The sequence below is a fragment of the Musca domestica genome, unplaced genomic scaffold, assembly GCF_030504385.1.
Source record: "Musca domestica strain aabys unplaced genomic scaffold, Musca_domestica.polishedcontigs.V.1.1 2, whole genome shotgun sequence".
Classification (NCBI taxonomy): Eukaryota; Metazoa; Arthropoda; class Insecta; order Diptera; family Muscidae; genus Musca; species Musca domestica.
Window position 1 is genome coordinate 1416568 of NW_026712249.1, and position 60948 is coordinate 1477515.

The 60948-nt window shown below is 35.7% G+C and overlaps 2 protein-coding genes across 3 annotated transcripts; both read left to right on the forward strand.

Moving 5' to 3' along the window:
* Window positions 1-4474: 4474 nt before the first annotated feature.
* LOC109614121 (uncharacterized) lies at window positions 4475-16808 on the forward strand. The gene is made up of 2 exons (XM_059121575.1): window positions 4475-4780; window positions 16145-16808. The coding sequence occupies exon 1, from the start codon at window positions 4475-4477 to the stop codon at window positions 4595-4597; it is 123 nt and encodes a 40-aa protein (XP_058977558.1). The 3' UTR covers window positions 4598-4780; window positions 16145-16808.
* Window positions 16809-16830: 22 nt separating this feature from the next.
* Window positions 16831-55054, forward strand: LOC101893374 (protein-tyrosine sulfotransferase). 2 transcript variants are annotated; one of them, XM_011295239.3, is made up of 7 exons: window positions 16831-17010; window positions 23678-23808; window positions 40199-40439; window positions 40521-40700; window positions 46598-46734; window positions 47950-48148; window positions 52249-55054. In XM_011295239.3, exons 1-7 carry the CDS (start codon window positions 16831-16833, stop codon window positions 52768-52770), a joined length of 1590 nt encoding a protein of 529 aa, XP_011293541.2. In that variant the 3' UTR covers window positions 52771-55054. The 2 variants fall into 2 exon arrangements, with proteins under 2 accessions (XP_011293541.2, XP_058977557.1); XM_059121574.1 differs by having other exon boundaries at window positions 47950-48110; window positions 52249-52417.
* Window positions 55055-60948: the final 5894 nt, after the last annotated feature.

A 60948-nucleotide genomic window follows, 5' to 3' on the forward strand; every position in this document is an offset into this window, starting at 1 on the left:
TTTCAAAGGGCTTTAGAAAATTCTTATTTATATTGTTTAGTTTCTCCTCTTGCCGAAAGTATTTATTCCTCGAATGGAAACGAGATATAGCTCATCTTAAATAGTCGTGTTCAAATAATTGAAAAGTGATATTTCATGAGAATTGCATGCCAACGACTTGGTGTCACCTTACAACCCCCATTTGTTTACACAGCGGGCGTTGGAAAATTTGTTTTTAAGTAATTTTACAACACTTGTTCTAATAAATTACTGTAAAATAAACACGTTCCATTCAAGCTTTAAAATATGGTTTACTTTCGAGCGATTAATTCAAAAAACATGTTCCATTTATTTCATTACCCGTTGTATGTGTGACAGCAGTTCAATATCATTATCATGACCAGGCATTGCAGAATTGTTGTGAAATATGTCAACATTTGTTACAAATTTCATAATTGTAAAAAAGTTTTCCGTGTTCAAATAAATATACGTTTACATTTTGTGTGTTTTCACTCGGGGAAGAAATATATAAAAAAAAAAAAAACAAAAAAACTCTTCATCGTAAGAGATGCGATCAGACAATTGCTTATTGCAATTAATCTAGTTATTTTGATAACACTTTGTTACAAAGTAGAGTAAAAGACAAAGGAAACAACAAAATATTGTTCGTACCTGTTCAAAATATTAACCACAAAGAGAACATAGATTTAATTTTTCTAATAAAATAACTTGGCTCTATACATTTTATCTCAAAAATAAGATACACCATCTGGAAACAGATGTATATATAATGCACTTCAAAATCATACGCAAAAAATCGTCATGCTATTACTTGATAGTTCGACTCACGGCTTAACTGCCTTTAGTTTTCTGAAGGAGATAAAATACCAAGGTATTTAATCTCCTTTCCCACATCAAAAATTTTTGGTTCACATTTTTAAATAGATATATGTTTAAAGTTGTTGCACGAGTATTGTGTTTCTTTTCGATCTTATTGAGTTTCGTCATCAACTACAACTCGGGGTAACACAATAGAATCGGGATAAACCTGGAGCCAGAATTTGGGAAGATAAAGGAAGGACTATATTAAGGCATTTTTGCAATGACCATCAATTAATAATTTTATGCGAAATTTAAAAATGAAATAAGATACAATAATGTCTTAGTTTTGATGTGAAAGTAAGGTTATGTGTACTAAAGATTCCAGAGCCACGTGTATATCAGAGATACTGTTCATTGAGGAATCTTCAATTTTATCATAAAGGGTGTTTTTTTATTGGGGTGTAGAACTTTAAGTTGACATTACTTTTTTAACTGGCGGACCTTTTGTTTCAGCTGTCAAGTGATTAATATTTAGCTTGGTTTGCCATTTCATCATGAACAGATTGACAAAAGAACAACGCTTTCAAATCGAGCAAATTTATTTCGAAAGTAATGGTTCAGTTCGCGAAGTTCACCGCTAGCTTCGTCCATTTTATGGACGATGAGCGCATTATTTCGAGGAATTGACAGGTGGCAATTAGAAACCAAGATCGTGTGATTTGACACCATTGGATTATTTTTTTGGGGATATATGAAGTCGCTCGTATACGCCAAACAAACCAGAAATGTTAGGGGACTTGGAAGCCAACATTCGTGGTGTTATTGCTGACATACGGCCCCATATGCTCGAAAATGTTGTTGAAAATTGGACCTGGCTTTGTTCGAGCCAGCCGCGGCGGCCACATGCCCGAAATCATATTTAAACATTAATGGCATAAAATTATCCTTCCAATAAAGCCAAATGATGGACATTAAAACGATTTTCTTGTGTTTTATTTTAATTCGAAGTTTTATACCTCAATAAAAACACCCTTTACGTCGAACTCTATTGGAGCTACTAAACTTGTCGACATTCATACGAAATACAGTTCTTGATGTGCGGCGAAGGTGTTTTAACATTTTGTAACACCTTTTTAAAATTAATCCGCATTACAAAGGATGACGTCATGCGTTTGATTTTTTTTTGTTTGTTATTTAAAGAAATTGCCCTCACATTTAACAACACTAAAATGATAACTCAGTGCAATTTTGAACATTTCAAACATGATATTGGCTACCGCTATGCGCCACACAACTAAACTTTTTAATTGCTTTCCCTGAATCGATAGTGCTTTACATCCATGTCCAAATGAACATCAGCAGCAGCAGCATTACCAGCACCAGCAGTTACCCACTGCAGGCTTTATGGAAACGATGGTCCAAACAACAAAAATCAACCTCAAAGGCCACCGATGCGGTTATCACTGCAATTACTTGTGAGCTCTCTAATTAAACATTTCTTCCGTAAGACAAAGTGGAAAATAGTTTTTTGTCTTGCTTTTGGCCAAAATGTTGATGCTCCTCCGGTGCTGTTGATAGCACAAAGACAATTGCTATTCCTCCAACAAAAGGTATGCGGACTGAACTCTGGCAAGGCACTGATTACCAGCCGTTCGGTTCAGAGTCATTTTAAAAACAAACACACAATTGCCTACACTGCTGCTCCGCTGCACTAGACTCTCTGCTCTGCTCACAGACGAGCCGGCAAATTGTGTTAAATTACAAGTGTTGCTGCAACACAGACCCACAGATTCTTCCACTGACAAAGATGCCACCGTGTTGGTACAACTCTATATATGGGTTAATTTTGTGTGACTGGGTTGTTGTTCGGGTGCGACATGTTCAAAATGGCTAATCAAAGAGCCCAAAAGGGGCCCCTTAAAATAGGATATAAAACCATGTCACTCTTTATATTGTCGGTGGGTTTCTGGTTTCCACTTTTTCTTTTTGATTGTTTGGCTTTTTCCCCAAGAGATGACTAAATGAGAGAGGCAGGGAAAAGAAACATCATGGCTTAGAGTTTGCGAGTCTAATTATGCATGTCCGCCCTTTCTCTGTTTATGTAATTTTGCAATTGAAGTACAGGTTGTATTTATGTTCGGATTGAGATAAAACTTTGTACACTTAATTTGCTTAGTCCAAATACGAACCCTACCGATATTCGTGATTTGGTCCAGATTTAAATAAAGCCCTCACTTATATGTGCTACAAATATAAAATATCAGTCCAAATAGGAAAGTTTAATGAATTCCTTTTCAGTACCCCTTCTTGGTAAAGGAGTCCTTACGAACGTTTTGATACTGTACTGAATTATTCCCAAAGTTTAAGAAAAATATTTTCATCTGTATCGGGAAAGGCAATATAGGTGTGTTGGAAAACTTGGTTATTTAAACAAATGAAAATCATCAATCCAAGTCTAAATCTATATTTAAGGTGTGTACAAAAACTGTATAGACGCATTTTATAACAGAAATTAATCGATCCTTCTTATGTCCTAGAAAGTAAAAGTTCTTACAACTAAAGTTTCCCCTCGAAACTGACGAATATTACTTTTATTATTTTTCCCTTTTCATTTTCGTTCAAAGGAGAAACCGACTCAAATTTTCATTTCGTTCTGTACCTGGTCTTCGGTATGGGGAAATAAATCCGAAACAATTGAATGAAATTGCTAGAAATATTGCTGTCATTATTGATTTCAATAGCACAACAAACTCCTGATCCATTAATTGTAACACACATATATTCGCTGTGTTGTGTACGTAGCCTTAAAGGGACGTAAATTGCCACATCATTCTCGCTGATTACTTCATGCCAAAAACACGTAATTCAACAGTCGCCATGTGGTCAACGCCACAGCAACTCCAACACTCCACAAATTTGTCGCTGGTGTTAAAGAGGCCTCGTAGTGCCTTATTTACTTAATTACAACAGTTTCATACTAATGCGGGTGCCAAAAGGAAAACAACACCAAACACCCCGACACATCCACTCCGATATGCGGCCTCTATAAGTCCTACGACATATGTTCCTCTATGTGCACTTAACCACCCAAGTGTATTCAGATGGTGTGGAAAAGGAGGGGAGTGCTCACTCCCTTGAGGGGGATTGAATTTGTACAAAAAAGGTTCGCACTAATTGCTTTCACATTTTGGCAATTTAGCAAAGGGAACAAGTTGTGTTTTCTTTTTTTTTCCATTCTCAATTAAAATCAGAGTCTGTGCACTCAGGAAAGTCTTCTGCTTAACTCAGGATGAATATTTGTATTATGAATATGCTGGTGGCCATTACAGTTACATGGTAACATGCTTTGCCCCCTGCTCCACATTCTGCATTTGCTTGTGTCTGTCTCTCTTTGTGCACATCCATACATGGCTGCCTGGCTGGCTGGCTGGCTGTCTGGCACACTACTCGGATGCCAACAGGCAACAATAAAGAGGTATTAGAAGTTTTAATCCTAATCTGAAAATTTGTATAAAACACTCATCTTCCGCATTTCTAGCTACAAAGTTACAGATCCGAAAATCTCTTTACAACAAGTTGCTCACCTGTAATTTCCGTTTCCGTTGATGCTTACTTTTGCTCACTTCACATCTCTTCTTCTTTTTCACTGCTTTGTTTTGTTCTCGTTACAGTTATGACGGACGTTATAACCGAAAGTTGGTTGTATTACGTGTTAGTGGTCCTGATGCTGATACCGGTCTATATGTTGTTTACTCTCTTGAAGTTTTTCGGTTGGAAATTGTTTGTTAACAATTAATCCCTATCACAGGCAACGGCTCACACACTCCGACACACACATACAACCAGGGCCAGACCTATCAATTACCCACCAACGACCCAGATTCGCCAGTGTATTGTGTGCGTGTGAATGTTTATGTGTGTGTATTGGTTTCTGGCTGGTTATGTGCCATTGGAAAAAGGACATTAATCCGCATACAAAGTAAGTCTAATTAATTTTCTCTTTTAATTAATGCTCCACAATAGAAACACACGAACATCCATATTATACACCCACACGCTCATTAACACCTATTGTCAGTGGCAGTGTCAATTCATGGCCGTCGGTGGGAGGGGAATTTATAATAATAATAGGTAGAGGGATAGAGAGAGAGGGTGATAGCCTGGATTAGTTGTTGGAAAAAATTAACAAAGAACAACAAAAAAAAAAGATTGAATACAGAAAATTTTAAATTTTCAATAACGTTCACGCTTTACACCATTACCGGATGCCCAGAAGGCACTTTAAACTGTGATTTTAGTAAGTCTTTAGCATTGTTCTGGCTAATAACAAAACAAGTTGAAATTAGAAAGAATTGTAAATGTTAAGGTATTAAGGTTTACTTTGAGAGTTGCAAAATTTGTAAAATGTCTTTAAAACCGGAAATATTTTTTTTTGCTAGAGGCACTGCTTAAGTTACCGAATAACAGGAGGTGTAGTTATGTGCGGAAAATATATATTTACGCAACTTTCTACGAAAATTCTGAATTTGAACTTTTGCATTCAATATACCAAATGTCGGGAGTTACAGGGGTTCTATATATTTCTTCCAGAGGGGTAGAATTCAACTATTTGCCTGAAAAATGTCGCTGATCAAAATACCAATCATCGATAACTGCCCTTATACAAGCTCTACGAAATTTTTAACTCAAATCAAATACCAAATACCGAATGTAGACAATTTTCTGCCGAAGGATGTGGTTTTCGTTACGAACTAAATGTAACAATATTTGAAATAAATCTGTTAAAAATTGTACGTAAGTCATCAAAATACCGAATATCGGGAGATACTATTATAGAAAACGTGGACCGATACTGTCCATCTTTTTGACCTGCCTGCAGACCTAAGAACATACGTACAAAATTTTATTCCCTTTACTAAATGCATCGGAAGATAGGTCGGCGGACTATATAGATCTTTCCATACAGCTCCCAAATTTTTGTTCTGACAATATTTTCATACGATGCAGGTCTGTTGATTTGTGCAGTGCCTCTTTGCAGTGCTCTCCAGTTCAGGAGAGGGCATTAAAAGTTAAATTTATTTGCCCCAATAATCGAACCAGTTTTTACAACATGTAAGGTATCTACCTAGAGCCTTTGTAAATTAAAAATAAAAACCCATCGTAAAAGAACATGTATTACTTACCATGGGATTTTCAATGCCTCATTAAAGTCGTGGGTATTCTCTTTTTATACCCTCAGCCATATGGCTACAGAGGGTATATATCATTTGATACGGTCAAAACGTGCCTAGTCGAAATAACGGTTTTGGACCCTAGGTCTCTTTGGACCAAATCCGTTTCAGAACATTTGGAGTCTATCTACCGATGTCCGTCCGTCCGTCCGTCTGTCTGTCTGGCTGGCTGGTGCGCACGATAACTCTCGAAGGGAGTATCTGATTTGACCCAAACTTGGTACATTGCAATATTTTTGTCAAACTTAGATCGAGTTCGGAGATGGGCAATATCGGTCCACTCCTTCTGGTACCTCCCACACAAAATGTCAAATTTTTCAAAGAAAATAATTTATTGCACAGACAGAGAAAGGATAATCCGATACCGACTGATACTTTTTAACTTGTTTTAATTAAGTGAAAAATATCCTATTTAACAAATCCTTGCCATTTCCTCCACATATTTTTGTGTGTCGTCTAAATTCCAGCAAATGGAAGTGAAATTAATTATTGGCGACAAAACTTTGTTTCATTAGACCTAAAAAGATGGCCGACATTTTTATTTGTGACCTTTTTGTTTAATATATGGCCGGGAGACTCTTTGATTAAAGATGGAAATTAAAAAAGTTTTTGTCTCCAATGTTCAGCTCTTCGCTGGACCGAAGAAATGCAAATAAGGACATTTCTTCCGTTTGAAGAAGACATTGTTATTAAAAATTTCAAGTTTTTGTTTTAAACGAGCCTAAGTCAACAACAAATTATTAAATTTATACAGTACAAGTTTTATTGCTCTCAATACCGCAATATAGCTTAGGTATGAAGTGTGGCACTTTGATTTGAAAGCCGCTAACAATTCGACAAAATTGTTTTGTTTAGCTCCCTGTTGCTGGCTTCATCCTTTCTATTTTCCATTCTATTCGTATGGGATAATTATAGGATTGCCATGGCTGGTATTGACCAATACCAGGTCTGGACTTAATTTGATTAAGTAGCAACAACATTCTCCCTTCAGTTCGGCAATAAAGACAACTGCATTATTCCACTAATGCATCTGTGAATTCGGTCCATTGCTAGATAATTGTAAGCCCTCCAGATTTAAATATAATTGTTTTATATTCGTTAAGTTTGTCTTCCGAATATTAATGTCTCTTGCAAAATTACAAAACTCTCTTACATCTCCTGCCTCCCTGTGCCTCTCGCTCTGCGTCTTCATAACGGCAGTCAACCCTTTGTTGCCGTCAAGTGACAACTTTAGTTGTATTCCACATTGCTGCCGGGCTCAAGAAAGGAATTGAGCAGAAATACCAAAAATTGATTCAAATAGAAATGAGAATGGCTTTGTTCGGCATTCGGCATTTGTCGAACACAACTTGTTTAACTTGCTGGCGGCCATTTGGCAATGGAAGCTCCAGCCATTAATAAATAAAGAATAGACAAGAATGCTTCAATTCAAATGCAAATGATTTCCAACGCATTTCACAACGACAAATATGCAAATATTTCCAAAACTGAAATTCATCTGTCCGCCTGACTGTCCGCCTGTCGGTGGATCTGTCGCTTTGTGTCAACAGATTTTCAGCGATTCGTCACTCGCCAGTAGGACAGCAGTTGCCACAACCCTCTCCAAATAGTATTTGAAATTATTATAATTGACGTTTCCCAGTTTCCGCGCCGACTTCACCTTCCTCCTCTTCCTCCACCTTGTCACACTTAATGAAATTGGATTAAAAGGAAACCAAAACACTTTATTTTGTATGCAAAATGGAGAAAGGATTCGATTTTCATCATGGCAAATGGAAATTTGATGTTTGGACGGTCGTGCTGTGTCACGGTGAACTAGACGGCAATGCCCAAACAAAACACCAACAATCACCCAAATAAATGCTATAAATGGAATTCAGTTTATTTTTTTGCTTTGCTTTGTTCGGCTTTGCCATTATCATTTTCCAAATACTTTTCCCAATAGCTTCATTTGGTTTATCTCCGTTTACCATCGATAACATTTTCTGCTGCCAAAGGAAGGGAAAGGAAATCAGGTCATTTTTATGCGTGTGTGAATATGTTTGCCTTAAATTAATCTACCGTCTGGCCGAGCCTTCATATCACCCTTATGCATGGGTGCAGGAAAACACCCATAATTTAAATTTGATAAGAATCATGCAAGCTTGCTTTGGCTGGCAGCCAAGGGACGTATTCTCCAATAGTAAGAACCTAGTCGTTATATATATTAAAAGATTCGGGACGAAGTAAAAGCCAAAATCGATTATGTATTTGTTGCGTAACGGACATTGAATCCTTTTTAGGTCAATCGAAGCGTAACAATAACATTTTCATGCCACTAAATAATAGAGGGTATTTCAAGTTTCCATTCCGCTTTTAATTCGTCAAAATAATATGATATGTAGGCCTATGTAGCGTTTCCAAGATTTCGATTCGTTGTTATTTCGGAAAGCGTTTCTTGTGAAACTCTTGTTCAGCAAGGTAAATTTCCGGTTCAAATCGCGACAAAGACAAAATGGAGTGCATAGTTAAGGTACAATTATGAATCCTGATTCCCAACCAAATGAGAAGTACTTTTGTTATTTAGTGTTCTCGCCTCTCAAAAATATTATGGAAATTTACAATTTTATTCCGATTTGGGCACAAATCGTGTTTTTGCAAGTATAGAAAAGTTCAGTCCGGCCTGCTCTAGTTAACGCTGCCACATAAAATGTTAAAAAACGTTGTTTATAAGAGTTAAGAATGTTCAAGTTTTTTATACCCTCAGCCATATGGCTACAGGAGGTTTATATCCAAAATTGAAATAACGGTAACCTAGGGTCAACCTTTAGACGAATTCGTTTCAGGACAAAGGGTCAACGTTTTCATACAATTTTAAATAATTATCCGATGTTTATTTTAACCTACATTAGATAATTTAGTGCAACTATGGTTCTTATCAGTCCACTCCTTCGGTGCCGGCGCCATAAAGAATCAACATAATTTTGAATAATTACAATGCAAGTCGGACAATATTTAAATAAACGGATATATGTTGAGGGTATACATTTGTTGGCAAAACACTATATAACTATGTACTTCAAAAGTTTAGGAATTTTGAATTAATGATTCTTAAATATCTTGCCAAAAAAGGCTCCACATAGGTCCTTAGCTTATCTCTAGTCTCTGCAGTTTTCAAAGTAATTATGCGCAATTAGTTATTCGGGTTCCCCATAAAACTATCTGTCGATGCAGTTTGGGACTGCAGGACTTTGGACTAAAAACTTAATGAGAAAGCTTATGATAGTACCTTCCTTATGGTGTCGAAGCTGAGGCTCGACCCGTAACCCATGTGGTAACCGGTAAATACATAAAGAATGTAATCTAAAAAAACATAGTCCCAACTATGCGCTGCATGCTTTTGCAGAAACACAAAAAAAATCCAATAAATCAAAACAAGTTTGACAACATAGGACAGAATTTATTCACCATGAGTGTTGCTCAAACATTGTTAAAAATGTGTTATAACAAATTATTTATATAATTATACAGTATTGTCGCCTATATGATGTTGGTATAGGTAGTAACGTACAACTACCTTGCATTTTTTTTTTTTTTGGCTTAGAAAATGTCTTTCCATAATGTTTTGGTATATTTTGTACGTAGTTCGAAACAGTTTTTTTTCTTATTGCCAATTTTTTTTGTTTCGAATTAAATAAACGACACAAAACTTATTTGAGTGTGAAAAGTTTATAAACAAACCATCCAGTATAGGCCTCCATATCCCAGTGTTCGTGTGTTTGTAAATGTTCAATTATGCGTGTATGCTCCTTTGTGCGGGGGGGTGAGAAGTTTACCCAATAAATGTGAGAATTGAACCGTGAAACTAACCATGTTTGTGATCTTTGACCCTAACAAGAGAAATTCTCCAAACAACCATTACCATTTTACTTTTCATTCTTTAATTTAAAAGATATGAGCGACCGCAATCAATGCTACAGCCTGTCATGCCTTGTTGCTTCTGCTAACGAGGATGTGGTGCCGCACCATTATTGTGTGCTTCATTATTGGAAATGGGTTCCTGGATGGCAACATTAGCACCAACACATACACACCGACTCAACCATAATTTTCCAACACACAACAGACTCCTATTTCGAACGCCAATTGGAATGTATGTCAGATTTGACACATCATACGAATGGGGAGGCACACACACACGCACGGACACATGCAATCACTTGGTTTGTTTAATTGTATCATCACATCTGAATAAGTCCCTCGATACAAATTATCTGCTAGGGAATACCCTACCCAGGCGATGGCTTCGAATGACTTGGTTCTGTTCGAAATCACGCAATGTGTTGGTGCTCCGTTCGTCGTCTGGCCGTTCAGATCAAATCTTATTTCCAATAATTTCTGCCGGCGCATTGAGCCATCTTGGCAAATGCACATAATGTTGTATAATCTTGGAAATGTTGATGTGAAATGTGACGCAAGGCTAATTTGTCCGTATCCACAGAGTATCCTTTGAATGGGCTCCGAATGGAGTGGGTATCAAGAAGTGGATGGTGTTTTGTTGGCAGCGTTCATTTGCAAAAAGGGGATTAGGAATATCTGTGGCACTGATACTGAACAGTGTTGCAAAAACCATTCAAGATTCAAAATTGGCATGTATCCTTTTTTGAGTTTCGGAACAAAACCAGATTGATAATTGGAGGTTTTTAAGAAGGACATTGTGTGCTTACCCTCAGTGTGTAGGTGATGTTACACATCTCATGTTGGTCTTCATAAAGCAAATATATATTCTTGCTAATGACTCAATTTACATACGGTAATAATACAGCATTTTTGTAGATTCAAAATGGGGGATGGACTATATCGGGCCACATTTAGCTGAATTATTTTTGCTGAATTAAGAAGGCCATGTTTTATGTCTATTTAAGAATCGACCCTTATTTTTAACCGATTTCTCTTCTTTTTGTCCAGAGGTACTAAACAACGGAACGTTGGGTAATAAAGTAATATTTTCAAACTATTTTCGATTGCCAATGTTGTACGTTATTTTGATCTGAAAGATCCACTCCAATTGAGGGCACATAACATAAATAGTCGGGGAGATAGTGAGACAGCGAAACACGTGTTTTCTCTTTTTTTGGTTCTCTATCATGTTGCTGTATCAGAATATAGCTAATAACCTTTTGGATAAAAAAATGACACTGATGTTTATTACAAACTTCTTTAATTTCTCCCATTTTCGACATGCCTCGATTTGGGTCCCACTTGAATGAGTCCTTTACCGTCTGAGTAGCAAGGCTTTTGATGTGCTTCCTCTTCTTTACAATTCTAAAATGTCTTAATGAGTTGAAGTTGTGTTTTCTTCTCGTTTGCATAACTTAATTTAGATTTTGAATTTTCACGACTAAACTGATTAACATTTAATTTTATTTATTTATTTAAAGATTCATATACAGCAATACAGCCGTCTCAAGGGCCAAGTAATCATATATGATGTTAAAAGCGAAAAAAAATTATTTAAAACATAACAAATTCAATTTAACATAATTTCAGGAGTAAGTGCGATGTTAATTACTCATATGACATTAACATCGCACTTACTCCTGAAATTATGTTAAATTGAATTTGTTATATTTTAAATAATTTTTTTTCACTTTTAACATCATATTTGATTACTTGGCCCTTGAGACGGCTGTATAGCTGTATATGAATCTTTAAATAAATAAATAAAATTAAATGTTAATCAGTTTAGTCGTGAAAATTCAAAATCTAAATTAAGTTATGCAAACGAGAAGAAAACACAACTTCAACTCATTAAGACATTTTAGAATTGTAAAGAAGAGGAAGCACATCAAAAGCCTTGCTACTCAGACGGTAAAGGACTCATTCAAGTGGGACCCAAATCGAGGCATGTCGAAAATGGGAGAAATTAAAGAAGTTTGTAATAAACATCAGTGATTGTTTGCAGACTCAATAAAATAACAAAAAAAGTTTTAAATTTTTAAAAGAAATATGATCGAAAATTCGGCTTGCAAGTCTTTTAACCCATTCGCTGCCAAGCCTAAGTTATTTATTCCCATCCTTATTTTGAGTGTTATTAGTTATAAAAACCATGCAATTTCTTGGTTAGGCAGTGATAAGTAACTAAGGATGAGTATTGCCATTATGAAGGCAGAGGGACTCGATATTCTTTTTCGAAAAACAAGTAGTAAATCACGCAGACAGATCATTCTCTATAAGAAATAAAGTATTACTTTTGTAAAAAAAAGTATTTATAGCATTTTCCAGTTTTTTTCTAGATATTATCTTTTCAGCTCAACTGGTAAAGCTAAAGCAGGCCATAATTTGAACCGTGTTTTGGCTTAACCCCCTTATAGCCCCAATGATATTAAATCGACTCACACTGAAACAAAATATTACGAACATTTTACATTTCTTTTAGGCTAGAAATGTTAGATAATGAACTCCATTATGCTCTTTTCTGGGTCTACTATGTAACTATAACAGGGTGAGATGAAAAAACTGCAACCAACTTCAGTTATTTCTACGCCACTCGTCCGACAGCTGTCAATATTATTCCATTAAAACCTCATATATTGTTTACAAGCCTACAAAAGCATTTTGGTAAACATTTTCCAGAAAAAATTAATTCGTTTGGCCGAAAGTGGTGAACTGCCGAATTTAGTTTTCTTCGATGAGAAAACATTCGTTGTCCAGCAGTTTGTAAACAAACAAAATGATCGTGTTTACTTGCCAACTTATCTCACCCGGTATATCACTTCATGTCTCGAGTTTCTTATGAAATACATTTTCTTTATGGAATTTATGGAAAATTCACAGATCATTCCATTCACAATGTGGTAAAACATTTTATCTTATTAACAGTTTATTTTAAATTTTCTTCTTTAGAAAGGGAAACATAAATAAGCCACGAAGTCGTACAATTGTCTGATTTGTTGAGAATTTTCCGTTTGTAGTTTAAAAAGTTTTTGTAATATCTTTTAGAGTGAAAAGCAGATGTTTAAAAAAGTCTGAGATTGGCCTCATTCATAGATCTTGAAGTCATTTCTGATATGACCTCGACGTGACTATTTTTTTTTGTTTCAGAATGTCCGTACATTTCTTAACATTTGGAAATTGATTCGAAATAAAATAAAAAGAAAAGTTTTTCATTATTTCAAAACTGAAAAAAGTCGTACAAAATCCAACTATCTTTCGATTATAAAAATGTTGAAAAGCTTAGCCTTTCCATCAGACTCACTTCCCCATTCAACATTTTCCATATTCTAACAAAATTTTTAATTATTTAAAATTATAATCAGTAAATTTACTCTTTTGGTTATGGGTCCTGCATACCCAAAGCATGTGCTTCAGCATGTATCATGTCGTTATCTTATGGGTTGCGTAAATCGATTTCCTATAAAACTAACGTTTACACCAGCAGCTTTCTTGTGGCCAAAGTAGTAACTTTCAGTTGTAATGAGGGGATTTATAAAATTATTCTAGTCCTGGAACTATCTATTTATGCGTCTGTGTGTGAGTGCCGAGGAATGGGGACAGACCGGCGGGCGAGGGTAAACATGCCATGTTTGCTTACAACAGTTTAATGGGCATTTAAGTTGCAACATTTTTGCGACCATAGGTAAATAAACTCTGTATGGAATACCAACACAAACAACAACAACTACTACTGCTATCAGCACCACCCAGACAAACTTCATGAACTTCAATCAGGCCGGTGCCGGCGAATCACAGCTCTGGCCCTCTCATGCACAAGAAAAGAAGTGTGGGCTACATGTGTCCATTGAAGCGTAACTTTACTCGGAATAGTTCCTAACTTTTCATATAGTTAAGTACAAATATGTGTGCCGCATGCCAGTCAGACAGACAGACAGAAAGACAGGCAAACAGCCTGGATGGTGGTGTGGTGATTGGAGATTGGATAGTTGGACTGGTGTGTGACAGCCTTTCTATGCCACCCACTTTTAGGCCCAGCCACAAACCCAGCGACGACGAGTATCTGCTGTGAATGCACTCCATGGTAACCGATATGAAATCAATAGTCTTGTTTTGTTTACCGTTATATCCGATTCAGTGAATTTTCACAATGATTCGATTTTGAACAAAATTGCTATTTTTCTATTTGGCCTATTTGAATGGCGGGGCAGAAAGGAGGCTTTTTTGTTTACCGCCGCGACATCGCAACCACGCAATTGAACTGCTCCTCCTCCAAATATATTGGGCTGGGTGTCAACTGCAAACGGGGTTTGTCTTCTCGAATGGAAGCGATTATCGAATTTGCGTCAAAGGCACGTATTTTTTTCGAGTATTTTCCGTATGAGAGAAATGTGGATGGTTCTTAATTTGAAAAATGCGTAGAGAGGAACGAAGAAACTAAAGTTTCAAATTTTCAAAATTCTTTTCGAAATAAGAATTTTAATATTTTTAATGGTCGTGTAAAGATTATCACTCAACATTTTTATTGCTTTAAGTAATTGTCTTTTCTGTTCCAAAGTTAGATGTGAAGCGTGACTCTAAATAATTTAAAGTTATTAAAAAACTGGTGATACTAACCTTAACAGCAATCGTTTAACAATAAACACGATGAGTTAATAAGGTCATACACGATTGGGTGAGACTACCGATAGTGTTGAGTGCCAAAGTTATTAAAAAATACATTATTTTTTGGAAATAGTAAATACGAGAATAATGCTTCATAAACCGCACCAAACATTGCGCAATGGAAGCGTTTTGTCAATTCGAAATTTTGCTCTGACATTGTTATTACCCCTAGGATGTTTGAAATTGAAATTGGGAATTATTTGTCAATGTTTAAAATGATGGCCATTTAAGGGTTTTTTTTTTCTGATTTTTGGTACTTTGAATGTGTCAATCATAAATTTGAATGAATGAATATGATGAATAATATCGGACAGAATTTCAAGCGGATAGAATCTCCCTACCCAAAAATTGCCTAGTTTGGATCAATATCTTATATAGCCCCCAAAACAGTATCTCCTTAATTTCGATATTTTGAAGGTCACAAACACAGTTGACATTTTATTTTCCTAGTGGATAACAACTTTGCAAATTGACAATAAAAAACCACTTAGTCCCCCTTTAGCGCCTTTTGTGGTTAGACTCTCAAAAACAACGGTTAATTGAAAAAAAAAATATATATTCCCTTTTTTATGTTCATATAATATTTTTTAATTTTATTAAATGAAAATTTTTTTATTTTAAGAAAAAAAAATGTTGTTTTCGTCGAAAACCATGACTATGCTTTAGACAGAAAACTCTCTTATTTTTATTAATCTGTTGTTGTTATTTGGTGGGTAATATTGGATACAAAACTATTACACCTCAAACAATAAAAAATTCAATTTTCTTTAAAAATGTTAAAAACTGTTCAATTTATATATTGTGTAAAACGGAAATAAAACAATGACTCTAAGCGTTTCTAGTAAAGTAGAATCAAAGACATAGAAGTATAAAGATGGGACAAGACAGAGTCAAGATATGGCAACCCTGTGAAAATACCTCTGTAGTTATGATATCGTAACAACATAGTTAGAAATGTTATGCGATTTAAACCGCTTAGGCAATATGCAATTAATTTGGAAAGTCTATGGAATAGAATTTTGAAACCCAATTTTTGGATTTTTCAAACTTTTGTTTGTCATTTTTTTCTATAAATATATTTTTTTATATTAACATGGTCCTGCCATAAGCTGTTACCCAGACAGTATAGACACAAACCATTTGCTCAGAATGCATTTTGTCTAGTCTTTACCATTTTAGGTCTTTGGTAGAATTGCGTTGTGTTCAACAATCATGTAAAAATAGTTATTCCAAATAACGAATGTCATATTTTTAATAAATCTGCCTTTTTTAGTGATTTTACCCTTCTTGTTGGAAGCCCCAAAGTACCTCATCATCACATTACAAATCAATTTAAAGGGAACGAAGGTCTTTTTAGACAGATCCTCTTAAAAGTAAACAGCAGGTCTTGTTTTTCATCTAATTATTCCTGAATACTGAGCTGTGTTGCTTGAAATTTGAAACAAAACTAATAATAATATATTTCATTTTGAGCCATATACCTTTAATATAAATTTTTTTCTCTCTCTCTTCAGATTCCCTGAAATAAATTGGAAATTAACTCAACAAAAACTATTCGAAATCCCGACCGCATCAAGACACCACAGGACCTGTAAGGAACTCTGTTTCACCACTTCCATTAACAATTTTACGCCATAATCATTCCCTAAATCCCCCAAGAAGATATCGAAAACATTTTCATCGAATTTGTAAGAAGCTAGTAAAGCGTTGTGAATCTCCGTTCTGCAAACGACTTCAGGGAATTTGTAAATGATATATGGCATGTTGTGGCTTGTCCTTGAAGAACGTATTCTATTGACATTACAACATTAGTGTTGCGAACATTAAATCGATGCCGAAAAAAGGGCATCACCATCAACCATCCATCCGCAGCATCTGAAATTGAATTAAAGCATTGAAAATTATTGCATTATCAACATTGTGACGACCTAGCCGCTTTCATATAATCCATGTTGTTGCCATCGCCGCTGATGCTGTTGCTACCATTTCAAGCGATATCGTTATTGTTGTTGTTGCTATCATAGCTAAATGTACAAAGCCTAGTTATAGTTGTAGTTCGTAGTGTTAACGCCGGCCGGCCACCTTAACCAGAGTGTAGTTTTGATTTGTGGCTTGCGGAAAAGTAAACGCCAACCACGCGCCAACAACATACACCGACCCAAGACACACACACCCACACCTACAAACAAAATAAATAATCATGCGCCTGCCTTATCGTAATAAGAAGACGACCCTGTGGGTCATGCTTGGAATTGTCGTTGTCACAATGTTTCTATTCAAATTTACGGAATTACGTCCCATCTGTTTCTTCAGAGATGAAGCAGTACCTGGCTCTGGTCTGTCCGGGCAACAGTCATCGGCCATGATGAGAGGAGATGCGGTAAGTGGTGCTTCAGCTGTAATCTCATTATGTTTATTTTATATGACGTTTGTGTATTTATTTGTTATTTCAGTAGCGATGCTATTCGAAGCGAGTAGTTTTAGAGACGAGGTAAACTCCTTGTGAATCTAGGATAAAGCATCTGACAGTATAAAGCAATAGCGCTTTGGATTTTGAAAAATACGGGGGGATTTTGTCCCCTTTCTAGTGATGGAATAGAATTCCTCCCGAATGGAATGGATGGAAATAGTATATAAGTCCTCAATCATTTAGTCAACAGTCAATAGAGTCTGAAATACAAATAATTATAGAGTTAGTTCAGCACAGCTTGCTAATTTAAAAACTCAAAACTTATGACAGTGTTGATTTGCATTCTGCATTTTGTATTGGTGCACAAGTGGTGAATTGAAAAATGTTTTTTTTTTTAATTTTAATGAGTTTTACTTTTCTGGATAAATCAACAAGTATTAAGACTAAAACAATTCTCGTAGCTTAATTTTACCGGAAAATAACACAATTTCCCGACGTTGACGAATAACCAAAGTGGGGAGACTGCATGGAAAATAAATCGCACAAAAACTACCATAGCTGCGTTATTGGGGCGGGGCTAAAACGAAAGGTCTCGCAGAATACTTTCTGAATGTGTACGCCTTATATTCCCAAATGATATCAGATAGTCGATTTTTTGCTCAGAAAGAACTCCTGGAGACCTTTCAGCACTTGCTCTGCGGTATTTGGGCCCATTCTCGAAGTGGTCGACACTTTGGTATTTTTTAGTGCAAATATTTTCGCGATAATATTTGGCATTTATTCTGGTGCCATTGTCGATTAGTACGAACGGAGAGAGACCATCGGCTGATATGGCGGCCCACACCATCACCATGGCCGGCGCTTGAGTTTTGGTATTTTCTCATCGGAGAAAACCAAATTCGGCAGTTCACCACTTACGGCCAAGTGAATCAACTCTTTGCTCTTTTGAGTCTATTTTCTTTCTGTTGCGGTGTAAATTCTTGCACGAGCGATGGTACGAGATACAAAAGATTTATTCACATTTAAATGCTGGAGTGCTCTAGCGATAGCCACTTGTGGTTTTTCAGCCAAATATAAAGAAATCACACTATTACGAAATCTGAAAAGTTCTCAAGAAAATGGTGTTGTACGCTTGTAAACAATATGATGAGCTGTCACTTGAATAAATTTAACAGCTGTCGGACGAGTGGCTTAGAAATGCAGTCTGAAGTTGATTGCAGTATTTTCATCTCACCCAGTATATATTCATGATAAGCTTAATATTCTAAGTCGATTTTAAATCACGATATAGGCCACAATAGTTGACGTAGAGCAATTCTTCACAACAATTTGTGTTTTGCCTAGGTTGGTTGGTATTGACAATGAAATATATTAGGCCACGGTACCTCCCTCCCGATATTCGGTATTTGGATTTTCGCCACAATTTTTCACGGATTTCTATAAAATTTGTATTGCTAGGTCATAATGGGTTCTAGCAGCGACGGCGGAACATTGTATGTATAGGTCTACATTTTCGTATAGCCACCATTTAACAGTACCTCTCGATATTGGGTTTTTAATTATTGTTGCCATTAGGTCCATGTTTTCATATAGGTCCATGTTATCCTAGTTACATTTATCCAAGATTTTTTCAAATTTGGCATTTAAGACTCGTAATAGATAACAGTTTTTGTAATATAAAGTGATCTATAGGCACCCGTTTTGGTATGGCCCCATATAACATTATCTAAACGGTCTACCTGGTATATGAAGTTTAAACTGGAACACGCTGAATTCAACATTTTTGATAAAAAATATTTTCTTTGCCCAAAGGTGGAGAGTATTAATTTTTTTTGTCTCTTTTTCCTGTAAAATTAATTTAGATTTGTTTTTGATTTATCAAAATAAAAGTAAAAATCATTATAATTAAAAATAGTATTTTTAATTAACCCCTTGTGCAAAAACACAAAGTGCAAGTGATTTATGCCTTTGCTGTTATATTTGAAAATGTATGTTCACGGGCATCAAATCACTATGAAACAACTTTAAAGTGTAGCAAAAGAATCAGTCCATATAAATCTCTTCCACATTTGAACATAATCACATATCCAAATTAAATTCAAGTCGACTCTGTATCGCTATTTGAAATTTGTAAGCCCTTTTGGATTAATTATTCTCTAATTTGGAAGGATTGATGGCAACTTCAAAAAATTTACCACGCTCGGTTTTTTATAGTCGCCTTCATCGCAAGGAAAAATTTGATGATTGGGAGAAGTACAGTCACATTTCCATTTACAGCGCCAATGTATACCCCACTGTGTCTTCGTCGTGTGTGTGTGGGGTGCGCAACTTTACCAAAAACTGAAATATAATAGCAGTCCACGTCAGAATATGAAGTAAAGTCAATGAAATAGTAAATTACATTAATCGCAGTAATGTCATGATTAGGGTGATTTAGGGCACAAAACAGTACATCAGTACAGATCCGAGACCTTGGAGTTATAAATGTATTGTATGGGGGCAGCGTTCAAGAAAAAAAAGGACGAGGGTGATTAACGCAAATGTGACTCGTACGTACCAAATTAACTTTGCCGAGAGTACCGAAGTTATAAGGAACTATTCCCAGCTTTAGATCTCTTGTCTCTTCTTCTGTAATTCATCAGTTCGAAATAAATTTTATTTTTTTCATATAATAATTTTAATCTTCTGCAAATATGGCAGATATCAAAAAACTCACCAAATATTAAAAAAAAACAAGCAAAAAAGCTGTAAGTTCGGCCGGAACTTTAAATACCCTCCACCATATGGAACGAATTTGGCAGTTTTTAAAAACAATAAAATCCATTAAAAATTCTGTTAAAATCTTAAAAAAACCGAATGTAGCTGTTACATTAGTGTCTATACGGTGACATGGACCTGTATAGGTAACTTTTGTCATAAGCCATTACAATATTCAAATGCGAAACTTAAAAAAAATCTGTGAATAACGTAGCTAAAATCATCAAAATACCGAATATCGGGAGGTACCGTTATATGGGGCTATGCGAAGACGTGGACCTGCACTGAAAATTTTCTGTCTTAGGCCGTAGTATCCATTACGAACTTCAAATACCAAATTTGAAAGAATTCCGGTGAATAATGTCGCTAAAATCATCAAAATACCGAATATCGGGGTTTACCGTTATATGGGGGCTATATCAAAACGTGGACCTACATGGGCCATTTTCAATACCAAAAGTCCTGCAGACATAATATATATTTGAGTAAAATTTTGTCAATCTACTACAATTCGTTCGGAAGCTAGAGTGATTTCCACAGACGGACTTCGCTAAATCTACATAGAATTTTATGCTGATCAAAAATATATATACTCTGTGGGGACTGTGGACGGTGTCTATGTAGACCTTTGAATTCCAATTCGTATATTAAAAATTAATAAATACTTTTTTTAACTAGCCTGTTCCCCGGTGATTTTGCATGAATCCAATCCGATCTTCAGAGTTGTTATCCGAATTCATCCTATTTAAATTATCATCTGTGCTTTTAAGCAAAATTGCCTTTGTCCCTCATAATCTTTAGACACTTCCTTCACTTTGGTTAAATTCTCTTGCATTTCTAATCCGTAATTCAGATACGCTCAGGCATTACATTAGCATTTACTTGTGCAAACGCCATAGGATTTCGGTGTAGAAGCGGGTACTTTCCTGAGCATAGCTGTCTTGTAAGAGAAAAACACAGGCAATCATCTTAACGTTAGCTGCATTACGAACTCCTCTTCGTAGGAACTGAAGCAAAAGAGAGCCACACAAAATCATCATATGACACTTTTTGATTAAATTTGTCCACCGAGCTGCTTGTCCTACGACTTGATGGTTCCCACAAAGCAATTTGACAAAACATCAAATTAAACGTTTCGTTGTGTTTGTCTGTGTGTGTGTGTGAATGTTTCTTGACTTCCCTGCCCATTGGCCGTTGCGTAGTTGTGCAGCTTCTAGAGGATTATCCATCTAAGGTTACCTTGCTGCTTGCCGACCTTTGTACCCTGCCACTCTACTGAGTCGCATCGCCAAACATTACCCAATTTAAGTAGTCGAGTAGTGTTAGTATTCTACAGAATAAAGTGGTGCTTGGGGAGTTGGGAAAAAAGTAAATCTGGAAATACCAAAGATTTCTACAGCAAGTCTTCCAAGGATAGGAATGTGTGTGTGTGGATATGTAAGTGTGCCTTAAAAAAAAAAGAAATCGCATTTCCCTGTTGAAAATTCATGGAGCGTCAAGGGTGCGCTATGTGGTGGACTAGTGGCTGACTGAGATTCAATTTGTTGCACATAGAGTCTGGAAGGAAAGGGGGAAGGGGGAAGATGCCACTGAAGTGCTTGTGTTAACGTCTCTTTGCTTTAACTTCACTTTTTGTTTGTCTTGCACTGACTGCTGCTAGTCGGTCACCTTGCTGTGACACTATTTTGTTTCCTAATGTCAGATATCTTTTAATATTTCCACTTGAAGTTTAAATTCCATTTTAAGGCAAAAATGGATGGAGTTGGGTGGAATGGATGTGGCTCTTCCTAAGAGGAATGAGAAAAGAAGGAGAGCTTGCGAAATGCCAAAAAAGATGTGTCGCCAAAAATGTCACTTTAGTAAACATTAATTTGATTCTGATGTCATCCAAGTTTAGATATTGGCGATTCACCGCGTTCGTCTTATCGTTTCAAATTGGAGATTATTTGTTTAAGCCCTTCTAACAGTTTTCCCGGCGATTTTGGACTTGTCAATGTACAAGTAAGTACAAAGTAGATTGACCCTAATCTCAGCTACATAATATGAGGATAGACATAGGATTTTTACTTGTGATTTTTACCCGATTGGAACCTAGCTTGGTATTTAGATGTTTTTCCATTTAAATATAACATATTTGAGATCCTAAACACGTACTTCAACTATCTAAAAACAAACAAATAATAAAATCTCTCAGAAAGGATAGAGGTCTTCAAAATCCGATTGAAATATTTATAACACAAGTGATGGTTTTGTTCAAAATAACAACATCAAATAATTTCAATTTGCACCATTACCAAAGCTTTGGCAATCGAAAGGCTTCATTCGTGTCCACCTTAAAAGAAATTAGTCTTGGCTTTGTTAATGGCCTGTCTCTGACCTTTACGAATGTATTTTAGAATTGGCAATTCAAAATAAAACATTTTTCATGAAAAAATTGTACTCGAATTCTTATGTTAAATTAAGGCACCTACGTGAGTGGTATCGCTAAAAGTTCACAATTAATTATCGCTAAAAGTTCACAAAAACTAACAAAATCATAAAGATCGATAGAAAAGGAGTGGGCTTCTATATTGGCAGAACATCTAAGGTTGGCAGACGTATTTAGACATATGATGTTTAAAGAAATGCTGATTGATTTGTTTTCAAATGATTAATTAATCGAACATTTATATCCCATTTTATGCGAAACCATTAATTTTAATAAAAGTCCATATTCATATGGGATTTCTGATAGAGAAAAATATTTAGGTATAACAAGTTGTAATGAATTGAAAATTGTTACCCTTTTTGGGTGAGGTGTTAGAAGGGGTTCGCAGATATATATCATCTTCACAAGAGATCTTGTGTTAGCAAAATTTTCATTTGTGTGAAATTTGAAGAGAGCGTTTGGTTTTTCACAATCTTGAAGGTACCAGAAGAAATGGTCCGATTTTGTGTTGATGGAAATATTGAGATGTGTCAAGTCTGAATGGAATCGGATGTTAATTTCGCTTTTTATGAGATTCATGAAAATTAAATATTTTGACTCTTTGTGGGGGAGTACCAGAAGAAGAATTTTCACACCACACACCTTGGGTTAATAAAAATATGATGGTGTGTGTAATTTGAAGACAGTCACATTTTATAATAGATATAATTATTCAAAATTTTGAGGAGGAGATACTTGATTGAGTGGACCTATATTGTACATTAACGCACCTTGCACTGGTGTAAATATTAGGATTTGCAAAGTTGAACCAAAATCGTATTATTCTTTCTCTTTCTGTGCAGTAAAATATTGTTTTGAATGTCGACCTTTTGTGGGAGAGGTACCAGATGGAGTTGACTGATATCGCCCGTCTCCGAACTCGATCTAAGTTTGATAATAATATTACGATGTACTAGCTTTGGACCAAATCGGATATTCCCTTCGAGAGTTATCTTGCGCACCAACCAGGCAGACGAAGGACGGACATCGCTAGATCTACTCCAAATGTCCTGAAACAGATTCGCTGCAAATAGGCCTAGGGTCTATGATACACGTTTTGGCCGTATTAAATTATATATATCTTCCCTAGCCATATGGCTGAGGGTATAAGTAGCCATATGGTATAATTATGAAATTAACAAAATATTCTGACTATGACTTTCCATGAACACCAATATTGACCTGGAGGATTTAGTGGTTTGCTAAAGTAATATAGGCTCTAAGAGATTATATTTGTAAATAAGAATACAGCCACCATTAAAATTGCCTTTAAAGGTTGTCAGAATAAAACCGAGGAGAAAAAGTTTATTCAATACCCTTCGTCGGTCCGCAAAGTATTCGAGTTTTTATGTGATTGTAGCTCGTTGCTTCTCATAACGTTTTCATATTTTCCTTTTTTTCCTTTTATTACAGAAATATGTCGAAGGCGACAGCCAAAAAGTCTATTCGTACAGCAGAGACATGCCATTAATATTCATTGGTGGTGTACCCAGATCAGGGACAACGCTAATGAGAGCTATGCTCGATGCACATCCAGATGTCAGGTAAGTGAAATTTATAGCCATGTTCGAATGGGAGACAACATATGTGATGGTGTTAGTTGGCAACCTATTTCCTCCCCGTAAATAAACGTCATCGTCATCGTAATACTCTCGATAATTCACAATTTCCGGTTCAATTCAAATATGATTGGCACTGTCATGGATTATGAATGATACGACTGTCCCTACTCTGTTCCCATCCGAGTTAGCTAATGGAATAAAAAACCGTTGGAATTGGATTCTTTAAAGCATTCAATGTAACAAACGAATTATGAAATCAATTTGATATTTTGTGTAGTTTTCCTGACGTTTTTCGCGAATGTTGGCAAACAGAAATACAGGAAAATATTTGATTCTATGGGTGTGTGTCTATGTGTGTGTGTTGCTCAGCCAACTGTAGAGCTCTCATGTTCACTTGCGGAAAGACACCATAACATCCACCCATATACAGATGATGACGATGATGTTGATGACGATGATGAATGACTCCACATGTTTACAAATTTGCTTTTAAGTATTATTTGAAAGAATGACAGACATGTAACTAAAATTTCATGTACCAGGGGACACTGACAAACAAAAAAAAAAAAACGAAGTTCTGCATACTAAACAGTATTTATGAAACAATTTTTGCTCAGCGATATTAAAAAACAAAGCAAAAAAATGAGAAGAAATCCTAGAACAAGAAGTCACAAAATCGCTTGTGTTTCAAAACAAACCCTGTTTCTTATCCCTTCCGTTGCCGTTGTGACGCGGCGTGGTGACAGCTCTGCATGCAAGCACCGCCAGTTTTGAATATTCGCAAGAAAGCCCTCGATAATATTCCCCACGAGATTATTTCGGAATGTGGTGTGGCGGCGTGTGTGTTCACATGCAACAACCAGTCATACCACAAGTATTTTTTGTATATGTATTTATGTAGTAATATGTATTGTTTTTTTATTTTAATATACGATGGAATATATCTGTGAAACATAAAAAATACACACACACATACATATAAATGCCCTCAAATACCAAATATGTTCATCCGACAAAACAAAATCGAAATATGCCGCGACGGATTTTATTTTATTTTCGAAGGCCCCCGAAGGTATGTCAGAAGTCTGTGTGGGCTGGCTGATGGTATATATGTATGTATGTGTGTATGTATATTCTCCAATTCCATTTGTATGTTATGATGGCATGCCGCTGACTTCGAGTCTGAAGGCATTTTACATTTCACATTTATTTTCACATGACACTTTTGCCAACAGTCAGTTTGTTTTGCTGTTTGCACTGGCGAATCGACATTCTGACAACCCCATGGCAACACCCTCGAATATGCAATTCGCGTCCGCAACGTATGAATGTATGTGTGTGTGTGCTGAGCGAATGTTGTTCTGTGATACCCTTAGCAGTAATTCTGCGGGTTTTTGTAAATATTCGTCCTTGTTTTCTCTTTTAACAATCCCAATTGATATTATTTCTACGGGCCAGGGAATCAAAGTAACACAAAAATACATTACATTAACATATATAGGTATGTATGTATGTATTTGCAAATCATTTTAACGACTTTTTAAGGAGCTGAATTTAACATTTTATATTTAGGTACATAATCTTCTATTCCGATTGTTTTATAATGCTGGTAACAACCGATTTTTTTTTTGGGGGGGGGGGGGGGGTTTGTTTTTCAGTACACTTTGCTAGGAATATTCAATGGTTTTATAATTCTCAAGAATGCTAATTTGTGTATAATTTTAACGCTTTTCATTTTGGGATGTACAACTTAGGTCAGCCAAATATGTAATAGTTGATCACAGCTGCCACCGTCCAGCGTAGTCTAACCAATTGGGACACGGATAATATGTCTTTGACTGAAAAAATAAAAAAGCCAATTTGTGGTATATTAAATCGTGAATTATTCTCAGAACTTTAAACATATTCCTAAAATTATCTCCACCAGACTGTAGAAATACGAAGTAATTACAGGGTGAGATAAAAAAAAACTGCAACTAACTTCAGACTGCTGTCTTTTTTAGACATTTGTGTCTCGTACCATCGCTCGTTACTGTGATATTGGTAGTGTAGCCCAACGTCAAGGAAGTGGACGGAAGAAAACAGCAACATCAGCAAAAATAGTTCGAAAAGTAAAGAAGCGACTTGATCGAAACCCGCATCGCAGTGGCTGAAAAAAGCTCGTGTGCTGAAGATATCGCAATATTCCATTCGGCAAATATTGCAAAATGAGCTCGGAGTAAAGCCATTAATATTACAAAAAGTGCATGAACTTACACCGCAAAGGAAAGAAAATAAACTCAAGAGAGCTAACGAGTTGATTCGCTTGGCAAAGATGGTGAACTGCCGAAATTGGTTTTTTCCGATGAGAAAACATTCGTTGTCCAGCAGTTTGTAAACAAACGAAATGATCGTGTTTTCTTGCCAAAGAGGTTAGCTGAAAATGTACACCTTCGGTTGGTCACCAGAACTCAAGTGCCACTAAAATCTCCGGATACCAATCCGTTGGACTATTGTGTCAGGAGTATTTTGGAAAGCAAGGTTTGCACTAAAACATACCAAAGTGTCGGTCACCTCAAGCGAGCGCTTCGCCGGGTATGGGCCAAAATACTGCAGAGCAACATTCGCCCAGCCTGTAACGGTTTCATTGGTGATTTGAAGACCTTAATTCGTGCCAAAGGTGACCAATTCGAACAAATCTAAACTAATTCTTAATTTGATGTTATCTCCGACATGTTTTGCATTCATTCAATAAAATTAAAAACAGAAATAAAAATTATGGCGTTTGACTTTATTGCAGTTTTTTTATCTCACCCTGTATTTTGTACATTAATATGCAGACGCTGCAATGAATTTGTGGGGTTGTTAGATCACTTCAACTTCCTCTTTTCTATGGCACATAGTACAGAAGAATGCTACGATAATGAATGAGCAGTGTACTATTATCATTAAATTTACACATTACAATATTAGAGCAAGTGTCAAGCAAAACAAAAACAAAAGTTAAAAATTTTCCAAACTATGAAAATCAAAAATGTTCCATATTCTTCGTATCTTTCCGACAAGAAATCAACATTTTGAATATTGATAACTCTTACAAAAATTTTGAAATCAATGTCCGACTTTCTTTAAACGTCGCACATTTCAATATTTTGCCTACATTAGGCCTCGCAGAAAGGTGTGATATATTTGCATCAGGCTTAGGACAGGTGTAGCAATATCGGCCCTCTCCACCATGTCCATTGCCAACAAAGGGTTAAACTTTTAAAAGGTCATAACTCATACTCTTTCAGGTATTTCTCCACAACTATGTACAGAAATAAATAAATACTCATGAATATGTCAAATAGTGAAATTTCTAACCAATTTCTGGCAATCGTGCGTGCTAATAAATCCGTATATTAACCTATTATTTTTATACCCTCAGCCATATGGCTACAGAGGGTATGTATCATTTGATACGGCCAAAACGTGCCTAGTGGAAATAACGGTTTTATACCCTAGGTCTCTTTGGACCAAATCCGTTTCAGAACATTTGGAGTCGATCTAGCGATGTCCGTCCGTCTGTCTGTCTGTCTGGCTGGTGCGCACGATAACTCTCGAAGGGAGTATCCGATTTGGTCCAAATTAGCTACAACGTAATATTTTTGTCAAACTTAGATCGAGTTCGGAGATGGGCAATATCGGTCCACTCCTTCTGGTACCTCCCCCACAAAAGGTCGAAATTTTCAAAAAATATATTTTTTGCACAGAAAGAGAAAGGCTAATCCGAATTTGCTCCGACTTTGCGAATCCTAATATTTGCGTCAGTGCTACGACAGGTGTGAAAATGGACAATATCGGTCCACTCCATCAAGTACCTCCCCCACAAAATATTGAAATTTTGAGTACCCATGAAGCTCATAAATCGCCAAATTAACATCCGATTCCATTTGGACTTGGCACATCTGTCGAAATATTCATATCATATTTTGGGTCCGATTGTATGACACCACTTGTCCTTGTCTCAGAGAACTTATAGACGAAAATTATTAAATCAAAATGTGCCAAGAAATTAAATATGTTATAGGTCTCCAATGATTATTTTGAGGTGTTACAAATATAATGACATCATTTGTAATCCCGCTATCTAATTCTGATAGGCATAAATAACCATAGACCATAAGGAGATCTCCCCTATTCAACTTAATACCAATCTCCCTACCAAATCGGAAAATACCATTACAGATTTGTTACAAACCCGTTGTGTACATCCATTCACATTTAAACTCCGTTTTTCAATCCATAGAATTATATTTCAATTTGACAACTCCATTGGTATGTCGGACAATCAGGGTATCGCGAGAGGTATCAGTTCTAGTATTTGTATCCATTATTCAAATTTGTTTCATTCATTTCGTATTTGATTTTATTAGTTAACAAAATGGCCATTCATTCGAATCCAATATCACACCACGAGGCTGACGGCACGATATGAATGTACAAAACGTCAAATATAAAAGGTAACAGTTTTGACTTTGAAGCGAATGGGCGCGAACACACACACAGACACCAACCACATATAAATTCATACATGTATGTGTGTCTGTGTGTGTTGGAAATTTTATAAATGAAAATGCATCAACAACCAGAACGTGGCAAAAATCCAATTGGTGGAAGGCGGCATTACTGAGTGTCAGACATGACGACGTGTTTTTCATATTTTGCTTTTGATTGTGTGAGTGTGTGTTTGTGTGTAGTTTTTTCGATTTGGTTTTGCCACAATTACTAATAACGAGAGTAGTTGAACTTTTACGCGCGCACCCTAAAAGTATGCAACGTTTGTTGTGGCTCACAAACATTCCGTTTCCGGCAAAAATCTTCACACGTCCACTGTTTGTTTTGTCGTTGATGTGCGGCTGTAACTGTGGCTGTGGCTGCGGCTGCGGCTGACGATGAATGAAAAGTCATGTTTGCGTGCAGATGTGTGAGTATGAGCTGTGAGCGTTCTCTGGTATGTGTTTGGCGACGTAAAACCGCTCTTTAAATGCATGCCATGACTTCATTATGTTTCCCTCTCTTTTAATTAAGACGCTCGTTTGTTGGTTTGCTGAATGGCATGTACAACGAAATGGGTATTAAATGAAAAACACCAAAAAACAGGGGGATAGATAGAGTAAGGGCGAGGGCGAGAGGAGGCACACAAACGCCACACCAACAATTTTGTTTTGTGTGCCGTACTTTCATTTCTCACTCGCATTCATACGTAAGCGCCATTACAGCCGCTAGCATTTCAATCTTCAGAGACCCTACATCGCCCAGTAATAACACGGACATGGCCACCACGAACCAACCAAAAGAGGGGCAAAAGTATTTGTCCATGCATGAGTATGTGTGCGAGTGTGAGTGGGGATTTCTGTATGAGTGCACAAAATCCATAGAACAATACACACACTCTAAACGTGTTGTTGCTTTGCTGTTTCTGTTGTTGGGCTTTTGCTTTGTTTTATTTTATGTATTGTATTTATTTTGGTGTTGTTGGATTTATTTATTTTTTTTTTTTTTTGGTGACGAAATGGTTTTTGGCAACGAAGAGAAAGGAGGGCTTCGCTACAAACTCTGGGCATTGGGCCAACAAAAAGCGCTGAAAAACAAACACATAAACAGGCATCCGATAACTGTCCGTTTGTAAAACAATCACACACATACATACATATACTTCTACACTCACACACATACATGTACATTCGTCGTAAGTTATCTGTTTAATTTTTATCAGCAGTCAACAGCCATTGAGAAGATGTGTTGCCAACCAACTGACTAACACTACCATCCCGATTGTCATTAGCAGCGTTATCAATGGTCGTTAAGCGCTCTAATGAATGAATGAATGAATGGTGGACATAGACAGACAGAGAGACACAACAGTAACACAAATACTCTCACAAAAAACACGAACAAATCCCGAAAATATTGAAAGGGCCATATCTCTGTGCAAGACTAATTAAATCACTGTCGCATGTTGGTAATCGTTTATTAGACAGCTGTATAACCACGCTTCCATTCACGCGCACACACGCACATACAGGCTTTTTGTTACTGCTGTATCCGGAGCTAATTATGTATGTATGTGTGTGGTCATTTATTTGTATTTCTATTTATAATAAAATATTTTTTCTTCAATTTACCCGATTTAAATGAAATTCAATTTATTGGTGCAAAACATACAAATGTATTTTTAAATCGAATACTGGAATTTTATTATATTATAATTGTATACCGATTTATATATTCATACTAAAACAATTGCAAATAATTTATTGTAAAATCATATTAAAGTGAGACTCCAAAACACACTTTTTACATATTTATTGTTTTGAAGGTGGGCGGTCAGAATATGTTCTGTGTCATCAGCTTATTAGCCAGCTAAAGAATGGAAGCTAATGAGACCAAACTCAACATTCATACATATGTACACTTTTATATATGTACATATGTCTACAGAAAGTATATATTATTTGATACGGCCAAAATGTAACTTATCGAAAAAACTTTTTTAGACCATTGATGTCTTTTGACGAAACCCGGTGCAAGACATTCAATATAACTTGGTGCATATTAATAGACCAGCCATATATCTAGTGTGTATCTGGGACTTGTCCTACTGGTAGCTTCCCAAAAATCTCACTGACGCTTTCTAATTTGTTTTTAATGAACATATGTCTCCCATGTCTCACCATTCAGCAGTTCCACCCAATTTAACATCAATGCCAAAATAAATCATAAAAAAATTAAAGGACTTTTTTCTCATTTCCTATTATAGGTCCTTTGAACTTCAATGTACAGTTAATATGTCGACAATTTTTTGAATTTGGACTATTCCATCGGCCAACACTTTCATAATTCATCTAATACAGATAAAAATATTGCTATGAACAAAATTACAAGAGAATCTAACATTCATATCCAATTTTATGCGAAAATATAAATTCCATATTCATCCCAGGTTTCTGTTTGAGAGAAATATTTAGATATCGTAAGTTGTTAAGAATCACTGACTTGTTTCGCAAGTTATTACTGATAAAAGTATTGAAAATTGTGAACCTTTGTGTGTGAGATACCAGAAGGGATTCGCAGATATATATCATTTTCACAACAGGTCATGTGTTAGCAAAAATTGTTGTATGTGTGAAATTTGAAGAGATTTGGATTATTATTTCGTTTTCTTAGAGCGTTTTGTTTGCGTGTGAAATATGAGTAGAACCGGATGCTTATTTCGGATTGTATAATTCAAATTTTTTACCCTTTGTGGGGAAGGTATCAGAAGGAATGGTCCTATCTCTACCATTTTAATAACAGATCTTGTGTTGATAGAAATGTTGAGATATGCCAAGTCTGCATGTTAAATTCGCGTTTTATGACATTAATGGATATTCAAAATGTTGACCCTTTGTGGGAGAGATACCAGCAGGAGTGGAGCGAATTATCCATCTTCATACCAGACCCTAGGTTAATCAAAATAGTGTGATGTGTGTAATTTGACTCGTACATCACATTTTATAAGAGTTATTATTTTTCAAAACTTTGACCCTTTGGAATGGATCGATATTGTGCATTTTCGCACCAGACCTAGCAGTGATGCAAATATTAGGATTTGGAAAGTTGAGAGCAAAATCGAATTCTCCTTTCCCTTTGTATGCAGTAATATATTTTCTTTGAAAATTTCGACCTTTTGTGGGGGAGGTCCCAGAAGGAGTGGACCGATATTGCCCATCTCCGAACTCGATCTAAGTTTATAATAATATTCCGATGTACCAAGTTTGGACCAAATCGGCCAGACAGACAGACAGATGGACAGACGGACGGACATCGCTAGATCGACTCCAAATGGCCAGAAACGGATTTAATCCAAAGAGACCTGGATACTGTAGGAATAAAGAATTAACCCTCTAGGATGGCTTTTGTCTACAAAGACTTTTGTCTACAAATTATAAAATGTTGTCAACAATTTGTCTACAAGTTATATTTTTTCCCAAATGAGAAGAAGCATAAACAGTGACAGCTTATTAACTCTAACTTCCAAGGCGGCAGAAAACAAGTGTGGTGGAAGTCGTGATTCTTATTTTGTGAAGTCTGTTAACGACAGTCTTTTAGAGATTTTTCGACACCAAAACTTCCTTTGCGGAAAAATTTAAAAAATAGTATTTTAGAAAACAGTATCTTCTCAAAAACATTTGGAGAAGATGCTAGCAGTACAACATAAGAAAGGCTTTGAGATGGCACCATAATATGTAAGCAAATTATGAAGTTTTTCCTATTTTTTTTAACAAATCTTCCTTTTAAATTCTGATGTTAGATCTATTTTTGGTAAAGCAGAGAGTAAAACATTGACAATTCCAAAAAGGCCTAACACACACATTTAACCATTTTCATTTTTAATAAATAGGTTAAGATATTACTTGTTAAATATACAAGTGAGTCAAATTTACATGTCATTTCTTGAAAAAACTTCACAATACATATTAACTAGCTATTAAATCTACCAAATAGTTCTTAGAATCCGGATTGATGAATAAAAAAAATAAACTCTAAACTACTGACTCACTGGTTCCAATGTCTCTATATGACCCTTAATGGACTACTGACTCACTAGTTCTAATGTCTCCATATGACCCCTAATGGACTACCACAATGTCAATAGTTACTTCCGAATGGCAAGCTCATGCATGATGTCTATAGGAAAAAAGCATTGCTTGTCTACACTTAGTCAGCAGTACTAGTGACAAAGTCAATAGTAAGTCAGTAGTTATTCACCATTAGCGTTTCTTACGGGGAAGTAACACCAGATTTTATCTTGGTAATTATAATGAATGTGACCTCTACGAGCATTGTATTCTGATAAAATGTTTAAAATTGTAAAAGAAACATTCAGCTAAATTTTCGATTTTTTTAGTTTTGTTACTGTGTGGAATGAAAAAGGAATATGAATTTATCTCCACTGCAACAAAAAGGGCATTACTTTAATCGAATGTATCTGATTGAAATAAAATTGTGGCACCCAGCAAAAACATCAGCCGCTCGTTTCAATCCAATTTAATCACTTTGCCAAAATGGAAGGTCGTTGTTTTCATTGGCAAAATGAATCAAAAAAAAAAAAAAAAATCGTCCATTACAATGAATTATTTTCTGTATGTGTGTGTGTGCGCGCGGGCGGTTTTGTGTCTGTATGGGTGCAGTTGACTTTTTCAATTGTGAAACAAACGAATTGATATTTACAGTCATCAGAGAGGAGATTTGCGCTGTTCATTCCAAGTTTATTACGGCAAATTCCCGAAATTGTGTTCATGACTGCTGCGACTTAACCGAGCAAAGGATTCCCTTTTTCTGCTCCGTAGATGTTAAAGCAGCCATGGCATTTTTGCTTTTTGTCCCAACAATGAGAATCCACCAGCAAAGAACTCTAATCCAACACCAGCAACAATGGCAACGGGTAGTTTGCTTTATTTTTAGGAGGAGAAGCAGAAGTTGAAAAAATCGCTTTGTAATAGGCCAGAATGTAGAAAAAGTGAGTAGCTTTTTTATTTTCTTATGACAATCGCATCCATTGCATGGCTTAAATTGATTGTTGCTGCTACTACTACTACTACCCCTAAGGCAGTGACAACGATTATCGTTCTTCTGCCGTTGTCCTTTCTCCCATTCCACCAGCTATGGTGGCGGCGAGTAGCTGCAGTCAGCCATAACGATGACATTTTAATGGGAAGTAAAAATTATAGATCAACATTTATGGGCTTGGATGGTGTGCAGCAGAGAGAGGTTTGCATATGATCCATGTTGATGCAGGAATGGGGGCCCCATTCCAATCCCAGGGTTACTTCGAATGACCCACAAGTTATGTGTGGAGACCACATGTAAAAGTTAAGCATAACCGCAGTAAAAAGGCAAAGAAGGTTTCTGAATATGGAAAATGGGGACGAAAGAAAAACAATTCGAATTGTTTGGTCATTTCCTGTGGAGCCCCCATACATGTCACCCCGTCCGACAGTCCATGCAGGAAAGTCCATTTGAAATGTGTCATATCACAGAGTGGGCAGTACAACCGGTGTGAGGTATTTACGTTGCAAAAGTGCCATGCATTGTCCGTTTGTTGGGACTCGGCCCGTGAATCAAATAAAAGACCAACTATGCGCGGTGGAGCCAAGCTACATACATCGCTGCAGCCTTTGCCAGCCGATATGCTGCTAACATAACATCCAAACTCTTCCAGGAACCAGACAGAGGAATAACCGACACAATGGCAATTAATGCTTAAACGCTCTTCAGATGCCTTTACAAGTGCCTAACCAGCAGTGTGCCGGCAGAAATTGCCAGCTGTTGTGGAATTGATTCCATGGGGGCTGGCTGGATGCAATTTGATAGGAGTATTGCGCCCGGGAATTAATCAAAGTGAATTGTCTGTTTAATGTTCAGAAACAACAATACAAAATAGCAGAGGCAGCAGCTGCAGAAAGCAAAGAGACACTTCATCTATGTCCGCACCGCCACCGCTACACTTTGCTCCCACCTTTGCTGGCGTTTCATGTACGCCTTTGAATGTTAAATAGTTGTCGTTGCATTCGTATACTCTCATTGTTCACGGCTTGAGGGAAAGCCTCCTCCACCCACCCATACAAATGGAGTTATCCTTGTGTGAGTTGTTTGAGTAGTAACCATAGAAATCCACAACAGGCAATGCACAGCATCTCCAAGCCAAGAAATAGGACAGAAGAGCTCTTGCTTAGACCACAAAGCACATGCCAGCCATTCATGGAACAATATTTTACTTTGTAATGGAGGCTCAAAGGAAGTCATATTATCATCATCTGCTGCTACTGCTGCTGCTGATGCTTGGCGCTTGGCGCTCTCTGTGTCCCAGAAACCTAACAACAATTCCATAGAAATGAGTCAAGAACAAAAATGCTCGCATACATGCATATACAAATATACGTATACACAATAAAGTGGTTTCATATCAGGTTGTCCTGAAATTATTTCATGTTAATTCTTGAGATGCACAGATTTAGGGAGAGATTTGAATGTTTCAATGTCCGGGTGAAGTGACCGTATTGCAAGTACTAAATTTGGCCATTTTCGTACAAATAAGCACATTTATACATTTTAAATTGAGCAAATTTGATGAAATGTTTGGTATTATATTACTTATACACTTACTAATTCGAATGGATTTCAATTGTCAGTTTCATTGCGGATACGTAAGTGGTTATGTTATTAGATGGGGTCTTATCCCCTACTTGGATCTAAACTCAAATTCGATTGATAAAATTATACAAATTGGTCCAATACTTTATTCCATAGACATTTCCATTTTTTTAATATTGTCCAAGCATTTTAAATCACTTAACATTGTTAACGATATTGTTGTGATTTCGTTACATCAGAAAAAAAATCTACTTGATGACATATATTTGGCACTACAATATCCTATTTTTGAACATATTTGTGTATATGTAGACATTTACAGGACACCCTAGTAAATATATTGTACGCATTAATTCCTACACAGCAGAACAGTACTTACAAACATAACATACATGCATACAAATATCTATGTATATTTTAAAAACTGTGGATGTCTAAGGATAACAGGAAAACACACTCGGCTGCGTTACATGACGGAAGGGGAAAATCAGAGGGGGGAGGTGTAAAATCTAAACAAACATAAACTCTTAATAGTGTCACAAAAAGAGTTACGACTCCAGAAATTAATGTGGAAATCATTCGTACATACATACGCACATATGTGTTTAAGTTTATTAGGTTGGTTCTATAAATAAATGCCAATATCTATTTAATTAAGAAAACTTTTAAAAGTGTTCCGTGAAATGTCTTTTAAATGGATTTTTAAACGAATATTTGTGCAAGGATACTGTTATTTACAGCAGTTTGAATCTTATTCTAATTTTTCCCTCGCATTCTGACCGAGGTAAAGTTTATCATATGGATTTATTAGATCTCAAATATTTCCATTTCCCATTTTTCTTCGTCTTACTGTGTAGCTTTAATTTAGATAAATATTTTTGTTAATTTTCTTTTAAGCACTTTAAATGTGAGAGCCCCTTCAACGGAACAGAACTGAGTAACAACTTGAAAAGCATCAATGCTAAAACAAAAGTGTGTAAATAAATAGACGGACGGATTGCAAATCTAATAAAAGCGAATGTCGAATGCTCTTATGTGAGATGTCATATTGTTTTATGCCAAATATTTGTACACTTATATGAAGATATCATAACTATATACAGATGTGCATATGTGTATTTAAGTACATTTGCATGTATATGAAGTTATGTGTTTGCAAACAAGTGATGTGTGAGCTTGTGTTTATATTTAAACAAAAAAATCCAATAAAAGTGTCATTCTCTGTTCTAAAGTTGAATAAATACCATGACGTCGGGATGATATACTTACGTTAAGGGTCTGTATATTATGGATGGGAATGTAACATGTGCTGTACATATTGTACAACAGGATGAAAGAAGCCTTTCAGGGCAATAGCATTTGTTGTATGTATGTCTGTTGTGATTATGTTTATCATCGTCATACACTACATTGTTACTTTAAAAATATTGGGCTTGACATTTTGATGTCGACCTATTCTTGGCATTATCGGTCATCCTATGAAAGTCATAAAATATCTGCCGAATGAGAGCAATCACAGCACCTGGGCATATGTATCTTCCGTTTACCCTAAATCTGGCTGGGAATTTGTTTACAAAGGCTTAACATAGGGAATGCAACGATATTTTTCGACCAATTTTATGATGTAAATAAACCATATACTTGCTATTTGGGAGACTTACATTTTTTAGAAACTCCGACAATAGTGCACATAACGGATTCACTGTTTGAGTGTTATCGTGCGAACCATTCAGACAAATAGAAGATCGGTCATGTTTAATTCGAAATAAATCCCAATATCTGGTCAATGTCATGCATTTTACGTCTTTGGATAGACTTTAATGTCAAACCGGAAGAAACATATGTATATATATTATATATCTTTGTATGGGAGTTATAGGAGTTATACATCTGTACCGAGTTTCACCAAATGTCACAGACTTATTTTAAAACGGTTCGTCCTTCCGCCAAATAAACTGAACTGCGGCAATTTTTCAATGGTCTGAAACTGCGTCCTGTTCCATAATAACAAAGTGGGCGGAATACCCTGTGGGTTGAGTATAAATATTACCTCTGATTATTTCAAATTTAAGTTAAATAAAATTGCACTAAAAAGTAAAATTAAGCTAAAAATAGTCGGGTTTAATCTCATTATTGTTGTTTTTATAAAAACAACGTTTGTTTATTAGTCGAGAAAGGTGGTAATGGTTATTGGGGCGGGGGGTAAGACAGGGAATGCCTAGGTTTCAGAAAGAGCCACCAATCCTCATCAGTTCGGCGATGAGCAAAATCTTTCCAAAATCATTTAAAGAAATACTTTACTATATGCCTATACTGATTTCCTTCCAACTTTGTATCTTAATATCTAAATTTGTCTTAGATAATATAATATAAGAAAATAGACCTCCCACACAAAAAGCCAAAATTTCGAATGATTATTTTTCTCATAACAGTCGGTGATTTTTCTCAAACTTTGTGTATCTAAACTTTTTTACCAACAATATATCTGATATTAAATACTTCTTTACGTATTTCCCACACAAAACTAAAAGAAATGCATTAACTATTCCTCACACAAAAGTCCCTTTTTTGGATAGAAGGGCAAAAGAAATTTGTTCCATTTTACATCGGCATAGCGCCATCGGCCTTTCTTTATATAAAGTAAACTCTCCTGATATTGATAATACCCAGGTCATCTGAAATTATGACATGCTTTCTGTAGAGCCCACACAGATTATGCCAATATATTTGCATTTGTTTTCTTGTTTTTGTGTTTGTCTCTTTTATGACAATTGTGTGCAGGTGTGAGTGACAGCATCAGCCGCAGCAGGAAAATCCAAACAGGAGGACATTACAACACATTGAGCTCAGCTGCTGAGCCTTTTCCAACTGAAAAGATTTTTCATTTTTGCTGTTGTGTGAGTTGAGTTGTAGTTCAGTTTTCATCTTAGGCTCATTTCATGTATTTTTTCCTTCTGCTACGTGCCATCATCTACATCTTTGGCCCGCATGAAAGAAAGAAGGAATGGATGAATGAATGAATAGACTTGTTTTGCATTAGGCATTACTAGATATTTGCTTGCCAAGGTACGGTATTTGCTCTCTGTTGTAATCACTGAATATGAGTGCGATTAGGGGACCAAGCGCGGTGAGGATTTGGCGAGGCAGCTGCGACGACGGAAATGGCTTATTTCTATTTCAGCAGCTGATGTTGTACTGCCACCAGTGAGTGAGCCTTGTTCATTTTTGTGTTTATTTGCTGTCTTTCGCGCTTCTTTCTTTCGTTCTCCGGCATCGCCAGTCAGCATCATCCTGCCTGGCGTTCGTGTTGCATTGTGTGACAGAGAAACGTCTGCTCCATGGCCATATTCCCACGCGAATGCTTGTTTAAGGTCTATTGTTCCCAAGATAGAAAATTCTTTTCTGGGAAATAATTTCACAATGAAAGCAAACGTTAGAAGCCACCAATGTTTACCGTTATTGTGAAGATGCGCGTTTAATTCCCAGCCTCCTGTTTGTCCCACACGACACCGCGCCGCGCCGCACTACTATCATTGCTAGAGCAGCCAATATGTTGGTGTTTTGCGCTTCACTTGATTTCATTTTCCAATAATTCCTTTTGTCGGGAGCGCGCGGTTTGGCATTAACCGTTAGTTTGCAAAAATAAGAAAAAAAGTTTAAAATTATTTGAAACTTTGACTTGGTAGTCTTTAATGTGGCCTCCAGGCAAATTGGCTTTAAGGATATGGAAAATTTATAGCCTATAACTATATAAAGTTTAAGGAAGCCCAATGTGTTTGAAGGTTTGTTAAAAACTTAAAATTAATTATAAAATGAAACTATTTTCTTGTATCTGCCGTCAGTGCAAAAGGATTCGAGGAAGTATGTTATGTAGGCTAGGTACATAGATAAAGTGGCGATGGAACAGTGTTGGCATGTTTGTACGGGGTACCGCACTATTTTGTTGTTGCAAAATAGTCAGTCTTAATCCTTTTATTATTCTTTTTATTAAAACAACGTTTGTTTATTAGTAAAAGTGGGTAAGGCAGGGAATACCGAGGTTTCGGAAGGATCCACCAATCATCATCAGCGGTGGCCAAAATGGTTTACATTAATTGTTTGCATTTCGTGACTGGAGCTGAAAACATGTTTTGAAAGAGCTAGTTTTGTTTTTGTTAGAGGGCAATTTTAATGCTTATCGTTGAATTTTTATCATAGCAGCTGTTGCCGGTTGAGATTGTGGCTATGAAATGTAATATTCTACTTATATCAAATTGAAACCTGAGTTTTACGGACAATCGAAAGATTCATACAAAACCTGATGATGAACTTATGATGCAACTTCTTTTTTTTTGGTAGGGAAAAGTTTTGCTGAGGTTGTCTAAAACGAAAACTACTCACCGTTCGTTCCTAAAGATACAAATATGAAGTTATTGATAGAAATGAGTCGAATATGGAAAAGTTAAATCGTGATGGTGTGGTTTTGTATCTTCTGGCCAATTTAAGTTCAATCTATGTTCTCGCATTCGAGAAGAAGTTTAGGTCTTGTATCCATCATGAGGCTAAGCCTTCAGTTTACAAGCCTCTTTTCTATCACCAATGTTTTTTTATACATCGATGATCGATCGGGACTTTAAAGACTTTATTTGCAATGGTAAGGCTTAACTCTCCATCAAAATTATGTTATGCCGCAATTTGTGCCATCTAACATTAATGTGGATTGCATTTGGTTTCAACAAGAGGGCGCTACATATCATACAACAGAGAAACAATTCAATTGCTGCATCACTCATTTTCCGGTCGTGTTATTTCGCGTTTTGGACACCAGAATTGGGAGCCTAAATCGTGCGACTTAACACATTTAGAATTATTTTCTTTTGGGGTTTCTTGAAGTTGATGGATTACGCGAATAGGCCGACGACGGCGCTGTATTAATAAAAAAAAACCGCAGCATATATGCAAATATGTTGCATACATAACCTCATTCTGTCTACTTTACGATACAATAAAGTTTCAGGATTTTTTTAATATCTGTGTTTTATTTTTTTTTTATTTTAAAAGTTGTATTCTATTTGAGACATCCGTTGTGTCTATTTTGACTGGGCGAAAAGTACACGGCTGCGTATGATAAACATATTTTATGCCCATAATTATTCATACGCCATCGCTACTTGGACATAATTTTTTACAGTTCCCTTCCCATCTAATATGTGTTTAATTTTTATTATTATTTTAGATGCGGTCAAGAAACCAGAGTTATACCAAGAATATTGCAGCTTCGCTCCCACTGGCTCAAGTCCGAAAAGGAATCACTGCGGCTGGTAGAAGCTGGCATTACCAAAGAAGTCATGAACAGTGCAATTGCTCAATTTTGTTTGGAAATCATTGCCAAGCATGGCGATCCAGCTCCAAGACTTTGCAACAAGGATCCGCTCACCCTAAAAATGGGCACTTATGTGATAGAGCTCTTTCCAAATGTAAGTCCATAAGTCATTTACAGATTTCTTTTGATTTGGTCAATTCGCCTACTTAACACTTCTGTTTTGTTTTAATTACAGGCAAAATTCCTATTTATGGTACGCGATGGACGTGCCACTGTCCATTCGATTATTTCGCGCAAAGTGACCATAACGGGTTTCGATCTGACCAGCTATCGCCAGTGCATGCAAAAATGGAATCATGCCATTGAGGTTATGCACGACCAGTGCAAAGAGATTGGCAAAGAGCGCTGCATGATGGTGAGTTTTATCCTGTTTGGTTCTGCCGTTATTCATTATGAGTTTTCAAATAATTGTGGCTCAAACGATTAATCAACGATGTAACGCAATGTGCTTGTTAACCAGCGATACAACAACACATTACATTGAAAATTAAATTAAATGATGTCGAGACCAGTGAACGCCATTGCCATGCCAGGCAACATTGTTTTCCATGTTCAATAGCTGTAGGCATGTGTTCTTAGTATACAATCATGTACGAAAGTTTAAACATTGCTGGAATATATTGTAAAAATGTCAAAATGTAGAATAATAATGGCATGTAGACAAAAATGTTGATAAATGACAAGTGTCCAAATGCAATTGCAAAGGATCTTGGATTTAATGATACTATGAATAAGTCCATTGAAAGTACTGTCAACATCATTTTCAAGAGAACTATTAGAGGAAAAAATTACACTCCAATTCTACTGGAATACATGTTAAATGGCCTTTCTTATGGCAAGCCCTTCCCTTGAAGTTAAATACCTGAAAAATCTACCAAAGGGTGTGACCATTTTTAAATGTAAGCTTAACTCACGCTAGATAGTGTAAAAAATTACTCGGAGTACTACCACCTTGCATGTAACAATGTGCATAAAGTTGAGCATTACATATTTGTGTAAAAATTTCATGTGATTTTATTCTAACATTAAAGTACAGTCCACAATGCAGAATACACATACTCTATTTTAGGCTTGAGTGTATGTGTGTAGGTTTTCGCTACCATTTACTGCTCTGCTGAATTGCTTTCCATACAGCGTGCATCTGGCGCCAGACAGTCTGTTATCATGGCTGGAGCATTTTAACAAAATTGTTTCAATAGCAAATGTTATGTCGCCCTTTCTACCCTTCCGTGCCATTTGGTCCATTATCTGACATGGCTTCGCTCTCCAATGTTATATTTTGATTGGAAATTAAATGCAGCGTATTTTTAAAACGATTAATATCTTTGTGGGGACATCGCGAACACAGTGAACCTAACTGTCAGCCATGAGACCATGTCGGGGTATTAGATTTTTAACACAGTGTGTATGTGTATGGTGTGGTAAAAGAAAGTTTGGTCTGTGCGTTTTCTTTGGTTGTAATGGCTACTGAACGTGGAATGTTTGCGCACCAAGCTTGATCACTTGTAAGAGAAGTTTCCAATTGATTAATATATTTTATCAAGACATTCTCCAAGGACACAGAAACCATTTATATGTATGAATGTAATTAGAATAAAGAACTGTATTACGAATAAATACGTATGAAAAAAATAGAATGCTGTCACAATCTATATATTTACCAAAACTAATATTCGTTTCAGTGTTTTTTTTTTTTTTTTTTTTTTTTTGAATTCAGATAATAGCTGATTTGAATATTGTGTACAAAAGCATAATTCTAAATTCTTTAAATTTCGGACAGTTACAAGGAAAATGTGGACGATTTTCAGCTTCCATAAAGATGCATAAGGAACTGATTGGGTTCCTATTTGCATCTATATTATTAGAATTATGTTTGAGAATATCACTTCCGGCCTTGAATACCCACATTTTCTCCTCTGATATTAACAGCGAGTTGATGTAAGTTTGACCTACTGATGGGTCTAGCTTCGAGTAAATTCGGGTCGTTTGATTGGCTCTATTTATGGCAAAGACGTGATCTTTTTGTTCGATAACTTCGCTTCTGGCACTGCTCAAACCAAATGGTTCAATATTGTTTTGCATTACACGAATATAATTTGTCCAGTAAATTTGTTTTTGCAAAACTATTTTCCTCAGTTTGTGAGGTAATCGGCTGCTATTGTAATCAAATATGGCTCGAATGATATAATCCTAATGAGTTTTCAAGTGGATGATGTGGCTATGTTCCATGCCTCTTTCTAATCTTAGTATGTATGTCGAATTGATCTGCAAACTGTTAAGAAGAGTTTCCATTTGCACGAAATTGATACATCGGGCTTATTCAAAATAAATTTCCATGTAGAGTTTCAAGTTTTTTTGTTTGAGTAATTTTTTGAAAAAAAGAGAAATAGGTAAATTCCGAATTAATTGTTATTGGTTCATTTTTGTTAAACTATTTTTCATTTCGCGGAAATTTTCCACCTTTTCTGAATATTATTTTTGCCTTCTCCATGTTGACAGTAACATTCCACATATCACAATACTCTTCTAATCTATCTATCATTATACCCTACAACACTATGTGTTGGGGGTATTATAAGTTTGATTGGGCCAAAAATTATGTAACACCACGAAATATTGATTTCCCACATAGGAAAGTATATATGGATCTTCCTATCTCGCCGAGCTGAGTCGATCTAGCTATGTATGTCCGTCCGTCCGTCTGTCCGTCTGTCCGTCTGTCCGTCTGTCCATGTTAATTTGTAATCACTCTACAGGTCGCAATTATGGTCCGATCTTCACGAAATTTAAAATGGAGGTGGGGCCTGGGTCAGAATAGAACCCTATTTCTTTTGGTGATGATCGCATAATATTTAGGGGTTGAAATGGACCAAAAACTGAAAAAATTCCTGATTTTGCACTTGCTCTACAGGTCGCAATTATAGACCAATCGACGCGGAATTTCGCATGTAGCTAGAGTTTAGGGCTGGCAAGAAGCCTACCCATTTGGGTGGTCATCGGATAATATTTAGCGGGTAAAATAGACCATATCTTTTTTGTTGAAAAAATTCAAAATTTTTCATTAAACCGCGAATATTTTAAATCCCGGCGAAATCACAAAGCCATGATAAGGTTACTTCTGATCTTTACATTGATGTTAACATCCAACAAAACGGATATATAGCAAAATATGTGCGATATATATGTTTATCAAAGAAGATATGCTTGAAAGATCTCTTATATGTCGAGAACGGCTGAACTGATTTCGACAGTTCTCATTAATTCAGAATGGCCTCTTGGCAGGAAAGAAAAAACGTCTAAAAAAATCGCATAAAAATATCTCTCTAAAGATGAAAATATTGGATTTGTAACATTTTCTCATATTTTTTCAATTTTGTTATATTTTTGGCATATTTTCATTTTGAATTAAACATTTGGTAATACTTCTACAGCTAACAAAACTAAGTAGTTAGGATATCAGGATATCATATACAGATCGCATTTATGGCCCGATCCTTACGAAATTTTGCATGGAGATAAGATGAGGGTCAGAATAAAAGCCTATTCTTTTTGGAGATGATCGCCATATATTTAGGGGTTGAAATGGACCAAAAATCTGCAAAATTATCAGCAGGTCGTAATTATGGGGGTTACCGGACATTGCAAAAGCCAAGCAGTTTTGGATGGCCATCCAAAAATATTCAATGTGTGAAGGAGTTTGCCAACTTTTGTAGACAAAATAGGAAAATGTCCATTCCAGTGACTTTTTTGGAGAATTCACAAATACAGGAAAGACGCACTTCTGACTATTTCGTTAACGCTGATTTCGTTGAAGAATATAGTAAAATATATGTATCTCATATAGATGCGTTTCAGTCAAAAACCAATAATAAATGTTAATCTTTTGCCACTTCTGAGAGATTATAGGTCTTTGGGAAATATTGGTTCCAGATCTAGGAAGACCATTTACGTGCAACATTTTCCAATAAATTGGAAATGAGCAAATTAGTTAAAGTTGCTATTATTCGAAAATTAGAGAACGAAACCTGATGGCTTTCTTTTATTATTTGTCACAATATCTTGTGAAGTTCTTTCGAGTATCTCGCCTATATAAAGTGTATCGTTTATTATAGTGTTGTAGGGTATTCAACGGTCGGCCCCGCTCGACTGTAGCCTTTGCTTACTTGTTTTTGTAGTGCCTTCAAATCATTTGCCAAGATTACCATATCATCTGCATTAGGCAGTATTCTTATATTTAGGTCATCAATTTCGTTACCGCCGCCGATCTAAGTATAATGCAAATAGCAATGCAGACGTCGAAAATTTATCAGATTCAGATTATGTCCTGTCCATACTATGAATTTTGTATCATTATATACATTTTCCTTAAATTGTGTCACCTCCGTTGATACACCAAGAATAGTTTATATAGCATAGATTTTCTGCACACATTGTCGAAAATCTACGAAGAAGGCATATGCTTTCTATCTTCATGTCAGTTTATATCGACCATCGAAGTGAGACTAAATATATTATCATTCATCGAGTAGTTTTTTCTAAAACCGAATTGATATTCGTTGATCTTTTTGTATTTTTCTGCCCAATTGGACAACCTTTCCGTAACTATTCCCATCAAGTAGTTCATAATATATAGCCCTCAATAGTTCTGAGTGTCGTATCTCCCTTTTTAGTTATGTGGTAGATTATGCTGGTAGAAAATGTCATGTCAATTTTTCCAGAGTTGAAAACTTTGTTGCATTAATTTACAATTTCCCTTAGCAAATGTTGTGGAGCATTTTTATAGTTCTGTCATTGAAATAAGTGTTTAGGTCTTTTTTCATTTGAGTTAAATCTAGATCTTCATTAATCTACAACCCTGTCCAAGCAGTAATGAGTTCTATATAATTTTACTTTCGCCTACATTTGCCTTCCACTAAAGCCAATAATTCATTTTCATTTGTGACATAAATTAACCATTCTCCTTTTATTTCAATAACAAATCCCATAATGTCTTTGAACTTTCCGGGTTAATCTTTTCACACTCAATAAATCTTCAAAATCAATTTATATATTCTGTTTGTACATTCGTGCCGGATATCCTATTTACGGGGAAGGGCTTAGGATTTAATTTACAAAATTAGAAAATTGCAAAAATGTCATTACCAAAGTAACCGGAACTTGTTGTGTTTAAAACCCGAATATCACTTTCAAATTTTTAGTTCGAACATAAATCATTTGAAATATCAGAAGATAACGTTCAACCAAGCATCTGCCACAACACTTGCTGCTGGGCTCGTACTTGACGCTGATGCTGCTGCTGCAGATGATAAATTTTCTTGAAAACCATCAGTGATTTATGAAGAACGATAAGCTGTACTTTTGTACAGCCTAAACTCATTGTAAATGGTTGCGCGACGGCTTAGTTTGGTGAACAGTTTGGCCATTAGGTTACATTTCCACTGCCACTGCCAATGCTGCTGTTGCCGTTGCTGGCGTGACTAATATAATAAATGTACTTCGGCTGGTGCTGGTGGTGGTGGGTGGAGTAGAGCAATCATATTCATTGAAATGTGAATCTCTTGCGGACTTATGGGACAATGACACCATAAGCTTTAAATTAATGAGACGGATAAATTGATTTTGTATTGTTTCGGATTGCTTTGGAAATGAATTTCAGTTTATTAAAAAAGTTTAAATGGTACAGAGTTTGGGAAATCATAAAGTTGAGCGTTGAACGGGATTGGGTATTTGGGAAGGCTAATACACATTGCTAAATTGGTATTATAAAAGTTCAATCTGTCTGTTGGGCTAATTATCCAATGGTAGAGATATTCTTTGGAGATTGCTTGGAATTTTTAGCATAGCCAACATTAATTTCACAGAAATTACTATCAAATTTGTTACTATTTTGATTTTAAACTTTTTTTCGATATTTTTCTTGTTTGGGTCTTTAACAAATATTCAGCTTTAAGTTCACACAAGTTGGCCTACCCCAACAAAAATTGATAGACTCCCAATTTATGTACAATTGACCTTCAAAGCTTTCGAGGTATTGAAATAAAGTAAATAAATAAAAAGTCTAATCTTTGAAAATAGCAGGATGAAATAAAATAAATATAAAAAGTAACTCTAAACTTTGAAATTAGCTGAATAACATTGTTATTGCTGGAAAATGCTGTCAAAATAATAAATACATGAAATTAAATTGTCTCATTTTGAAAAAAAAACTCCATTGCATCTAAAATGTGGAATATTTATTTTTTCCTCTTACAGGTTTATTACGAACAATTGGTATTGCATCCCGAGGAATGGATGCGTAAAATATTGGAATTCCTTGATGTACCATGGAATGACTCCGTTCTGCACCACGAGGAGTTTATCAACAAACCCAACGGTGTGCCTCTCTCAAAGTAAGTAAACGACATTAAGAGTGTTTTGCGGGGATTATGACCGTTTTTTTTTTTTTTTTTGGTCATAACTCCACATTGGAATGGGAATTATGTCCAAGAAAAAATCGGTCTTTATCCCCAAAAAGTAGCAGAAGTGAGTATGTCCAGCACCAATTATCGCGAACCAATGTTTTCTAAATTTTAAACTTTTTTGTAATTAGCCGGCTTTCGGCCGGGACTTGAGATGTTTTCCTCTCAGTTTGTCCAACAGCAGCTAACGCAAAGCAAATGTTTCTAAATTTAATACAATTTGTAAAAAAAACGGTCTTTGGCCAGGGCATAAAATGTTCTCCCCTGAATATATCTAACAACGGCTAATGCGAACTAAAGTTTTCTACATTTATTTCATTTTGTAAGAAACAAGCCTTCGCTCGGAGCTTGAGATTTTTTCCGCTGGGTATGTCACGCAACAGCAAACGCAAAAGAAACCAATCATAATCTCCATTACAATTACGGGGATTATGACCGTTTCTTTTTCGGTCATAACCCCCATAATAAAGAAATAATCGATCATAATCCCCAGAAATAGGCTTACAAATAAAAATAGTTTAAATTTCAATATCTTGCGGTGGGATTTATATTGAATTTTTATTTTTACACTTTAGCTCAAATGTATTCTTAGATACAGAAAGAGTATATGTTTCGTTTTTTTATGCTTCCACGCGCTATAGCTATTCAACCTTCCAACTTATTCAACTGCACCTCCGCCACGTATTTAATGAATTCCATTACCATGGAATTCTTTAGGGCAATGATGCTTATTCTGTGTCACTGGTTTTAGACTCTCTTTCTGTCCGTCTGTCTGTCTGGATACACATCTATTCATTTTTATGTCATCTTGCATTCGCAAATTCCCAGAATTTTAATATCATTAACTAACTTCCGCCATAACTTACAATTATGGCTTTGCTTTATGGGCGAGCCTCAGCTCCAAATGCATACAGATGGCAACGGTGGGGGGATAGATGGAATGGGAGTTGGGGCGGCCTCTGCTTTTGTTTCGTGGAGATATGCGTGTAGAATATAAAAAGTTTTTCCATCCAGGTAACATGGTGTCTCCAAGCTAAATGGCTAACGAAGCAATTAACTTTTTGTCTCCCATTTTTCTTGTCTATTAATTTGTTGTTGCTGTTATTGTTATTTTAAACTTGCTTCTGTTTTCTTGTGTCTTTGCAGAGTGGAGCGTTCGTCGGACCAGGTGATTAAGCCAGTAAACCTGGAAGCCCTGTCGAAGTGGGTGGGCAACATACCCGAAGATGTGGTGCGCGACATGGCGGACATAGCACCTATGCTCTCGGTGTTGGGCTATGATCCCTTTGCAAATCCGCCGGATTACGGTAAGCCAGACGCCTGGGTGGCAGATAATACATCGAAGGTATGTGTGTGGCTTATATAAGTGCCGTTGCTCTTCTTGTTGTTGGTTCCTCGTTTATTCGTTCGTTTGTTTGTTCGTTGGCTGCTTGGTTGGTTGTTAATGTGCGCTTGTTTTGTGATTTGCTCCATTTAGTTAAGTTCCTGACTTTGTTTGTTTTGTGTTCAATTCGTTTTGGCCTGGACTCCAATTCCCCATTGTGTTGTATTGTCTGGGTTGTCTAGTGTACAGTCCCGCTTTTCCTTCCCAGTTACCACCAACCATTTTTATTTATGAATGTTCTTGTTTTTCTCCGCATTTTTCCTTTTTCTTGTTATTCTTGTTGTATTTATTGTACGTGTACATGTTGTGTGCCATCCATCCAACCAACCAGCCATCCATCCAGGCATTGCTTTTATTTTCGTATTATATTCCATTATGTTTCATTTAATTTTAACTTTCCTTTTCTTAAACATTTTTATTGTTGTTGTTGATTTTTTCTTTCCTTTGTTTGTCTTCGCCGTCGTCTTCGTCGTTGTAAAGAAATAAATAAAAAAAGTTTTTCCTAACAAATGTTGACATTGTGTTGCGGCTCCTACAGCTCCTCCAGCCGTCGTGTTCCTTAACATTAGGTAGTTGGAAGTAATCTTCATTACGCTTACTTTTCTCTACGCTCCCACGTCCCCGATTGGCTGAATATGCGTACCGTACTGCAGTTCTCAGGTTTTTGAGTAAATGATAGTCAATTAAGTTCCTTTATGTTAGCTTTCAGCATCCTAATGACTTTTGAAATGTTCCAAAATTTATGAACGTGTAGAAATCTGACTCACCATTCACTTCGGTGAGCAGCATGTTGATGGGACACGACTTGGTGTTTTGTCGTGGATGTGTACTTTTTAATCGACATCTAACGTCTTTAATCAAAGTTTCTCTAAAAAACGTGTCGTAAACCGAATAAAGTTTATTACTTCTTCTACTTGACATGCCGAAAAGTAATAGACCTCAAAAATTAGACTTATTATGTGTCTGCCAGGATCAAGATAAAGCGAATCACCTACCTACCTAACTTAATCATTTTAATCTGTGTTCTATAGTAGGCTCCGGCAAGTCAAGTTCACACCATCGATTTTACTTCCCATTCGAATGTTGGCTGGCATATCGTTTAATCTTCAACAAAATATTCATTATTGTACTTATCTCAAATCAAATTAACATAAATGACTGTGTTACTGCTCTTCTTTGTAAATACAAACGCAAACAGTCACTCACATCCCCCCCACATACACACACATCCGAGCCCACAGTGCTCCCATGACCTGTTAATTCGATGTGCGTTAATGCATAATTAAACATTGTAATATAAATACATAATTTTAATTAATACAAACAAATGCCATTGCCAGACGTGCTGCGGCAGGACGGAGGGCTGACATTAAATCAATAATACCTGCAGGTTTGCTACTAAACGGTTCATGGCCAATTGCTCCCTGTAACGATAAGCAAACACCAAGTGTGGTTGCCTGCGGTCTTGTCAATTGGTGCGAATCTCAATGTGGTACAACCACCACTACGATTTACGTTAAACATTGATTAGGAATGGGTGGATGGGTGTTTTGTCGTCATCCGATGGCAGCTTTAGTAGTTAGTGTCAACTAAAAAGCGGTAATGAAAATGTAAAAACAGATATTTATGATGTACAGTACAAATGTGCATCTCTTTCTACAAGGATAGGAAGTGGCGATAGAACCATATGCATTTCGGATGACGTGAGTTAATTTAAAAATGTCTATCCGTTCACAACCTTATGAAATGCTCATCCGTCTGTCTGATTGGTTGGTTGGTGGGCACAAAAACTGTTGAAGCTATTTCAGACACCTCCTGCATAAATGATCAACAGTTTCCCAAATCATTTCTCCCCGATGTTACTAAAACTTCGCACCGTTTATAACCTCCACTGTGTAAAACTTAAACTATAACCAAATCGTCTGTCCTAAAAATCCCTAAAATATCAACAAATCGTCGATGTGCCAATATTGTGTAATATGTGAATATTATTTTATTGAGATATCTGGAAAATTTGCAAAAAAGTAAAAAATGGAAACCCTAAACAATAACTTATTTAGTTGGAAAATAATGTGGGGTGAAACATTTAAATTATCTAAATTATGGGGCCAAATCTAAACTAGGGTTGATATTTCTAATTTTTAATACCAATTATCATACCACTTGTCTAAATTGACTTTGAATTTTTAAGCTAATTATGAATGTACTCCTTCTTCTTCGGGGTGAAATTCAGCTAGCGTAAAATCTTGATCAGCATAAGATTCTATATGGATTTAGCCATCCCCGTCCGCCTGTGGAAATCACTCTATATTCCGAACGTAATGAAGGAGGTTGTTAAACATTTGTTGAGTTACATTTAAGTCCGTAGAATTTTCGGTATTGAAAATGCCATATAATTCCACATTTTGATATAGGCTTTACATAACTGTACCGCCAGATTTAAGGCGTTTTGGCTGTTTTCCTCTTATTTTTGGACATAATTTGCTGTAAATTTGCAGCTAATGTTCCAGATATGTAAGAATCATTTTTGCACATAACTATCCATATAGATTCAAGTTTAGGTGTAGTCCCCATATAACTACACCCGATATTCGGTATTTTGCTGAAATTATATCACATTTGGTATTGGTAGTTCGTAATTAAGACTACCTTTACTGACAGAAAATTTCTTATATTGGTCCACGTCTTCGTATAAACCCAAAACGGTACCTCCCTACTTTTGGTATTTTGATGACTTCAACTACATTTTCCAAAGTTCCAAATAGGCGCTGCCCTTGCTGGTAGATAATTGGCTGTAAATTACCACGTTTTTGTATAGCCCCGTAGTTTTGTATAGCAAACGTAGTTTTTAGCTTCTACACCAACATATGTTAAAAATGTGGACTGCAAGTAGGGGAATTTCCACCTCAAACAAAAACTTCTTTAACATTCTCCTTTTATCGGTGAGAAAATAACATTCGTCTTTATCTAGGCTTTGTTAAGGAACATTGTAACGCTAAAACTTTTTGTGAGTATTTAAATAATTTATACGTATTTACGCAGTTAACTTTACAAAAGTGTACTTCCTCTTGAGAGGTCCAATAATTTTGTATGATACAGCAAATACAACATTGCTCCCTGCGTGCCTTTTGATGTTATGGAATATCCAAATCGCAATACAAGTATGTGTTCCTACATCCACTTGGGAAGCTTATTTGTTATTCATTTGAGACACATTATTGTCATACCCTTTCCTCTTTGTCTGTTTCGAACTTTCTGCAAATTTTCGGAAAAAAGAGGGGCTGGATGACAACTCTTTCCACTGATGATTTGGTGAAACGTATTTTATTGTTGAAGCTGTAAAAATTTAATTTAAGATTTTTCCCTTGAAAACAAAAGTATTGAAAAATGTAAGCAAATGGAATTCGTAAAATATTTGTTGCATATCGGCCAAATGAATGAATGGAATTTTCAGTTCCAGCTGGCCTTATGCGAACCAACCTCATAATAAGCTATGATAATTAATTATGGTAATGCATTTTCACTGATCGAATTGTAATATGTCATTTTGCAAAATTAAACGTAGACTCCTCGACTTGTAGTGTCCTTTCACAACGACCAACTGACCCAGGCTATGCATTGATGACTCGCTACAATATTTGTTAAGTTCAGTTTTGTCCATGGTCCCACAAATGCTACAGGAGTGCTGACATTTATATGAGCTATAAACGCCCACACACACACACCTTCCTTAATTTATTTATTATCAGTTTTCAATTTTCTTATATTTATTGTTGTTTGTATACATTTACATTTATATACATATGTATGCATGTATAAATATGCATATCCACATACACACAAATATTTATTGGCCACGGGCCATTGCTTTGATTTCGGGCCACAGCGCCATTCATTTTCAAGTTAATTTCAATTAATGACTTCTTTATCCTTTTCATATCTTTCGGAATACTTTTAATTGGCACTGGACATGCCATTGGCGTGGACACAAACGATAACACAAACAAACACCAACAACTAAAAACCAACAAATGCATGGACATGCTCTCCGACGCGAACAGCTAAAAGCCAATCGAAGGCTATGGGAAAATAAAGCTAAGGAAGTGTTGAAAATGTCGCCCCATCAACAACAGAACGCCAACGCCAATGCCAATGCCGAAGAGGAAGAGGATAATATCAATGAGACATTTGCTCCAGGAAATTCCAACATAATCAGCAGTAACAACAACAATCAATTCAAGCATAACAATAAGGACACCAATAACCATAACACCAACGATGGCGATGACGATGACGACGATGGCATACCGATGCAGCAACAGCAGCAGCTGGAAGGAAAACGCTCTCAACCATACCCCATGGATGGCATCAACTTGCAATACCAAGATGATATCAACGGGGACATCATCATCACCAACAACAACAAAAAGAAAAACAATAATGATAATATGTTGCAACATCAGGACGAGCAGCATTTTAACAACGAGTTAAGAGCAGCTCCTTCGAACGATATGCATCGAAAGAAAAAACTGTTGGATGTGGCGACGATAAGGCAGCTGAATAAAGAAAACGAAAACAAATAATAAAAAGAAACAATGCTAAAGCAAAAACAACAAGAACACCCAGCATTCAAAATGTCATAATGCTTGGAAGAGCAAGAATGACAATGATGAGACCACCACAAAATAATTCCAACACCACCAACACAACGACCACACCACCACAGTCACCACCTACTACCACAGCAACTACATGAAGACGACCACCAATCAACCAACCAGCCAACCCTGACTTTTTACCGATTTGTTTAATGAACCGAACCACCATCATCAGCTATCGATCATTGAATGGAACAGAAAGTTGCCATCAGCATTAACATCATCATCAGTGTAGTTACTGGGGGCATAACCCACCACCCACTTTTTTATTCCGCACTGGCAGATTTGCATACACACACACACGGGCAAACATTAAGGCAATATAGAATGATAGGAATAGAATGCAGGAACACCTGTGAGTAACTCTTCAACCGGCGAATGATGCCGACACAATCTTGTGTTCCATTGTTGTACAATTTTCTACATCAAATGCTAGATAGCATGGAGCCGGAAATGCAATAGGGAAACGGATGTTCCATCATGAGCAGCAGCTAAAAACTGCAGACGGAGACCGTGCAACAAAGCCATCTCAATTGGAATGATTAAACAACAATCGTCGTTCGCAATCGTATTGTGCGATATGTGTGTCTTTAAGTACCCGTGTACCGATGCATTTAAGTGCGAGTGTGGCGCCCGAAATAACAAACTCCTTCTTACCATACATTATACATTGCTACAGATATCGCCTGCACATGCAAGCCGAACGTGTACATAGAGTCAGAGGATAGGTATGTATCTATCTAGGTACGTTGCATTTCAACAAAATCGATAGAGCAGATAAAACAAATCGAAACCAAACCAAATAAAGTGTATTAAACCATTGAACCAATACCGTGAACATATAGACGTACGTACATACACAAACCCACACACTCACACATCCACACATCATTTGCTATTCACTCAGATCCAAGTTCGCAATTACCTTAATATTTTATTTCAATTGCTAAAGGGTATCCTGTATCAGCAACCTAAGTACACATCCTGTACATAGCCCCCCAGATACAATATATTTGGGATATTTTCTTATCTACGAGACGATTTGGGGGGGGGGGGGGGGTTAAACTTTGAAGGTGAAGCGTTTAAAATTTAAATCTATTAGATATTGTTCATGAAATTCAATTCTATGGGCACATAAATTGCAGAAAAACTTAGTTTGAAAACTATATTACCGAATGTCCGATCCATAACAGAAACAATAAGATCCCTCCCAGACAACACCGAATCGTATTAGAAATACATATTTTCACGATATGAACGTCCATCTCCAAATGTGCGAAATAGAATGGTATCGCAATGAGGAAAGGTATCGCAATGAGGAAACTGGGAAAAATAGGGTAAACGCATACATTTGTAACGTAATTTCTGGTCGACTGAATATGAATATCAAAATTTTAAATCTGGTTGCCGTTTATGCCATTGCAAAAAGTAATTCTTCAGAGATTAACCGCTTTAAGGATTTTAATCCCACAAAGTAAATTAATACACTGGCACTGGTACCCATTCCAGTAAGTTTTTTTTTATATTCCAAGGAATTTAATTCAAAATTTTGATAAGTTTTTAATTTTCGAAACATTTTCGGTGTTTAACTTTGATATGATGTACAGTTAGTTAGTGATTTTAAATAGTTAGCCATACTAAAATGTTAATTTGTTTCGTTGTTTCGTTTGTATTTGTACATAGAATTCAATATTATAGATAAATCACCTACTTACATTAATCTATATACACAACTTCAAAACATTGACAACAACAAATAAAAAGCACGGATTTGCAAAGCAAATTTGTGAGAAAGTAAATCAAATAATACCTAAGCGACTATATATAATTTATATTACTATCTATACATACTTATATATTAATAATTATCTAATTTAACATTTAAACGAATGAAGATAAGAACACCTCTAAAGAGCTTTTAATAATATTTTAACAATTTTTATTTATATATATAGAAACTATGTATACAATTTATTAAAAAAAATAAATAATGAGAAATAAGAGGATCGAAACAAAACACAAATCCTCCTCCAGAATAATTGATAACAAATAAAACAAAAGAAGATGAAATAAAAAAGAATATGTAAAAACACGCGTACAACAACCCATCTGTACAGTGTATAGTTAGGTAAATTTATTTTACAAAATAATGTGACTGATTGTGTATAAACAAATATATATATAAATAAACATGAAAACAGAAAATAAATTGTTGTCGAGCATAAAACCTGCTACATGTCATAAGTACGAGGTTGGTAAGATGCGTTTTTGGCATACGTTGCAAACATATGTACATATTTATGATTTGCTTATTTTTTTGTTATTTTATTGCCACACTGTAACTTAAAACAACATTTTAAATCACTCTTTTACACATGGTGTTGCATGGGCTCGTAGGTTGTGATGGGTATCGCTTCAAATTAAATTTTTAACTTTGTGGAAAACATTAAATCTTTAATGTTCACATTTGTATTCAAAATACAGTCAATATAACCCCATGAAAAGCCACATAAAAGCAATAGTTCAACCGACACTCATACGTTTATACCTTGCTCTGTTCCAGAACCAGCAAGAATTTACTATTTTTATTATTATTTTTTGTTCGATATTATAAAGGTATTGCAGTAAAAAAATTAAATTTAAAGGGAAAATGGTCTTCTTGCTTTTCCTAGAGCTTTAGTAATCAGCTCAAAAACAATCTTGAATTGATATGAGTTATACTTATATAGAGCCTCAAGAGTTGTGTTTGTCTTTTACAAATAAAAAAAAATTATATTTTTAGTTCAGTAAATAAGTGATATTTATTTAAAATCACATTCAATTTTAGATCAAGTTAATTTTAGGTTCTTGCCTTTTTTTGCTTCTAGGAAATTCCCACCACGATAATTTGTAAATTGTTAGTTTGACAAACATCCAGCAAGAACCAAACTCTTGCATTCAATGTGGAAAACATTTCAATCGATACTTTGGTTCCTGATATAAAGATGTTGATTCTGCCTTACACAGCAGCTTATACAGAATGAAAATCTCGATCGATTTTCAATATTTTCACATGTATGTTGTAAAGACACGAATCAGAGGTCAGCAAAATTCAATTATTCAGTAAATTTTTGTTTCTATGGAATTGGATTATTTTGTCTCGTGTCTTCATTGCAATGCAACAACTGACTAATTCATACTGTCCTCGTTTGTCGAATCATATGAGATGTCGGTATTTAAATAAAAATCTGCTGATGAAATTACCAGCAACGGTACACATCACTCCAATGCATTCATGCGGAAAAAAATACAGACATATGTCGATATTTAAACTCGTTGTTTTTGTTCTCGCTATTTTGCATATCTACGGAATGTTTCAAAAAATGGAATCGTTTGAAAATATGTATTGTTTCTCTTTTATTAAAACTTTATATTTACTGTAAATGTTAAACTGGCTATTGTATGGCGTATGGGTTGTAGAATCAAATAAAAACTTGCAACAATTTGGAAAAGTTCCAAAGAAGATTTTCAGGATGGCTTAGAAAATAAATCATTTACATTTTACATAAGTTGGACTATTTATTTTATGTTTGATATCTTGAGTCGATTTTAGAAATGTTCAAGTTTTTATCAGTCGAAGCATTGCTCAAGTTCTTTAGTAATGTCCTTGGCATTGAAATCACATTTGAAAATCAAGATATTTTGTAAGATTTGCCTAGTCCTTTGGATTAAGAAGTTTTCCGATCCCATGTAGTACATATATTCACTTGTTCCAATCGCAAATGTTCAACTCTTTGTTGGAATTATATTTTCAAATGGTAACATTGGTTTACTTTAAATTAGAAAATAAATCTATAAATAGTTATGCAGCATGTGACCAATAATTGGGCATTGGTCATTTCGTACAGAGCTAAATCGCTTAGAAACATTGTGGCTGAAAAATATTTTTTGTTTAATTTACAATTGTAACATGTCTCCTTCTACCCCCAGCTTCCAAGTTTATGCTACACCAACTCAAACAAATCCAGATTGTGTAAATCTGCTAAAAGACAAAAGTAGATGTAAGAAATCTGCTGACAATAAACTAAAAACCAAAAACTTTTGATAAGAAAACAAAAAATGATTAAACAAGTTTCTTATTGTAAAAATAAACAATAAAAATCCTAAATGCTTTTTATTCAAAACCTTTTATTTCACAAATTGGATCATGCATAACTCACAGAAGTTGTAGTAATTAAATACATGCCGACTTACACAGCTTTCAGAGCGGAAAGTTCCTCCTACTCTGTGCCTTCCAAGCGAGGCAAAATTGTTTCATGAGGCCTAAAAAATGAACATTCTTCATGAAGAAGAGAGGCATTACAAATTTCCTGCCGGAGGGGGGCTATGTTACCCACGAACGTTTATGATTATATGGCGTTTTACTTTTTTTAAATTCAAAACCTTAGCAACATTTTATTAATTCCATTTGATGTTAATTATAAATGCAAAAGGGAAACAGAAAACGGCACAAAGCGGAAAACGGAAATTTATTGTGAAAAGTTTCCTTTAAACGAATCCCGAAGAGGAGGCCCAAATGAATTGAAAACTGTGTAAAAAGGCCGCTAAAAAGTACTGTTAACCACAAAATGTTTGGCAGCTGAAGGTGAACTTTTACAAAAAAAAATATATATATATTTTTAACGGTCAGTTTCCTCTCCCAGGTGATAGAGGTAGGCGAAATGGCTGAAGATATGTTGTATGTAAAAGTTCATGTACCCAACAACAAAAACTATAATTTAAAATAATTAAAAATAAATGAACGTAACAACAACATTATTTATACATGTATTAACAAAATGTGACAATGTGAAACAAATACATAAACATGGATATGTACATTTGCTAAAACAAAAAAATCATTAAATAAATAATAAACATAATTTTGTAGAAAAGCAATTTGTATTTTCTCCTTTTTTCGCATTACCTCTTGTGGTCACCTACGGGAAATGCATAAAGGTAAGCGGGAAACACAGGTAGCTTGAACAACAATATGATGCCAAATATTTATTTTTTTATTTAAAACAAATTTGCTTGGAGATTATTCGTAATATTACACAAAGTAAGTCATATTGTTACCATCAAGAGGAAAATGTTTGTTTGTTTGTAATTTATGGACCCGAAAACCGCTGAACAAATTTTCCTTCAAATTTCCAAGGCTATATAATTTTTGTGATTTCCACTTGGAACTGGAGATATAGCATTAGAATCGGAAGTACCTCCGAAAAATGTAGATTTTATACGCACATATCTATTGATCGATTACAGATACAGTCTCCAAATATGGAATGCGTAACGGAATTTGAAACAAAAATTAATTTGGTAAATTATATTTACATCGGTTCAGATTTGGATATAGCTCCCATAAATATTTTCGGCCTATTTCATGTATTTGCTGTATTTGACATTTCAAGGAAATTTGGAATGTGTGATGGAATTTGTCTAACAAATTTGTTTGCTTAATTATATTGACATCGGTTCAGATTTGGATATAGCTCCTATATACATTTTCGACCGATTTCATGCATTTAATGCACCAAACACGCTATGTATCTCTAATGTTAATGAAATTAGGACAGAGAGACGACATCTGGTACCAAAAAAAAAAAATATTGCCAAATTTTATTGAAATCGGCTGAGGTTTGGGTATAGCTCCATATATATATATATATATATATATTAATTACAAATCGGTTAGGATTTGGATATAGCTCCCACATTATTCTCCGCCGATTTCACATGTTAGACGCACCAATTTCTATAAAATATGGAAGGAGTGACAGAATTTGGTGTAAAAGTAAATTTTGTTAAATTATATTGAAATCGGTTCAGTAAAAAACTACACAACAATTTAATTGAGGATACGAATATTACGGGGAAGTATGTTTCTACCTCGAATGGACTAATTGCAACAGAAATGCCACTCAACTTTAAAATATTTCAGTTTCCTGCATCATTGGCATTTGCTATGAAATTAGTAAATCCGAAGGGCAAACCCTTCGGGTATGCATGGCATGTTCATGCTTTTCTCGTGGTCACCTGTTCCTGTCATGTTCATGAGCTATTTGTTTATTTGCACATTAAAGTATTACAATATTTTTATTTTTAATTTTTGAATTTGTTTTATATTTTTTAACAAACATATATTCGTATATGAAATTTAGAATGCATATGAAATCAAAAGGGGTAGCGGGTTTAGCCAGTATTAAATATTTATCCTGTTTCGGGTCAGCAAGTTCGGAGAAAAGTTTAGAAAAATAAACATCAGAAACACATATCTAATGATCGTTAACACCAATGCACAGTGGTCGAGGTTGTATGGGAACAGCGGCCAAAAATTACTTTCAGTGCAGATATTAATATAAATCTTTGATTATGGTACCTTGATGGGATAAAAATAAAAAATGGATCTGGTCGGTGCATGTTTTGGCATGGTCCCCTTACAACGTACCTCCCGAATAAGGTTTTTTGCCCAATTCTTGTCACATTTCCACACCTGATTGTTCTGTTATTTGACATTTTACGTTCTAAAGAGTTAAAAAATAATCTTACTCAAAATTTTTTGGACCGGCCCGCCTTCAGGTTAAGTCCCCCTCTAAAGGTACCTCCAAAAATAGAAATATTTTTTATACAAATCAATTCCAAATTTGATTATTTTTTTGTAAACAAATTAAAATAAAAATTCAACATAAAATTAAATCAAAGTTACTAATGGATATTTATAAATTTCAGTGTTATTCAAATAAATCAAACGCAGGTTTAATAACATAGATTTTTTATTGTTTGGTAACGTTCGCTGTCCCGTTATAAAAGGGTCAGAGCTCAGAAGAAGATGGTTAATAAGATCTGTGTTTGTTGAGAATTTTTCGGATATGATTTAGTCGAAACTTTTTTATATCTTTTTTTCTACACTGCACGGCCTTCTTTTATAATTCTCCAATCGATACAATGATAAATTTCAAATGTCGGGTGCATGTATTAAAATTGTATGAACTGTGGGTGGAAAATAGTGCCATGGATATCTATTTGTTAACTCTATAGAAGTTTCCAGTGCAAAGGCCTTAAATTTTTCGAAATTAATATTATACCCAGAAGACAATGCTTGTAACAATTTTGAAAACATTTTTATCAATTCCAAACAACAAAAACATATTATATGTCACTAGCACCATAAAACTGATAAAATTGCAGCGAAGTCACTTCAGTATATAGAGCATAACGTACACATCTGACAAAATCTGAAAGTTAAATTAGCACTTTTAGAATCTTATTACCATTGCTAATGGCGAGAAAAAAATCACATTGGAGGATTTAGGGGGGAAAGCTGTTAAAACTTTAACTGAAATTCAATTTTATTTTCAAAATTATCTTAAAGGCAACTCAGAACACTCGCATCTTCTTTATTATACGCAACTACTAAACACACAAATTACTGCACTAAAAATAAGTCAATGCCTTGCTTGTCTGGCTAGTTGGTGCGCACGATGACTCTCGAGGGGAGTATCTGATTTAGTTCAAATTTTGTACATAGTAATATTATTGTCAAACTTAGATCGAGTTTGGATATGGGCGATATCGGTCAACTCCATCTCACAAATGGTCGAAATTTTCAAAAAAAAGTTTTACTGCTCAGAAAGAGAAAGTAGATCAAATACCTCCCCCAAATTGGTAAACATTTTGAATAATCGATTATCTTCAAATTATTAACCCAAGGTGTGGTGTGAAATTGAATTTATCGGTCGACTCTTTCTAGTACCTCCCCCAAAAAAAATCCAAAATGTTGAATATCCATTAATGTCATAAAACCCGAAATTAACAACCGATTCTATTGAGACTTCACACATCGTAATATTTTTATCAACACAAGATCTTCTATAAAAATAATAGAGAACGGACCATTCCTTCCGATACCTCTCTCCACAAAGGGTCAAAGTTTTGAATAACCAAAGCGATTATAAAATCCGAAATAGGAATCCGGTTCTCTTCATATTTCACACCACCCATTATTTCTATTCACACAAGATCTGCTGCGAAAATGGGATATATCGGTCCACTCATTTTTCTTCCAATTTTTAACGATTAAAA

Excerpts from the sequence above, each read along its gene's own strand:
- LOC101893374 (XM_011295239.3), top strand. The coding sequence starts at position 16,831 with ATGCGCCTGCCTTATCGTAATAAGAAGACGACCCTGTGGGTCATGCTT. Across the intron at positions 23,809-40,198 it reads GATGCACATCCAGATGTCAG|ATGCGGTCAAGAAACCAGAG; the intron begins GTAAGTGAAATT and ends TTATTATTTTAG. Across the intron at positions 40,440-40,520 it reads TGATAGAGCTCTTTCCAAAT|GCAAAATTCCTATTTATGGT; the intron begins GTAAGTCCATAA and ends TTTTAATTACAG.
- LOC109614121 (XM_059121575.1), top strand. The coding sequence starts at position 4,475 with ATGACGGACGTTATAACCGAAAGTTGGTTGTATTACGTGTTAGTGGTC.